General features: G+C 42.0%; 1 protein-coding gene across 1 annotated transcript; it reads left to right on the forward strand.

Moving 5' to 3' along the window:
• Positions 1-15,125: 15,125 nt before the first annotated feature.
• Positions 15,126-23,941, forward strand: LOC121876382 (vicilin-like seed storage protein At2g18540). The gene is made up of 5 exons (XM_042381454.1): positions 15,126-15,141; positions 15,781-15,937; positions 17,583-17,645; positions 22,350-22,613; positions 22,767-23,941. Coding segments are annotated over exons 1-5 (1,038 nt in total). The 5' UTR covers positions 15,126-15,140; the 3' UTR covers positions 23,320-23,941.
• The last annotated feature ends 48,148 nt before the right edge of the window (positions 23,942-72,089 follow it).

The raw sequence follows: 72,089 nt of genomic DNA on the forward strand, positions 1-72,089 counted from the left end.
AGCTGGTAAATCATCTTTGGTTATTGTGGAGTTCCAGCCAGACTACATTGGTGTTTGTTTGTTTGTTTTGTAAGATATTGTCCAGGCTACATCTCTGGCAAGACAGGTTTTGTAGTTTACAGGCTTGTCCACTGTTTATATATCAAAGGAAAAGCTTGATATCTTAAGTCTCTTTCTCACTCGTTCTAGTTCTGGATTTGGTATTTCATAATTTCGCTTGCTCACAGAAATTGGAAGTGTTGTCATTGTTGTTGTCGACATGAGAAGCCCTGACGATGAGGCAGCTTTTGTGATTGATGTCCAGCTTATAGTTGATGTTGTCGTGTTTGCTGTTGGTGATGATACTACATTTTGGACACAGATGCCCTGTGTGTCATGATACATTGATTCATCATAGTTGTCCCATGCTGAGTTTGTGCGTAGTCCTTCTCTTACTTCTAGGTCATCAGGAAGAACTCGGTTTTAATCGATGATTTTCGCGGCAATTTGAGTCTCATATTCCACTGCAGTGCGATATCCTATGCAGTGGCCTAAGTGATTAACATTTTCCATAACCTTCCTAGAACCAGTAATACTTTTTCAAATCCATGCCTAGCAGCGTGTGTTTAGATGGCTTCACTTTTCCACCAGTAGCTTTGAAGATATCATCTTCTGCTGATGATTCATTAAACCGCTCCACTGTCTGGTTGGTTTCGTCTTTTGAGCCAGTGTTCAGAGAATTCTATAAAACTCCAATAGTTCAGCCGGTATATTTGTACACTGACCATCATGGATTGTTTCTACTGTAATAAGGTTTGGTAGTTTATTCTCTCGGGCTATTTTATCTTCTCCCATGGGAACAAAGCTACATTCTGTATTTCATTGTCCATGACATTTTTTCCAATAGATAGATAGATAGGTACCTTGTTTCTTACTTTCCTGAATATCCTGAAGCTTGCTGCCATAGTGTTCATTGATTTTGGACATAAGATTGTAGGGTTCATAGGTTGGCTCCTCAAACCCTTCTTCTATAAAGACTTCAGTCTAGGTTTTATTGACATGTGACAATTTTTTTTAAGCTTCTTTCAGAAAGATTTCACATTCTATATATGAAAGTAATCTTAAGGAAGCCGATTTTCGTCTCTTTGTGTACGTTGCAACTTTTTGTTTTCCTCGAGTCTTGGAACCCTAAGAAATATACCTTGCTCTGCGTGCATTATGGTATTTAACTTCCTTAGCTATGAAGTCAATGTGTCCATATTCACGAAGGAAGTCAATGTCTTACAATTGCTTTGCGGCATTTATAATACTGCCCTGGGTTTGCATAGTCTCACATGCAGAGTGTTTCAAAGCCGCTGAGGAAATTGTTGCTGTCCGGACCATTGCAAAAAATAGACTTTTTCACCAGCACTCCAGTAGTAGAAACACTTGCTTCTGGTTGTTTCCCAACCATAGATCTTGTTTCAACAATATTATCAGAACAAATTTTCTTTTTCTTTGACTGTGTCTGATAAGCCGTAAATTTACTGTAACAACCACTGTTACAGCCATAACGAGGAAGAAGTCCAGCTTCAAAGTTAAGGGATTCACATACAATATGATATTTTAATCTTTTCTGATATTGTTTACTGGCTTGAGCTATATCTCCAGCTGTTTTCCATGTCTGTTCAGTAAATGGAGTAACTTCATCACCATCATATTCTACATCACCGCTCACATGCAGCACACACTGCAAAGACATCTCTACACCTTCATCCATCTGCAACGAGAACACACACACATGAGTACTCAAAAATGAGAGTTTACCAAATGTGGCCAAATTGGCCAGATTTAACACACACATAGTACATATCCCATACTATTTGATGTAGTGCATTGTATAAAATGACTGTGATACGTGCAATCTATTCAAACCATGGAATTGTTCATCTGGCCAACGTTGGTCGAAGGCTTGGCAGAATTGGTCAATAATGATCACTTCTTCATTAAATATTATATAAACAACCTATATTATGTGATTCAGTGACCTTTAAACATATATGTACACCATCAAAACATCCAAATGCAAAAAAAAAATTGTCAAATATGGTACAATTTGGCCGAAAAGTGGCCAAAGCGGCAGTTTTGTCTTACGTGGGGACAAAAGGACTGTTTTTTTTAATTAGTCCCCTTTTTTACAAAGAGTAAGTTTGTCAAACCTTCCTTACCTAAATTCTGATTAAAGCTGTCTGTCTCTGTGGGTATATATATATATATATATATATATATATATATATATATATATATATATATATATATATATATATATATATATATATATATATATATATATATATATATATATATATATATATATATATATATATATATATATATATATATATATATATATATATATATATATATATATATATGTATGCTGATAACCACAAGAAAACAAGAAAACACGAAGTTTCCAAGCGCTTGGAAACTTCGTGTTTTTTTGTTTCCTTGTGGTTATCAGCATATACTTGGATCACGCGCACCTACAGTGATTTACTTGCCGCGGACAACAGGTAGTTTAAGTTTATTGTGCACTACACACTCATCTTGTGAGCGATATCGCAAAACAGAATTACAAAGGCAACAAAGGGTGTTTATCAGTCCCCCAGTCGTCAGGATATTATGGCATTGAGTGTTTCAGAGTATTTCCAGCATATTATTTGTTTAGTTTAGTACAAAGAAGTTTTCATAGGCACTAAATGCAAAGTGTGGATGCAGCTTTAGTATATCAGCTATCTTGCCATTGGAGATAAAATATTGTGCCATTGCAAACACAATTACACAGTATGCTTAGATTATCTCAAAAAGGTTCTTTTTTTCACAGTCTAAGACATAGTGTTGGAGTGTGTGGCTATATATCTGGCCACAGACTTTACATTTATTTTTTTTTACATCTGACTAAGGGGCATATTACCAAAGATACTTATATCCTAACCATATTCTAGTGATCTTGTTTACTTGGTGTATATTCATGTTTTATATGATATATCTCCTGTGCCTGCTCGTTACACACAGTAACTGGGTGCCTCGTTGGCCCAGGCTAGACCAGCGGGGGATCTCGGAGCAGCAGAGGGCCTCAGAGGGACGGCGCATCGGCCCACTAGTATGTGGACACGTCCTGGCGCCTACCAACCACTGCCCCGATTGAAAAATGTGCAGTGGAGCCGCGCATCAGGCAGACATGTTTACAGAGCTCCAACAAGACCCCAACTGTGGTTTAGGCGGAAGAGGTGACCACCACCGGAACCCGACGACTACTGGCGGACGAAGGTAATGCATGATGGACGGGCTACAAAGGCGAAACCTACCAAGCTTGGCTATCGGCAGTCCATTGCAACTATTCCTCTCCCCAGTCGTTGTAACACTTGCACAACTGGATCAGGAAAAAAGAAAGCCAAGATGTGTGGTTGCAGCCTCCGCTCCTGCCTCACCACATAAATCAACTCCCGCAGAGCCATCATACTGTACCTCTCATTATCATCAAAACCCCTATACCGCCAAAAGTCCTACGGCGATGGACGAGCGGCGATAGGGACAGGCAGAGATTACTGCCGGGAATCTCTAGTCACAACTGTGAACATGAGCGGCATAGGTAAGATGGTTGTTTATGCACTGGAATCTTGGCAGCAGTGCAATCCGGGCCTGTCTGTGCGACTGAACAGCACTTTCTAGGAGTCACTCTGCTTACCCCACTTGGAGAAAGGGCGAGAAAAGGTGCTCTAAACATAGCCTGCTTAAAGAATCAACCAGTGTAAGGGCAGAAACGATCTTCCTGATCGTTCCCGCTGCACACTCGCTCGTTTGCTGGTGCTACCAACACTTGGGGGTGGTTGTACAGAGGTGAGAACGGCAGCGGCTACCTGTGTCAAAGACAGATCCTGCTCAGCGGTGAGTGCAGTCACTACCTTCCGCCGCTGTTCGTCAAATTCTGGCTGTGATCTCATAAAGGCTCTGGACTCGTGGGCCGTGTCCCCAGACATTCACCTATCGACTGTCAATTCTCAGGTCATCTACCACTACCCCATACCACGACTGTCAGTTCATCTCCTCCGTCTGTGCCCCGGTGTTCTCCTGCCATTTCAAGACATCGGCCGCTGTCGCTCGAGTGTGGAGTTGAATGGACGCTTTCCCCTGAGTGTGGATCACCGTGTTCCAGATCCTTCCCCGGGGCCACTGTCATAGGAAATATCTGTTCATTGTTTGATTCTATTGTTTGATTCCTTTAATTGCTGACTCCCTTTTATTGTTTGATTCTATCAGCTGTTGACTCCCATTAATTGTTTCATTCCATTAATTGCTTGATTCTGTTAATTGCTGACTCCCATTAATTCTTTGCTTCCCTTTAATTGCTTGCTTCCTTTAATTGTTTGCTTCCCTTAATTATTTGACTCCATTATTTGTTTATTGCATTAATTGTTTGACTCTCGTAATTGTAACTTGATGCTTGTTGAGTGGTGTCAGAGTTTTGTGTTATATTTTTTATAGTAAAGAGATGTCAATCTCAAACGGTCGTTTGTTATTCCTCAGAAAACCATGGTCCTTGACTTTCCTTTATTAAGATCATGATTAGTTTGGTAAGGGATTTCTATCCCTAAGTCCCAGACCTTTACAAGTGGCGACCTAGCCAGGATTGTCTCTGACCTTTGGTTTCTGAGGGCTGACATTCGTTCCTGTGTTGTTGTAAATCGCCGTGTGCGCGCCCCTAGCTGTCTGTGGCCCGGAAGTAAGTGTTGTTCAGTGGTTATCCCTTCCTTCTGTGTGCTAATTTTGTTGCTCTCCCTTGTACTTGGGGAAGTTAATTAGTGTTGGTTGGGGTGCACTGTGGATGCTGTCAGAGCATTTTTGTTGTTGTTTCACCTGGTGCTGTTTCTTTACCCTGAGGTGATTCCACTGGGCTGGGTGTGAAACAAGGTTTCCTCCAGTCGGATCAAATCATTTATTGGTTTGATTGAGCCACTAGGTAAGTTACCTTTGGCTATTTGCGGGGTAAGTTGTGTATTTTTTGTTTTGCTCTTGGCCTTTCTGATCATTATGCATAGATTTGAGGACCACCGAAGGGTCGAGACGTGCCTGGCGCTCCTCTCGGAGCAGCCAGGTCAACTGTTGTGTTGGCCCATACCAGCCCTCTCCCCTGAACCCTCCTCCCCACCGGAATATCAACATGTTCTCGCCAGAAGTTGCTGTTTCATTTAGGAAAGGAATGGAACCAGTGTTAAACAGAGGTGAACAGTGGTGAACAACTCGACAGTAACAGTCGTACCTGGGTTGACCTTCACACAGTGAGGTCCCAGGTACCCAGTGATAGCGGCCCGTGAGACCCAACAACCAGCGATGTGTTAATCCGTCTACGATAGGAAGGCCTGGGACCACACCTCACTCATATAACACCATCTGTGAGGGAATTACTACACCACATCAGGCCCCTCATAACACCATATGTGAAGGAGTTACTACACCACGTGAGGCCCCTCATAACACCATGTGAGGGAATTACTACACCACGTGAGGACCCTTATAACACCATCTGTGAGGGAATTACTACACCACGTGAGGGAATTACTACACCACGTGAGGCCCCTCATAACACCATCTGTGAGGGAATTACTACACCACGTGAGGCCCCTCATAACACCATCTGTGAGGGATTTACTACACCACGTGAGGCCCCTCATAACACCATCTGTGAGGGAATTACTACACCACGTGAGGCCCCTCATAACACCATCTGTGAGGGAACTACTACACCACGTGAGGTCCCTCCTAACACCATCTTGGAGGGAGTTACTACACTACGTTTTTGCTGTTCAACACCTACAATAATCTGTATGTTCACTGTATGTTCCTTTACCTTTCTCTAGTGAAGGCTTTTGTTAAACCACCTATGTATGTAATAAGTCATTTATGTCCAATGTATATTTTGAGCCTTCGGGCTGCAGAACTTTTTCAATAAACCGTCAATTATTATTATTATTATTATTATTATGTGGTCACCCAACAGAATGCCGAGAGAGAGGAACGTCAGAAAGCGAGAGAGGAACTTCAGAAAAAGAGAGAGTTAGAGGAACGTCAGAGAGATAGAGAAAGAGAGTTCGAATTTGCTAAGTTGCAGGTAGAAAAGGACCTAGAACTAGCTAGGATTAAGGCTTCAAGTAGACCAGAATCCTCTGGCCATATACAAGACAGTGTGGTAAAACCCAGCTTGCCTGTGTACCGTGAAGGAGAAGACATCGCTTCCTACCTTGTTAGATTTGAACGGGTAGCTGAGCTGCTTGGTGTAGACCCAGATAGCTATGCTGTAAGGTTGGGTAGCCTACTGAGTGGTAAGCCGGTAGAGATTTACACGTCCCTGTCTGCCGACATCACCAGAGATTACTTCTTGTTGAAGCAAGCTCTCTTGCGAGGATTTAACAAGACTTCTGACGGTTATCGTGTTGATTTCCGCAGAACGAAGATTAGAGCAGGAGAAACGTACCAGCAGTTTTGGATTCACCTGGGTCGTTTGTTTCAACAATGGCTGGGGAGATCAAGAGTTGAAGAAACCTTTGAGTCTCTCTCTAACTTCATGATATTAGATCAGTTTTTGCCTTCTCTACCTCCAGACTTGAGAATTTTCATCAAAGAACACCGGCCAGCGATGCTTGGAGAAGCGGTACATCTTGCCAACAACTGGGAGTCCGCTCGCAACGCCTACCCCATGTCTTCCCCTCCTGTGGTCAAGAACGCGAAGCCTCTGTCCTCCAAGGAACCACCCCCAGGAGTACACAGGAGTAGCTCACCAGCCGTGAGGTGTCACAGCTACGGAGAAGTAGGGCACATTCTTTCTCGTTGTCCCAGGAATCCCCTCGCCTTCAAGTCTGCTGACACTTATCAGCCCAGCCACAAAGTCGGATTCTGTTTGGAAGACAGGAGCTGCCCCCGTTATTGTGTCAGTGGAATAATAAATGGGTCTAGGGCATTTACTTTCATCAGGGACACTGGTTGCTCGTGCATTATTGTCTTTGAGGAAGCCCTGCCTGACGCTGACATCTCTAGCTGCCCGAAGGTTAGTGTCGCCGATTATTTAGGTCGTGTTGACCAGTTCCCTGTTGTTAGGTGATACCTGCGTTGCCCCTATTTCACTGGTTGGTCTAATGTGGTAAGAGCTCCCATTAAAGTTGTTAGTGTTCTCATTGGTAATGTTCCCGGTGTTCGTGACCCTAACGACCCGGAACCTTTAAAACTCTCCTCGCCACCAACACCGGTCCCCACGCCACATGACGACGACTCGCCACCTGCCGACTTCTCCTCGCCACCCTCACACGCCACCGCACCTCCGGCAAGGGTCCAAGCTATGGAGAAAAGGTCAGCGAAGGTGAAACGACCGCATCCCCTGATTCTTCCGAATTTGTTGCCACTGACTGTGACTCCCGGGGAGTTCGCCAAGCTTCAAGACTCGTGTGCCACTCTGAAGCGGGTAAGGGAGAAGATGACTTCCGGGGAGGAGGATCAGGTGAGAGATGGGTCGGTTTATAAGTTTGTTTCTATTAATGGGGTGTTACACAGGTCTTGTGTGTCATCCAAGCGACCAGCCAAAGTAGGTCGGTTTTTACTTATTGTCCCTGCTGTTTGTCGTAGTAATATTCTCTCTGTAGCTCACAAGAGCCCTCTTGCAAGTCACTGTTCTCGTAGGAAAACTTATAGGAAGGTTGCTGATCAGTTTTACTGGCCAGGTATGGGAGCGGATATTAGAGCTTTTTGTAGGAGTTGTGATCAGTGCCCCCGTATGCCCGCCAAGGGTAGAGTCCGTCCTGTTCCACTCGAACCCTTACCCGTCATTGCAGAACCATCTTCTCGGGTAGCCAAAGATTTTGTTGGACCGTTCTCACCCCCTTCCTCTAAGAAGCCTAAATTACATCAAGCTAATTTGTTAAGGAAATATAATTGCAGGACCCACATTGCCCGTGTCCTTGACGACGTTCCCAAGCTGGAGTTAGTCGAGGCAAGAGATCCTGTGCAGTTCGGGCGCCAGGCTCCGATGATCTCGGTTGCCAGTTGCTGCTAACACCTGACGAGATAGAAGAATCCTCTACGACTGGAATAGGCCCAAACTTAAACTTGGACTGAAGTGGATCCCACTTGCGGTTCCTTGATACTGCCTTACGTCTTGGACATCAAGTTCCACCTATTCTTTTATAAGACCCTTCTTTATTTTAATATGTGTATTTAAGCATTTGTTGTAAGATAATTATGCTTTGTGTACTAATCTTAAGTTTTAATCTACCTTACAGTAGATTTTTGTTAGGGGAGCTGTATAAGGGAGGAAACTATCTTCCTGCTCGTTACCACTGCACACTCGCTAGTTTGTTGGTGCGATCGACACTTGGGGGGGTTGGACAGAGGTGAGAACGGCAGCGGCTACCTGTGTCAAAGGCAGATCCTGCTCAGCCGTGAGTGCAGTCACTACCTTCCTCCACTGTTCGTCAAATTCTGGCTGTGATCTTAAAAAGGCTCGGGACTCGTGGGCCGTGTCCCCAGACCTTCACCTATCGACTGTCAATTCTCTGGTCATCTACCACTACCCCATACCACGACCGTCAGTTCATCTCCTCGTCTGTGCCCCGGTGTTCTCCTGCCATTTCAAGGCATCTGCCGCTGTCGCTCGAGTGTGGAGTTGAATGGACGCTTCCCCCTGAGTGTGGATCACCGTGTTCCAGAACCTTTCCCAGGGCCACTGTCGTAGGCAATATCTGTTCATTGTTTGATTCTATTGTTTGATTCCTTTAATTGCTGACTCCCTTTTATTGTTTGATTCTATCAGTTGTTGACTCCCATTAATTGTTTGATTCCATTAATTGTTTGATTCTATTAATTGCTGACTCCCATTAATTGTTTGCTTCCCTTTAATTTGTTTGCTTCCTTTAATTGTTTGCTTCTCTTAATTATTTGACTCCATTAACTGATTACTTCATTAATTGTTTGCCTTCCGTAAATGTAACTTGATGCTTGTTGAGTGGTGTCAGAGTTTTGTGTTATATTTTTTATAGTAAAGAGATGTCAATCTCAAACGGTCGTTTGTTATTCCTCAGAAAACCATGGTCCTTGACTTTCCTTTATTAAGATCCTGATTAGTCTGGTAAGGGATTTCTATCCCTAAGTCCCAGGCCTTTACAACCAGACTGGACAACCACACCCAGTAAGGTCATCATTGTGCTGTCGAAAACACAATCATTTTCACAGATAAAAACAAAAGCAAACTCCTATGGTCGCTGCATGGAATGTCAGGACCCTTCTGGATACTGGCACAAATGAGCGTCCTGAAAGAAGGACTGTCCTTGTGGCAAAAGAGCTGGCTAGGTATAACATCGACATAGCAGCCATCAGTGAGTCCTGGCTCCCAGACAAGGGTCGACTCACAGAACGGGAGTCTTGTTATAACTTTCTTCTGGAAAGGTAAGCCTGCTGTGGAGAGAAACCGCATTTATGGAGTTGGCTTTGCCATCCGCCAATGCATCCTACGTCAATGCATGCGCCCCGACACTGAATGCAGAGGATGACTTCAAGGAAGCCTTTTACACCGACCTTCACAGAATGTTAACTTCTATCCCCAGAGATGATACGGTGGTGCTCCTAGGTGATTTCAATGCTAGAGTTGGCAGAGAAGCTGACATTTAGCGGGGAACCATAGGGAGAAATGGACTAGGCAAGCGTATTCCTAACGGCCTACTCCTCCTCAGTATGTGTGCTGCACACCTCATTATCACCCACACCTTGTTTAGGCAGACCGACAAGTTCAAGGGTTCGTGGCAACATCCACAATTCAAACACTGGCATCTCATGGTCAGAGAAAAAGGTCGCCGAGATGTCCTCATCACCTGAGCCATGCGTGGCTCAGACCACTGCCTTAACTGACTGGTAGAACAACCCCCAGTCTCGGACCAATGGTGATACCTCTCACAAGAAGAAAATGGCGTCCCAGTGCGAATTTCGCAATTTAAAGAACGACTGGTTTAAAAATAAGCATAAGAAATTCAAAAACTTACAGGTCAACACAAGATCCGCAAATTTTCCAATTTCACTAAAATACTTTATGGGCCAATCACTCATGGCGAAGCACCCCTCCGCTCATCAGACGGTAACTGCCAAATTAAAGACAAAGAAGGCAACCTTCAGCACTGGAAAGAGCACTACAATTCACTGCTCAACCAAAACACCGATATGGATGTTCTGACTACCCAGCAGGTCCCTCAGCATCCAGAGCAGTTCCACCTCAGCTATCCTCCATCCCTGGATGAGGTAGTTACTGCCATTAAACAGATGAAAAATAACAAAAGTGCAGGGCCTGATGGAATCCCAGCCGAGGTGTATAAAGTAGGAGGGCCTCTGCTTACCAGCCGTCTCCACTCTCTCCTGGAGAATATATGGGAAAAGGAGAAAATACCCCAAGCTCTTGAAGACACCTCCATCGTCAAAATTTATAAGAGCAAGGGAGACCAGTTAGACTGTGGCAACTACCGCGGGATCTTGCTGCTGTCCATAGCTGACAAGATTATCGCCCGTGTCCTCCTAAACAGACTTCCAGCTGAGGCGGAAAACTTCCTCCCAGAATCTCAATGAGGCTTTAGATCATCACGTGGCATCAATGACATGATCTTTGCTGCCCGCCAGATACAGGAAAAGTGCTTAGAACAGCGTCATCACCTGTACATGGCTTTCATCGACCATACCAAGGCCTTCGACTCGGTCAACAGGGAATACCTTTGGCGACCCTCAGCAGTTTTGGCTGCCCACCAAAATTCATCGCTATTGTGAGGCAACTCCACGATGGCATGAAGGGCAGTTTTCTGCACAATGGTACCCGGTCTGAGTTCTTCCCCATCCAAGTGGGGGTAAAACAAGAATGTTTAGTGGCATCAACTCTTTTTCATTTTCTTGGATGCCTTCTTTACTCGTGCCAGTACCAATTTAGCCGGCAGGGTGGACACTCAGTGCTGGATGAAAGGTTATTTCAACATACGACGATTCTAGGTAGGATCAAAGGTGGTCGGCAGCTTCCATTACTGAACTTCGGTATGCAGATGACCTCACCCTTGTTGCCCACACTGAACACGACCTATAGGAGAGCCTGAACACCTACGGGGAGGCGTATGCACAGTTCACCCTGCCCCTGGTTGAGCTACACCTCCACCATCCATCCACCTTAACGGTACTACCCTCTCTAATGTTACCCACTTTCGGTATCTCGGCTCCCACCTGTCCAGCACCACGGCCATCGATGAACAGATTCAGCATCGTGTCAGATGTGCGTCTCAAGCCTTTGGCAGACTTCGTACCCCTATCTTTAGCTGTAGGGAGCTGAAATTATGTACAAAGTTGCACGTACATCGAGCAGTGGTCCTCCCCACCATGCACTATGGCAGCGAGACAGAGGTCACATACAGGAGACACCTCAAGGCACTAGATAACTTTCACCAACGTAGTCTACGTTCCATCTTCCGAGTTCGCTGGGAAGACAAGAGAACAAATGCCAGTATTCTCTCTAACACCAAATGTAGGAGCATCAAGGCTATCATTATTCATGAATAATTACGTTGGACTGGCCATGTCACCCGCATGGACAACAGTAGACTGCCAAAGCAGCTACTTTACAGTCACCTAACGAATAGTAAACGTAACGCTGGCGGGCAATGGAAAAGGTATAAGGATAATCATAAAACAAACCTGAAAAAGTGCCAAGTCGACCCCCTCTCCTGGGAGACGATCACCGCACACCGTGACGCTTGGGGGAGCACCACACGAGAATATGTCAATATTTTCGAGTTAGCCCGACTGCATACCGAGGCAGACAAGCGCCAGCGCCGGAAAGACGCTCCTGCCTCCCCTCCCGCAATAAAAATATAGGACAGTCTTAAGATAAACCTGAAAAAAATACCAAATCCACCTCCTCGCCTGGGGAACGATTACCCCTCATTCTAACGCTTGGAGGAGCACCACACGAGGTGTCAATACTTTCGAGCTAGCCCGACTGCATACCGAGGCAGAAAAGCGCCAACGCCTGGAAAGATGCTGCTGCCGCCCCTCCCGCACTAGACGTAACTCTCCACACGTGCAACATCTGTATACGACCCCGCCGGTCCCGTATCGGCCTCTCTAGGCACCTCAGAGCTCACCAATGATGGTGACATCCTTTATAACTTATATAATTTTATCATAGCTAGATGATCGCCATACTCGATTCCGAGTGACAGCAAAGTAGTAGTCGAAGTACTAGCTTCACAATTCTTCAACAACTTCTTTCCTAATTACTGTTTTTAAGGTTCTGTTTGATAATCGTAGATTATATTCAACATTGTCATTGATGGACTCGGACTTAAGTACGGTATCAACTCTGTTATGTTGACTGATGCCTATGTGAGAGGATATCCATAGCAGCCTGATCCTGATACCCCCGTCAACAAGACAAATGTGCTTGTGTATGGCCTTAGCCATACAGAATAAAATACCTAAGTGTGGGGCTGCCCTCTAAAGGGTTAAGGCAGTGGTTCTCAATTTTTTTTCCAGTTTTACCCATATTTAAAGTCTGACAGGTTCGAATTATCCCAACGTAAAATTTTACTCCTAAATTCTATTCAATGAAGTTTAAGATACAAAACACAAGCTTACAAATGTACTTACAAATTTTACTCCTCCAATAAAGTGTATTATACAAAACACAAGGGTACAATTCTAGTCTGTCTTATACAAAAATCAGTAATAGTGCTACAGTTACAGTGCTGTTATAGACTTAGTCTTAGTGAGATGGATGAACTTGTGTTATCGACACTAGATTTTGGATGCGTGGTTTAGTCTTTGACAGAGCCAGCCTCATATCTGAGCTTGGAACAAGCCGGTTTCTAGTCTTGGACTTGATGTGGTACATTGCCGAGAACCCAAGTTCACACATATAGGTCATGGGAAATGGAAGAAGTACGTCGATAGCCCGAGTCATTAGAGTTGGGTATCCCACTGCTCCTTGCTTAAGCCAGAAAGATGCAATATCCTCGACAGTGTCGAATGTGCTACGGGTCACGGAATCATTTCTCAATTTATAAATGTTAAATACGACGTTACCCCACCGTGCCAACAGAAGCATATTATCCCAGCCAAAATGTAGTTTTTACCCCAGTTGGGGTAATTACCCCGAGTTTGAGAACCACTGGGTTAAGGTATCAGGAACAAGTAATAAGGATAAGGAGTCAGTGATAATGAGACTGTCAGTGGCAATGTTCAACAATTTTCAGGGCTGTGAGTGTGGCAAATAGTTCAGTTTGTAGACAGCACTCCCAGCCCTGACACCGACAGTGTTTAGAGAGTCGTCAGTGTAAATGGTCTCTGTGAAGTTATTTTCAGTTTGTTGGTTAATTATGTGTTCGAAAGCTCTCACTTTGGTAGTGTGGTGGAAATAAGGATCATGTGGTCAGTCGTAGAGGATAGGCGGGTACGTGGATTTTGTGGTGTCAATGGGAACTAACCTCCAGGGTGGCAGAAAGCGCTGTTGTGTTTCATCTCTGTACAGATGGTCTAGTCCAACCATCCTCATATGTGTACCAGTAATTTGGATCCATTTAAATTCACCAGTCTCATGAGTTAAATATTTTAATGGTAAGGGTTGTGGTGGTGACGGTAATGGTAGCGCAGTGGTGGCAGTAAAAGTGGTAGTTGTGGTTCATGGAGGTGATAATGGTAGTGGTAGTGATATGGAAGGTGGTGATGGTGTTGGTGATGATGTAGGTGTTGATGGAGAAGGTGATGTTGGTGTTATTGCTGTTGGTGAAGGTGGTTTGGTGTTGTTTCTGGTGATGGTGGTGAAGGTGATAATGGTGGTGGTATTGCTGATGATATTGATGGTGAAGCTGGTGTTGGTAGCGAGATTGGTAGTGATTGTGGTGGTAGTAGAGGTTATTAATGGGGTAATAGTTAAGGTGGTGGTGTAGAGATAATATTTATGGTGGTAGTAGTGGAGGTGGTAAGGGCAGTGGTATTGTGGAGTTGCTAAATGATGGTGTTGTGTGGTTATCAAGAAGGGTCAGCCAGTGCATGACGCGCGTGCCTTCCAGGGGTACACAACCCACTAACGAGCACCACACTATATAACAACACTGTGGATGTGTGTGTACCAGGATGTACACCTCAGCATATTTTATCACGACCTGAGTGTGTGTGAAGAGCTGTAGTATGTGGAAGGATGAAAGATTAATGTTAGGTACAATAAAGTTCTCATTAGCTGCAATAAAGATAAAATTTGTATCAGGAGAACACATGAACACTTGATGGTGGTGTTTAGGGAAAAATTTGACTTTTTGTTATTATCACCACTAAAGTGAGCTGTTTATATTACAGTTATAAGTCCAGCTGCACCGAGATTTAGTATTACTAACGTGTGATTACGAGGTAGTGGTTGTAGTGGTAGTAGAGGAAGTTAATGGGGCTTGTCTCACCTCAGGTTGAAAAAATAACCATATTGTTGATTCATATGTCCAGTTTCCTTCATTATATACAGTATATACTTGGATCACGCGCACATTCAGTGATTTACTTACACACACACACACACACACACACACACACACACACACATATATATATATATATATATATATATATATATATATATATATATATATATATATATATATATATATATATATATATATATATATATATATATATATATATATATATAGAGGGTACACTTTACTTAAGATGTGTGCGATTATGTACCAATATTTCTACATAATGTCGTAGTAATGCTATTTTCATATATTTCAGTAGTCTTTCACCCGCATTTTTCCCACGTTATCTGAGGTTTGTGTAGCCCTGGTCCAAATGATACAAAATAAGGAAGGAGTAAAATAAATTACTAGAAAAAATAATAATAATATTATTATTATTATTATTATTATTATTATTTTTATTTATTTTTTATTCTGTATTAAAACAATGTGTGTGTGCGTATATGCGTATGTAAGTGTATACGTGTGTGTGTGTGTGTGTGTGTGTGTGTGTGTATGTGTGTGTGTGTGAGGGAGGTGAGTCACAGGAGGTGATATATCAGCTTGCGTTGGCATTTCGCCAACCCAGTCGCTCCCCGGTTTCCACCAACAAGTGAGTCCATGCGCTTTAGTGTTCATATACTGTGTGTGTGTATATATATATATATATATATATATATATATATATATATATATATATATATATATATATATATATATATATATATTCACAGGAGCTAATATAATAAATGATTACTCAAGAATAAACATTTTATGGGAGCCAGATAATAAAGATATTGATCAAATAAATTGATGGCTGTAAGTGTATACGTAAAAAAAATGCCAGTGACAAGATAACTGTAAAAACTGTGGACTGACGAGCTACAGTTGTATTTACGAGATAGCCCCAGGAGTGCAGTATAAGAAAAACTTACTGTATGTTAAGAAAAAATAGACGAAGGAAAATATCTTTTGCATCGTAATAAAAAATACATTTTGTATCATCATTAAAAATTCAGCCATAACCTTAATGATAATGATGACAATGGTGTTGGTGGACATTGACCACGGGGATGTACTCTCACAGTACAACCATTGTTGATATATTAATACTTACAACAATGAAGCGCACCAATGAGGTGATCTGCTGATGTTATACTTGTCTCGAGAACAACGAAAATATACTCAAATCTTTACTGTACTGAGTTCCATTTTTATCGTTGATGAATTTCATTTTTTTTTTATTTTACAGTGAGGCTTCATGCGTGTGTGGTGGTAGTTGTGGTGATGGTGATGGTGGGACAGAAGTCAGCTCAGGCCAAGGTTTTGCACCGGAAGAACCACCATCACCATCACCAGAAATCCAATGGTTCTATGTCGACTCAAGAGGACGTGTCAATAGCAGGCTCGTGAGTGTTTCTCTGTATTATTCATTTTCACTATAGCCGTGTACATTATTTCTGGTCCTCACTCTAAGGAAACACTTCAGGGATTCGTTTCCCCCCCTCTCCCTCTCTCCTTCACCATTCCCTCTTTTATCCTCAGTAGTTTTTTCCTCTACTGACTTAGATATTTAAAACAAAATAGTGTCAAATTTTAGTGTTTTTCATGAAGCGTCTTTTGAATTGACTTGAATTGAAACAGTTTATTTAGCCAGAAAAACACAGATACAGAGTGGATAATAATAACAATATTAACATACCTGAGCCAGTTGAGAACCTGAGCTCTCTTTTGGGCACCTGATATATACGATGCATTTATCTCAAGGAAGTACTGTATTATGTAACATTTAGTAACATCTGGAATAGTACAATTGCATGATGGTAATAAGAACATCTCATAATGTTACCACGGTTATCACTTCAATATTTATTTAATTTATTTATATATTTTTTAGTTTATTTATTTGTTTTATTTATATATACATAAATTATAGTGGAATTTAAAAACATAAGTATAATGGGGGAGCAGTAAAACATGGGTTGTACAGTAATAAGGTTGAACACGAGGACAGAGCTGTCAGGACTATGTCTAGTTGCCAATTATGTTTATTGCAATGGTAATTTCTTATCTATTTACATGATAATTTCCAATAAAAAGGTTTGGTTGGTATAATAAAAGCAGGTACTGTAAATATAGTAGGTGTTTTGAGCATTTACACTAACTACTTGCGAATCTTGCCATAGTTGATATAGATCCAGTCGAAACTTAACTTTTACATTTCCTCAACAATAATTTGAGAAGTTTTAATATATTTTTATATTTTTAGTCGATAAGAAAATCGTTCTCTGTGTCGACAAAGATATATATTTCATTACTTGTAATTGTTTTTAAGTATTCTAGCCGGGGTTACTTCAGTGGAGTGGTCACTGACTGTACTGTTCTTGAATTTTCAAGCCTGATTAGAAAGACGCGCTTACAGAGGGTCGGGTACTTTGTCTATATCCCTTTAGAGTTGACGAAGGATGACATAGAGTTATAGATCATCAGCCTCAGGTAAAGAGGAGGTTACACGGCTATAGGGAGTAGACTACCTTTGCCCCCAAGTGTAAAGGTAGAGTGAGGGAATATACCGTAGATGAAACTGGAGTGTGTCACGGGGCTGGAAAATAATATTTCTCCGCTACGCCAGTGAGGATAGTATTACACGGAAGAGACTGTGCTAATGAGGATAGGCGCACAGGATGGTGACTCCGCTGGTGATAGGAGTACAGGAAGGGAACTGCGCAAGGTGGGATAGGAGTACAGGTAAGGGCCTGCGCATGAGGAACATAATTCCAAATTGTAGTACCATATAAATTCCCTTCTTGGGTCCAGAGAACGATATTCCAATTCCTATGACAAGAAATTCAGATTTCCCTCTTCCTGTTAAGAATTTTGAGAATACCAGCTCCTATTTTTAAATTTTTAAGGAAACGAATTTCTTGTTCTAAAATTCTTATTCAAAGTTTGATAATAACACTCAAATTACGAGCACCGGAAAATGAGATTTCCAGTCCTATTCCTGACACTGAGATTCCCACACCTGGTCTAATTCACCATGTACACTTGCAGGTTGAAGGCCAACGACACCTTCACTTCTATGGCCACCGCCGTGTCTCAAGGGAGCCAGTCTGAGTAAGTACCTTAACACCTATCATCAGTGACCTAACACCTTCCGCCAGTGACCTAACATACTGCTGCTACTACTAATACTTTGCTGTCACTCGGGATCGAGTATGACGATCAACCAGCTATGATACAATGGTATGAGTTATTAAAGATGGCACCTTCGTTGGTGGGCTTGTGACTCGAGCGGCCGATACAGAACCGCCAGGGCCGTCCACAGATATTGCACGTGTGGAAGGCTATTTTTATTGCGGGAGGGGAGGCAGGAGCGTCTTTCCGGCGCTGGCGTTTGTCTGCCTCGGTATGCAGTCGGGCTAACTCGAAAATATTGACATATTCTCGTGTGGTGCTCCCCCAAGCGTCACGGTGTGCGGTGATCGTCTCCCAGGAGAGGGGGTCGACTTGGCACTTTTTCAGGTTTGTCTTAAGATTATCCTTATACCTTTTCCATTGCCCGCCAGCGTTACGTTTACTATTCGTTAGGTGACTGTAAAGTAGCTGCTTTGGCAGTCTACTGTCATCCATGCGAGTAACATGGCCAAATCAACGTAGCCTCGATGCTCCAACAGTTAGTGTCAGCGAGGATACTGGCATTTGTTCACTTGTCTTCCCAGTGAACTCGGAGGACAGAGCATAGACTGCATTGTTAAAAGTTTTCAAGTGACTTGAGGTGCCTCCTATATGTAACCTATGTCTCGCTGTCATACGGCATATAATTTAAGCTCCCTACACCTGAAGACACGGGTATAGAGACTGCCAAATGCTTGAGATGCACATCTGTCCAATGTTGAATCTCTTCATCGATGTCCGAGGTGGTGGACAGGTGGGAGACAAAATGCTGAAATTTGGTCACATTAAAGAGGTTACTACTGTTAACCTGGATTGATGGTGGAGGTGTGGCTGAACGAGGGGCAGGCTGAAAGAGAATATGAGTTTTACGTACATTCACCTCAAGGCCGAAGTGTGTATACGCATCTGCGTAGGTGTTCAGGATCTCCTGGCGGTCGTGTTCGGCGTAAGCGACGAGGGTGAGGTCGTCTGCATACTGAAGTTCAGTGATGGAAGCGACTAACACCTTTGATCCTGCCTGGAGTCGTCTTATGTTGAAAAGTTCTTTCATCCGGTACTGGATGTCCATCCCGCCAGCTAAATTTGCACCGCCACGAGTAAGGAAAGCAACCAGGAAATTGAAAAAGAGAGTTGGTCCCACTACACATCCTTGTCTTACCCCCGTTTGGATGGGGAAGAACTCAGACTGGGTGCCATTGTACCGGACACTGCCGTTCATGCCATCGTTGAGTTCTCTCACAATGACGATGAATTTTGATGGGCGGCCAAAACGACTGAGGGACCCTGTTGACCGAGTCGAAGGCCTTGGAAAGGTCAATGAACGCCATGTATAAGTCATGACGCCTTTCTCTATATTTTTGCTGTATCCGGCGAGCACCACTGACATTGGGATTCTGGGAGGAAGTTTTCTGCATCAGGACGAAGTCTGTTTAGAAGGACTCTAGCGATAATCTTGCCAACTATGAACAGCAGCGAGATCCAGTGGTAGTTGTCACAGTCTGATCGGTCTCCCTTGTTCGTATAAATATTGACGATGAAGGCATCTTTAAGATCTTGGGGATTTCCTCCTTCTCCCATATATTTCCCCAAGAGATAGTGGAGACGGTTGGTAAGCAGAGGTTTTCCTGCTTTATACACCTCGGCTGAGATTCCATCAGGCCCTGTTGGTTTGTCATTTTTCATCTCCTTGATGCAGTCGCTACCTCAACCAGGGATGGAGGATAGCTGAGGTGGGTTAGCTTTAGGTACTGAGAGACCTACTACGTAGTTAGGACACCCACATCGGTATTTCGGTTGAGCAGGGAAAGGTAAGTGCTCTTTCCAGCGCTGACGGATGCCTTCTTCGTCTTTAATTATGGAGTTATCGTCGGATGAGCAGAGGGGGGCCGCGCCATGAGTAGTTGATCCATACATTGTTTTAGTGGAATTAAAAAATTCACGGATCTTGTGTTGATGCGCAATTTTTTGCATTTCGCTCGCCTTATTTGTCCACAATTCGTTCTTTAGATTGCGAAGTTTGCGCTGGGCCATCCCTTTCTTTTGGCAGAAGGTGTCAGCTTTAGTCCAAGACTGAGGGTGGCACTGCCAGTCAGTGAAGGCGGCACTTTTACCACTGACGAGCAAGTCCATTTCCTGGTTATTTCCATCAAATCAATCCTGGGGTTTCTTTCGATCTGGCCGAGGGTCTCTGTGCAGGTTTTTGTTGTGATGAAAGTGTCGAGGATACCTCTTTCGTTACTCGGATTTAGGTTGTTTGTTCTTGGGTTGCTTATCAGCCCATCGTCGAGCTGCTCTCTGAAAGCATGTTCTTCCGCTTGATCCTCCAGTCACTTGGTGTTAAAACCTCTTCTGGAGGCTTATGGCCTTCGTCGTCTTAGGGCAACGTGAAGGGAGAGTTTGGCTCTGACGAGCCGATGATCTGTGTTACAGTGGTCTGAGCCACGCATGGCTCGGGTGATGAGCACATCTCAGTGATCCCTTTCCCTGACAATGATGTAGTCAATGAGATGCCATTGTTTGGATCGTGGGTGTTGCCAAGAACCCTTGAACTTGTCGGCCTGCCTAAACAAGGTGTTGGCGATAGTGAGGTTGTGTTCAGCACACATGCTGAGGAGAGTAGGCCGTTAGGATTACACTTGTCCACTCTGTTTCTCTCTACAGTTCCCTGCCATAAGTCAGCATGTCTGTCAGGAACACAACCTTATCTTCTCTCGGGATAGAGGTCAGCACTGTGAAGGTCGGCGTAAAAGGCCTCCTTGATATCATCATCTGCATCTAGTTTGTGGGCGTATGCACTGATAAAAGAAAATATGACGTGAGTGGGACTCAAATCGGTATGAAGCTCTCGTTGACCCCAACAGGCTTTTCATTTAACCTTTGTAGGATAGACTGACGAATGCATTGCAAAGCCAACTCCACAAATAGGGTTTTCTTCGCAGCAGGCTTACCCTTTCAGAAGGTATTACCGTACCCCTGTTTTGTGAGTCAATCCTCGTGTGGGAGCCGGGACTCACTAATGGCTGCTGTGTCGATGTTATACCTAGAGAGCTCTTTAGCCACAAGGGCGGTTGTTCTTTCAGGACGTTCATTTGTGCCAGTATCCAGAAGGGTCCTGATATTTCATGCTTTTATCTGTGGTTATGTTTTTGACTGCCTTAGGATGCCCTTATTGGGTGCTGTTGTTTAGTCAGGTTGATTTTTTAAGCAGGCTATAGTTAGGGCACCTTTTCTAGCCCCTTTCTCATGTTGGGTGAGCAGAGTGGCTCCTGGAAAGGGCTGCTCAGTCGCATATATAGGACTGGATTGCACTGCTGCCGAGATCGCCATAGGGCTTTTGGTGGTTTCAGGGTTCTGATGATGATGAAAAGTATGATGAGCTAGATACTGGCTGCTCGTGAATTGATTTATGTGGTGAGGCAAGAGCGCAGGCTGCAACCCCACATCTTGGCTCTCCCTTTTCTTGATGTAGTGGTGCTGGTAGCTGCAACAAATGGGGAGAGGGAAAGTTGCAATGGACTGCCGATAGCCCAGTTTGTTGGATTTCGCCGAAGTAGCCTGTCCATCTTTCATTGCCTTCATCCGTTAGTGTACTCGTTGGGTTCCCGTGTTGGCCACCTTTTCCGCCTATTCCACTGTTGGGGTCTTACTGGTAATCTTTTTACTCCCGTAGCCTTATACCTACCAAGGTTAATCTGCATGGCAGTAGGGCAGTGGTTGGTAGGCGCCAGGGCGTGTCCACATATTATGTAACCTAACATGTGTAACCAGTGATCTAACACCTGGGACCAGTGATCTAGCACCTATCATTAGTGACCTATCACCTGTTACCATTTGAATAACACCTGTTACTATTGAGATAACACCTACACCTGTCACAAATGAACTAACTGGCACCTTTGGACTAACTACTGTGACCAGTGGACTAACACCTGTCGACAATAGGTGTCCGTACACTTTTTATCATCTGCCCATCTATCCGTGTTTTGACGTCTGTTTATTCGTCCATTAGTATTGGTGTGCTTATCTATCCATCTTCATTTGTTCGTCCGTCCAATCGTCAGTAAACTTTCACATTTGCAGCTCCCCAAAGAACGCTTAACACAATGACGATGAAACGCAGTAAGAATGTTGCTTGACTGTCATAGGACCATGTTTGAGTTCGTATGTTCCGTTATTGCCTTAATAGCTTCACTTCCCATCATACAAATATTCCCTCTATTCTTTCCTTTAGACAAAGCTTGAGGAAGTGTGAAGGTGAGTTGGTGTGGGTCTATGTGTATTAAAAACAGACAGGAGTTAAGAGATTCGGTGTAATATTTAACGTCTTTACACACACACACACACACACACACACACACACACACACACACACATTTTTAACCTAAACTAACCCTAATATCAACTATCTAAACTGAATATAAATCATAACTTAGCTTAACCTAACTTTACCTAATGAAATCTAATCTAACCTAACCTTACGTGTTGTGACCTAATCTAGCTCAATATGAATCCTAACCTTCCCAACCTAATTTAATCTAGATCCTAATTTAAACTAACTTAATATGAGTCCCAACTGAGCTTCATTTAACTTAATCGACAAATTAACCTCGGCGTATTTAAGCTAACCTAACCTATCTTACCCAGATTTGTGGAGATAGTGAAGGACGGAACACGGACAAAAGGGACAGTCACCAAGAAAGAGCCAAATGGAATGGTGAAGCGGAAGGTGGTGGTGATCAGGAAGGACTTAGAGAAAAAGAGACGAAGAATGAGACAAATTAGAAAGATGAAAAGAAAGAATGCTAGGCTAATGAAAACTGAGAAGAACAAGGTAAATGAAGAGGAGGGAGATAAAAAGACAAAGAGGAAGAAGAGAAAGAAAAAGAAGAAGAATGATAGGAAAAAGAGGCGGATGGAGAAGAAGGAAGATGAGAAGGAGATGAAGGAACAGGAGGAAGACACAATTAAGGAAGAGGAAGTTAAGAAGGAGGAGAAGAAGAAGATGGAGGTGGAGGAGAAAGAAGATATAAAGAAAAAAGAAGGCAAGGAAGCAGGGAAGAGTAATAAAGAAGACAAGGGTAAGGAGGAAGAAGAGAAGAAGATGATAGGTATGGAAGGAAATGAAGAGGACAAAGGTAAAAGAGAAGAGGAGAAGAAGAAAGTTGACAAAGGGGAGGGAGACGAAGAAGAGGAAAAGAAAAAAGGAGATGCAATGAAAGATGACAACGAGGAAGTAAAGAAGGAGAGGGAACATAAGGAGGGAGGAGACGCTAAAGAAGACAAGGAAGGGGAAAAAAATAAAGAGAACAACCGAGAGAAAAAACAGCTAAGTGGAAGTGAGGAAGAAAATAAGGAAGCCAAACCTGATGGAAAGACAGACACCACAGAAGGAAATGATAAAGGGGAAGGGAAGGATGAAAAGGACATATTAGATAAGAAAAAGGAGGAGGAGGAGGAGAAAGAGGAAGTCAAGAAGGAAGAAAGCGTTGAAGACAAGAAGATAGAAACTGTAGACAAGAAAGAAGAAAGTGGAGACGATAAGAAAGATGAAAAGAAAGAAGATAAAACGGGAGGAAATGAGGACGAGAAGCTAGAAGAGAAGAAGGATTTATAAGAGAATGACTAACGGAGAAAGAATAAAACATTAACCTAACCTAACCTAACCTAACGTAGCGTAACCTACCGTAACATAACCTACCCCTACGTAACTTAACCTAACCTAACCTAACCTAATGTAAACGTAGCCTAACCTGACGTAAAATAGCCTAGCCTAGCCTAACATAATCTAATGTTATCTAGACCTAGTTTTATCCAAACCTATCCCAATCCTAATGTAATCATGTCCTCACCAAATTCTATCCTGACTTACCCTTATACTATCCTAACCTAACCTATTATGATCTGATGAAGGCCAATGTTTAAAAATAAACACATCATGACTTGACCAATGAAATGTCAGACATGCCTATATACATGTTAACCTATTGTGTATTGTACATTGGTAGTGGTAGGGTTTATGTTGTCTGTACTACAAAATAGATATTGAGCAATTTTTATTCACTATACTTCCACTGTAATATATGAATATTAAAGATAGCGTTTATTTCAAAATATAATAGCACTGAAATTTATTTTAACTCCTGTGATATAGTTTACCATTATTTTTTGTTATTGAAATTCAAGTTATAGTCATAAACTAAGAAACACCACTAGATATAGATTTACTTATTATTCTTTCAAGATTGTGATTTTAACATAGTTATAAATGTATATTAAACCAATAAAGATAATCACTTGACCTTACAGTGTGTTTATCCCGCTGCAAACTCGTCTCTTTCACGCACAACATAATACGTCTAGTCAAATTCTCAAAAGGATATATGTTCAGTAATGGATAATATAAACGCCTTCTGAGCGTTTAAAGGTTAATGAGACTCTTCACGTTAAACTCGAACGTTATAATTCGGTCAAACCTGTTGAATACAATTCATTTTTAGTATTTCAAATAAATCATACATAGGCAATCATACATAAATGTTTAATCCAATATATATTTACATAACAATCATAACTATGTAATTAGTCTAATCTTAACACTTATAATGACTACTTAATTTACCATATTTCTATGTTGTCACAATGGTAACCGATGCAATGGACATAGTCTACCTGTGTAAACTTAAGTCCAGGTTAAACTTACGTGTTGAAAGTCTCAAGAGAAACAGGTTAGGTGTTGACTCTATGATGGGGATAGCTATAGTGGCAGTGCCCTGCCCGGCGTCACATGCCCAGCCCTCGCTGGCCGACTTTGCTGCGTCAGGCGTTTATACGCAAACAATCTTCCCTTACTATCACCCAACACACCATCCTCCTCCGTTTCTCTCCATCTCCACCAACTCAATACTCTATATACGGGCAGGCACACCAAATAAACATGACATGACTTACAGCCTAACATCATGTTTGTTTATGTGTCATCCTACTCATTACTGCTTGCGGTAACACCCACTCCGTTGAACGTTCACGCTCAAAACCAGATCAAGCCTTTGATACTTAACTTTGTCATCTTCTTGTGACTATGCTGGCCTCAGGCTGCTGACACTTAACTTTGTCAGGTTCTTGTGACTTTCCTGCCCTAAGGCTGGTGGTATTTAACTTTGTCATTTTCTTGTGACTATCGTTGCCCTCAGGCTAGTAGTACTTGTCAGCTCCTTTGGACATCTCGGTCCTTTGACATTCGGACCTCACTGTCTTCGTGTGTGGATACCAAATACATTTTCCTGACCGACTCCGTCTGCCCCTTCCATGGCTCATTCCAACAAGCATAATTTAGTCACAGGTAGCAGCATCGTGGACGTCGTCATCTTAACCACTGCCTGTCGTACAAGTCCATCCTCGCCAGCCTTGACTTCCATCACTCGACCACGGTGCCAATTGTTGTGTGGACTATTTGCTTCTGCTATAATGATAAGGTCACCATGGCGAAAGTTGCGCCGTGATCTGAAGTGCACTTGTCAAGTTCTGAGTTGAGGGAGGTACTCCGCCAGCCAGCGCTTCCAAAATTGATCTGCAAGGTACTGGACATGCTTCCACCTTCTGTGGTATGATTCGCCCATTGATCTTCCACCTAAGGGAATATTACCCTTTCGACTTAGGTGCAAAAGATCAGCAGGTGTGAGAGCCTTCGGTTTTTTTGGAGTGTTTGGCACCGGGGTGATTGGCCTTTCGTTAATTATGGCCTCCATTTCGCAGAACAGTGTTTGCAGACGATCATCGTCTAAAACGTGCGAGCCCACAATCGCCTGTAGGACCTTTTTACTGTGCGAATCTGTCTTTCCCGATATATACGGGGAAGCTGGTGAATTTAAGACCCAATCAATATCTGCTTTCAGTTAGGCACCTCTGAGTCTGTCATCTTGCTCCCAATTTTTCACAGCCAGTTTGAGCTCTTTGGCTGCCCGTACCATGTTTGTCCCGTTATCCGACCTCATACGCTCTGGAGTACCTCTGCATCGTAAGAACATTGTTATTGCGTTGAGGAAGGCATCTCCGTCTAATGAGGCCAAGACTTCTAGATGAACAGCCCCAATAGTTAGACATGTAAATAGACATCCCCAGCGCTTGACCTGTTTCCTCCCTACCTTGATAATGAATGGACCAAAACAGTCCGTTCCAGTGTAAGCAAATTGTGTCTTTCCAAGTTTAGGCAGGTTAGGTTAGGTTAATTTCAGTTAGGATAATTTCGGTTAGGATTGGTTAGCTGAAGGTAGGTTATGTTACATTAAATTAGATAAGGTTAAAATTGATTAGATTAGGTTAGGTGATGTTAGGTTAGGTTAGCTGAAAGTTGTAACATCCAACTTGTGGTTGTAACCGACAGCCACCAGTTTACCAGGCCTTGATGACTAAACTACCAACTAAGTTCTTGTTTATATCTCATTGTTATGATGTTACCAGTGTTCTAGTGTTACCAGCATTATAATGTTACCAAGGTTATAGTGTAACCTTTGTTATAGTGTTAGGTGGGTTAGTGTTACCTGTGATATAGTGTTGTCAGTGTTATAGTGTTATCTGTGTTAGTGACACCAGTGTTATAGTGGTACCAGTGTTATAGTGGTACAAGTATTATAATGTTATCTGTGTTATAGTGTTACCTGTGTTAGCGATACCAGTTTTATAATGATACCAGTGTTATAGTGTTACCTGTGTTATACTGTTATGTGGGTGGTAGTGTTGCCTGTGTTATAGCGCTATCAATGTTATAGTGTTATCAATGTTATAGTGTTACTAGTGTCCTGGGAACTGGCAAGCATAGTATATAGGATCATAGTGGCGACCTGTGGTGTAATGGTCAGCATGGTCGCCTCGCAAGCGAGCGGACCCAGGTTTGATCCCCGGGCAGGGTGAAACTAGGGGCAAGTTTCTTTACGTCATTTACTTCCGTCTACCCAGCAGTAATTGGGAACCTGGATGTTAGTCGATTTGCTGATCGTATTCCGAGTTAATGGTTAGCCAGTGCAGTTGGCGAGTGTCCGGTCTTCTCGGACTATTCCTTGACACGAGGTCATGCAACTCATTAACTTAGGGTGTGGTTGTTGCGTTGGCGACAGCTTCTACACCTAAAAAAAATTCACGCCTAGGTGGCCCTTGGGCCGGCCATCCTCGTTACAAGGGGGGCAACCATTATTATATTATATAGACCACAAGAGGAATTAAATATAAATGTGGAGTGTAGTACGCTTGTATTACGGAGTGTGGTGTAACTGAGGTGCTATGGTCGTGGCAGCAGTGGGGATCGTGTTCACGGGAGTGCTCAGAGGCATCATGAGATATCGAAACACGTTTGAGGAGAATTTTTTATTTATGACAGCACCCGAATGTTATCACCAATCAACTCCACCCGTATAAGACTATACTAGTCATTCATTCATAAGTTTGGCACTATCACGCTGCTACACTTACATAAACATCACCACAGGGGGTAAAGGATCTCTTTTAGACGACTGTCCCTTAACGTGCACTGAGTCTGCTGCAAACTCATATCGGTAAACAGTTTACATCTTTACTGCAGTTGTTATGGAGTGGCACGGCTGCTGCAGACCTTGTTAGTGTGTGTTTATCATTAACAATACCCTTGTGTAAGTAAGCAATCCTGATTGTTGCCAATAACATAGATGACACCATTAAGTTACGGGGTCTGATGGTGCAACATCATAGTTGCGCTGAGTGTTTTACAGTGGTAGAAAGTCTTTATGGTAGAAAAAAAACATCGTCGTGCAAGAAAATGAAAATTTGATTTTTTTCCAGTAAAATTGCCACAGAAGTATAAATTGGTGAAAAAGTAAGCCAATAATCATTAACAACGTTTTACGCATATTATCCAGTTTCCAAGCTTGCTTTGATATATATATATATATATATATATATATATATATATATATATATATATATATATATATATATATATATATATATATATATATATATATATATATATATATATATATATATATGCTGATAACCACAAGGAAAGAAGAAAACACGAAGTTCCCAAGCGCTTTCGTGTAATTCACATCGTCAGGGGTGAGTACAGACTAATGAGAAGTACAAAACAAGGTGTATATATACAGAGGAGGGTGAGATCAGGTCCACAATGGTCAGGTATTAGGTAATGACCCTACTAATCTTTAAATAGCACCGCAACGGTCGGTAGTCAGGTCAGAGGGTAAGGTGACCCAACCTTCTCACCTGGTTACAAATCTTCTTAATTACAAAATTGTCCAGTTTGTACATGCCAAAGCAGTCAACATGAATTTGAGTAATGGCATATACATGCGGACTTCCATATACAAACAATACCTCACTAGTCGAGAATCGAACCCTGAACCTCTGCGCGTTGTCACAGTCTCCCTTATGCTGTAACATAAATATAACCAAGATAGGGAAATAGAGCATTCCCATAAAAAGTATATTAAACAATAATGGTTTCACACGTGCTGATAGCTTGCACAAAGTTTACATTAATACAAGTCTTATATCTTATCCAACAATATGATTTCTCTCTACTTTACAAGTATGCTTCACAAATAGATTATAATATCTTATGACTACCAGAAAACAATGGAATACCCTTACAACCTGTGGGTTTTTTCACGATACAAAATACCATGTCCTTCACCAATAATACCCAGAGAGAGAGAGAGAGAGAGCTTCTTCTCCTTGTTCCAATACGATTTCACTAACTTATCCACATTTTGTTTACATTCTTCATTTAAGCCACTGCAATATTCTCACATTGAAAAACTGTTTAAAAAAATCATATATTAATGTTCTTTAATCATATCAGTTACTAAAACATATCAGAAATCAGAATACAAAACATATATCACAATCTTAAGAAGACTTTAACCTTCACAGTGATTATAGGGTGTCACGAGAAAACGAGACACTTAATGGGACGACTGAGGAAAACATAAGTACATAACAGCGTGAACAGGGATCATTATCACCGTGCCTACAAGGACAACAAAAACAATCCTAGGTTTAGATTTATTTCACACAAAGCCTGTTTATTCGTCTTATTTTTAAGCAATGTAAACCTCCATCGGGGATTGCTCATGCCAACTATGTGGTCGGAGATGTGAACCATGAGAGTATCGACTTGTGAATCCGAAGCATTCACGAGTGAATCACTGAGGTCGGTGTGTGAGTGGGTGACGGGGTACTGGGATTGAGAAGAATGTCCGGGGCTAGGGGGATGGGAAAGATTTAAGGAGTTACTTGTGCAATTACAGTGTAGTATGTATTAAGCAAGGATATAAATACGTAGGGCAAAACAAAAAATGGTTTTACCGCAGTTGGGTGGCATTCCCAGCTTTTGCTACAGTTCTGAGGAATATACGAGTATGTACAGTTTATTTACTTATTTTTATTATTTTTTTTATGCAACACCAACGTAATCTAGGGGTGATCGGAGGACGGGCTGGAGTCTTAATATGGCGTCCTTTTATTACAAGGTGACTTTCATGACTCAGTACAGAAAGGATATATTTGATTCTATTTATATTAGCATCAGATTATTAATATTAATTAATTTGCAATAAAACCACAACGGAGGAGGTACTAAACTACGCTCATTATAAATAACATTAATGTGTGAATGTCATAAGTCAATCGGCAGCAGTTCCAAATGTTGCAAGAATATTCTGTTTGGTTATAGTTTTAATACAGTCATGCCATTTATTCATTGAGTGGTTTACGGATGCTCTCATTTACAGGTTGATCAGAAGTCGTAGCCTCGCACAGATCCTTCTCTTATTTTAGTTGTGTGCAGGTTAAGGTGCCATACAGATGTAATTTATTATTATTCAACATAATACCCATGAAGATTATTACTGTAACTTCAAGCAGCAATGAGTAGGATAACCCTCAAATAAATATTATGTTAGGTTGTAATTCATGTCATGTTTTATTGGGCGTGCCTGCCCGTGTATAGAGAATCGAATTAGTGGGGATAGAGAGACAAGGAGAAGGATGGTGTTGTGTGTGGTAGTAGAGAGGAGTAGTTTGTGTATAAAACACCTTGACGCAGCGGAAGTGTCAGTCCAGGCATCGCCTGTGACGAGGGGCACTGACAGTCTGACACTGTAGCTCTTACCATCAAAGGGTGAACCTATTCAGTTTGAGACCTTCTACACGTAAATTCAACCTGTACTTAAGTTTACTCAGGTAGACTGTGCCCATTGTATCGTTTATCATTGTGACTAATTACACAGCTAAGATAGCTATGATTGTTATGTTAATATGTAGTGGATTAAACATTTATGTATGATTACTTACGTAAGATTTATTATTTGAAATACTAAGAATGAATTGTATTCAACAGGTTTGACAGAAATATAACGTTTGAGTTCAACGTGACGGCTCTTATTATCCCTTAATCGCCCTAAAGACAATTACAATTACCTATCAGGGGCGGAACCAGGAATATCAAAAGGGGGTTTCAAGAAGTTGTGGGTGGGGGAACATGGCGAGCCCATTCAGCTGGGGTTTTTTTTTGGGGGGGGGCGCTGTAAGCCCCCGCCCCCCCCCCCGGAATTTTGTTTAAATCTGGCATTTTGAGGCCATCGGTACCTAATATTAGAAGATATTCTGGGGTCAATGGTTATTACTTTTTACTGTATAAAGAACGCCTGAGTACAATACTGCATTAAAGAAAAGTAGGAATTTTCTGATTAAAAAGGAAGCGGACCCCCAGGACCCCCTGGATCCGCCGCTGCATAGACACATATAAGTATTGTTTTAATTGTAACAGTGTTAGAAGACCTTTGTGTCTTGCTAAAACATCTAGTAATTGTAGGAGGCAGCCTTCACAACTCTTTAGAACCTCAAACTCCTCTCTCTCCGGGCTGTGACAGTTGGGAAATTTGTATTCAATAGTATGCCGTAACTATGACATTTATGGATGTATAATTAAATTTCCATTTCGAATATTCAGCGACCGTTATGAATGTGGTGATATTGCAGCCACAGCGTTACGAGTTTGTGACAATGTTTAATCGATATTTTATCTTGTTTGCCGTCAGCTCAAAGCAACGTGATATTATTTTACTTATTACAGCAACGGGGGGTACCGCTCTTGCCTTCGCAAGCGAGATGTCACGGGTTCGATTTCCGGGCCGGTGGAAGTTGTTTGGACATACTTCCTAGCCCCCATTAGTCCCTGTTCACCTAGCAGTAAAGTAGGTACCTGTTGTAAATCGAATTCGTATTCAGGGACAAGTTGTTGGAGCTTCCAATAACTTGATGACATAAACCATTGACTCTTCAGGATTCTATGCCCTTGACTCTTCAGGCTTCTACGCCCTTAACTCATGAGACATAAAGGCAAGCATGAACTTAGCATGCTTCCCTGTTGGGCGCTGTAAACGCTTCTGCGCTTCACCTTACACAAAGGATGTAGGGGAGTGCCCAGAAAAAAAATACAGCAACGTTGATGCTTTATATGCTTCTTTGTTTACATCTGCTGTCCTAACTCATAGATTGATTGATGTAGTATGGGAGTTTATCACGTTATACACCTAACCAGCATGTGAATTAGCCTCCTCTGTGTCAAAAAAAAAGGGGTTTACATCTTTTATGAACCGGAGTGGATGTCGTAAAGGGATACCAACGCCATGCCAATCATCAAAGGGATCTTATATCGAATGGAACGAGGAATTATAGGGGAGACATCGCAAGACGTGAGAGGTTCTATTATTGCCCTTCACAATGAGGGTATACGTATCGCTGATATAGCGCAGCGAACTTAGTGGGGCAGCTAAATGCAATTTTTCAAGAGAATCATGCAAATGGTGTTACAAGCACTAAATTTGGCATGGTAATTATCTTATGGTGACTAGTCAAGTCTGCCTGATTGGCAATTTAAAAATCCAAGATGGCGGCCATATTTCAAGATGGCCGCCATATTGACTTTCAAAAGTTGATTTTTATTAAAGAAATTGATGTAGTTGGTCAATCTGAGTGATCTTGGTGTCGATATGTATGTTCTCAAGCATGCTCAGATGATTTTTTATAGTTTTTAGTCCATTGTAACATTTTTATCCATATAAAATAACACTTTTAGTAAAAAAATAACAAAAAAGAACTTAATAAAATAAAAAGTACTCACTATTAACACTGGTTCCTGTGACTTCTCCTGACAGTACATCTTTGTGCATTTACTGCTGTTCACATTTGCAGCTGCAAAGTGGTGTGCAGGAAATTCCAGAGCGAAAGTATTTGCATCTCTGGTTGCAGTCTTTCTTACAGGAACATTTGGTCAGCTCCTGACAGCATGTCGCAATCGGGGTAAGAGTCGTCCGATGTATCTGCCATGCCTCTCCATTCTGCGTCCGTCCCCAGTTGACAGGACTGCTGGTTTCTGGATTGGAGATTGTTGCCTGGCCCTAGATGATACCAGCCTGGTAGGCAGCCCGCTTTGCATGTTCCTTGAGGGCTGCCTGGGTTGGTGGAATGGAGTCATATGGTCTCTGCTTGCGGGAAAAGAGATTTAGTCTTGCCTCATATACACCAGTGGCTGCACTAGATCTGTCGTATATGAGGACAACAACTCTTTCCAGCTTCTGCAGGTCAATGTCAGCAACTGTTGTTGGACATTGGTTGAGTTTGGTGAATGTTTCTGAAACTTCATCACAGACATTCCATGTCTGCCATGCAGATTTCTTTCCTTTCCCACGGAAGCCAGACACAACGTTACAGCCAGTGAAAGCATGAAAGTATAGGATCCCACTAGCTTTCTTAGGCCCTATCGCAAAAGCTACATCATGAACTGGAATCCATCGATGACTGGCTCCTTGGCCAAAGGCAATCCACATGTTATCCAGACCAAGTTCCTGTAGTGATGGCAGTACAGGTGTGACTGGATTGACTCACGTGCTGGCAATGACTGAGGTGCTACCAAGGGAGGATTGGGATTCTTCATAATATAAGCTGGTCGGACATTGGTGAATGCCTCTGGAAGCTCAGGAACTTTCTTGACCATTGTATCTGCATTCCGTCTGAGTGGCTCACGCTCCTCACCAGCCTGCTCAGGGCTTGGATGTTGGAAGATGGACACACTGATCCCATGGAAGGACGTTTTGGCCGTAGTCGCAGTGGGGTTGTGGTCAATGTTGTCCACTGCTGAAGTCGTGAACATTTGCTTCCTCAAGATCGGTGGACACACCACTCCATCTTCCACGTACTGGCATACAACTGCTTCTCCTAGCTGGGCTGATAATTGTAGAACTCTGTCATATGAAATGCTGACCCCATTTTCATGCAGCAAGTCGATGAGCTGCCTCTTTCTTGTCTTAGCAAACACAGACATGCCGACGTAGATAGCAAAAGGTGTCTCATGGTCCTTGGAGTGTCTGTGAATTTGTGTTCCTTCCTTGTAGTTGGCAAAGCAGTTGTACTGTAAGAGCTGTGACATAGCAAGGTCAGACTTCGATGCGCCATACTGGAGTTGGGATTTGATATCTGCACCATGTTCGATCATGCATACAAATTGAAGCAGTGATGGTGGAACAGCCTGTTCAATTCATCCTTCATGAAATATACTGCTGAAGTGTGACTTGTGCTGAAGCATGTCCCGTCGTATCATCCCAGCAGCCTTGGCCAGATGGATCACGTCACCGCGTTTGCTTGCTTGTGCCAGGATTGAGCCAACAGCCTTCTCAAAGGCCAGTAGGATATCTCTTCCTTGGTGATGAGCTTGCATCTGGGGGATGTGAAAAAGCAGCTGGTCCTTCAGTCGAGTAGCATGAACATCGGGCAATCCAACACCCAGCTTCTCAAGTCTCTGTCTGTAGAGTGTGACCAGGTCAGCAAGTCTGAAAATGGGTGGTTCAGTACCTTCACTAGAAGCTTTCTTCTGAGTGATGTAAGTGACCAGTTCAGAGAAAGCAGTTGGGTATGCGTCCTTGTTCGGATGAAGCTCTTGTGCTTCTTCTTGCTCATGAGCATTTTGGTGTGTTCTTTCTCGGTTGTACAGGTCTGCCAGGCAGCGAGGGCGATACTTCAGTTCTTGTGCCACAACAACTCCTGCACTTAGTTTGGCAAGGAGTTTTCCATCGCTAGGTGCCTTCGCACAATCATTCAATCTTGTATTAAGTTTCATTGTCATTGCATGTCTTATGTCATCTCCCGAAGCTTCTTCCTCACACAGAAAGTATTCTGTTGCTTTGGGGTCTCTGACCATTCGTGGTATCTTGCTACTGCTGCTCTCCTCTGTAGCAACTGCAAAGGTTCGCCTTTTCTGAGCTCTATTTGACTTTGTGTTGTTGAACAGAAGTTTGCAACTCTCATGATACTGTGCCTTGTTTCTCCTCAAGGTCTCCTCTATCCCATCATCTTCAACAAGTCTTGCAGGGTCAAGCTTGATTGGCAGTGCATTGGTTGAATGAAATAGAGGAATATTCCTTGCCAAGCTCTTGTAACCGTCATCTCCTTTTTTGGCAGGATTTGCATGTGGAGACTTAAGATCTTCCTTCTTATCCTGTTGACAAAGACAACACTTTTCCCAGTCAGTGAGGAATGATTTGTTGGTAAACTTTGTGTCCATAACTATTTTTGATCTTCAGGGCCGAGGGTTTATCCTTTTAACACCCTGATGAGCACTTTCTTGTATGGGATACAACTAGGTTCATGCCTTTTGCCCTACACCTAGTTCGATCGTTCATCCAGTGTCATTAGTCCCGTGCGATCTGTACTCCATCCAGATGACTAAAACCCCGTTATCCTTGGCTCGGCTCTCCAGCGCTGGCACTTCCTGTCAATTCAGGTGCGGCTGCTTAACTGATTTGGGGTTGGTTTAGCAGCATTTGGGACACTAAACTGTTGCAATATGACATGCTTTTTCTTCGCTGACACTGAATCCCATGCTGGGTTGCACAGCAGTGATGTCACCAGTGTGCCCTGGTAGTGCCCGACAATCACTCCCTCACATGCAGAGACCCTCTGCATGCTACCCTCACCTAGTTGGAAAAAACATATAACCGGTACATAAAACCAGTCATAAATAAGACAACTATATATCTGAGAGTAACAGAAATAAAAAAATCATCTTTCGAAGGTCAATTTGGCAGCCATCTTGAAAATCGGCCGCCATCTTGGATTTCCAAATGGCCAATCAGGCACATTTGACACGTAACCCCTAGGCCCTAGGGTATGATCATGCCAACTTTCATGCTTGTATCACCATTTGCACGATTTTTCCATTATCCGCTCTACTAACTGGGGTGAGCGAATTCACAGTATCAGGATGGGATAGGCGCCATGAAACAACTGGTGCCACACTGAAACATAAAACAACAAAAATCTGCAAGTCCCTTGATTTGAAACCTTATTTCGGTGGTAAACTAATTTAATTTACATATCAGTAACATGGCAGATCCCCTTTAGACCGATATATTGTATATTACTGTAGCTGTTCACTCTAATATCAAGTACTATTTGTTTAATCACTCTTCATATATCAGACAATAGCAAAATCGCCGCCCTCCTGGCGGCTCAGCCGCTAGGCCACGGTAGGATGCCACCCTCCGGGAGGCTCCACATTGTCTCACTGTTCAGTCCCCAAAACTTCTTCTTCCATCAATAGTTCATTAACGGTGTATTAAAGTTCTACCATGTTTTTCACTACAATGGTACAGCAAAGTATATTTTTTTAGAATTAAACTGATATTATTTTATTGTCTAATCATCACTACATATAACACCACCCATCATCACTACATATAACATCATCCATCATCACTACATATAACACCATCCATCATCACTACATATAACATCATCCATCATCACTACATATAACACCACCCATCATCACTACATATAACAACATCCATCATCACTACATATAACACCATCCATCATCACTACATATAACATCATCCATCATCACTACATATAACACCATCCATCATCACTACATATAACATCATCCATCATCACTACAGATCGGTAAAGTAGTTTCCGAGATTCTCGTGAGGACACACAAACAAACACACACACAAACAAACACACACACAAACAAACAGACAGACATACTTCTTTGTTTTATATAGATAGATTGTCTAATCATCACTACAAATAACACCACCCATCATCACTACATATAACAACATTCATCATCACTACATATACCACCATCCATCATCACTACAAATAACACCACCCATCATCACTACATATAACAACATTCATCATCACTACATATAACATCATCCATCATCACTACATATAACAGCACTCATCATCACTACATATAACAACACCCATCATTACTACATATAACAACATCCATCATCACTACATATAACATCATCCATCATCACTACATATAACACCATCCATCATCACTACATATAACACCATCCATCATCACTACAGATCAGTAAAGTAGTTTCCGAGATTCTCGTGAGGACACCAAACAAACAGACATACTTCTTTGTTTTATATAGATAGATACCGTGAACAACATGAGTAGGTATATTGTGAAGCTTAGTATGAATGAAACTCCCTTAGTATAACACTGTAATGGTGAAATGTCCGTTTTGAGGGCTCTTAGTCTCAGTTATTATATTCCGAAACATTTCCATTTGATGTATATTTCAGTGTTATTGTGATTTTTAATGAGCTGTGTGTTTGCCTATGCCTTGCTGCCTCCCAGCACGATATATACATTAATATGGCTAAATGGAATTATTTTTTTTATATATAAGTATCTAGTATGCTACAGTATACAAGGACGACCCCTTCCCCTATTAATGCCGAGGTAGGGAACGAACTTGCAAACAGCGATCACAAAGAAATTAGATTCCAGTTAGAGTTTCAGGGCAGACGTAAAGAAAATTCCACTAAAGTACCAGATTTCAGAAGGGCAAACTTTGACAGTTTAAAGAGACAGCTGAGAGAAGGGGTGTCTCGCTTGGGCGTGAACCTGACAGATGACACGGACCTGATAACGAGATCTGAGATTGCCGAGTTCCACGACAATTTAAATAATGAGTTACTTAATGCACAAAGGCAGAACATACCATACAAAAAACTCAGATCAGTCAACAATGACCCAAAATGGATAAATAACTATTTAAAGAACATCATTGGCCAAAGGAAGGCTATAGGTAGAATGATAAATCGTGGCAAAATTTACCTCCAGGATTATTATAAGGTATTGGCGAGTAGGGTTAAAACAGAGATAAGGAAAGCCACGAGGAATAATGAGGTAAAGATAGCAATAGAGGCGAAGACAAACCCCAAAGGATTCTACCAAATGTATCAAACTAAAACACGAGAAAAGATTGGACCAATACGGTCAGATACCGGCGAGCTCACTGACAACGACGGAGAAATGAGCATAATTTGAATAAATATTTTTCAACAGTTTTTACCACCGAAAATTTAAACATGATACCCGGGGCACCGACTCTATTCAGAGATAGTGAAGAAAACAAATTAAGAGAGATAGTAGTGACTAGTAACGTTGTTAATAAGCAAATAGTCACCTGGTCCCGATGAGACATTTGCCAGAGTATTAAAGGAATGTAAGGAAGAGCTTAGTATGCCCTTAGCAAAGTTGTTTAACATGTCATTAAAAACAGGTGTAGTACCAGAATCCTGGAGGATAGCGAATGTAATACAGATTTTCAAGAAGGGGGATAGATCACTATCCTCAAACTACCGCCCAATCAGTCTAACATCAATAATAGGCAAATTACTAGAATCAATCATTTAAACAGAGTCCCCCACGAAAGACTAATAAGAACGGTAGAAGCACATGGCATCAAAGGTAATATCCTTAAATGGATTAGGGCGTGGTTACGGGACAGGAAACAGTGAGTGAGCATAAACTGCACTAAATCGCATTGGAGCAACGTCACTAGTGGAGTTCCCCAAGGCTCAGTACTTGGACCATTATTATTTATTATATACATAAACGACATAGATATCGGCATAGACAGCAACATAAGTAAATTTGCTGATGACACTAAAATAGGACGTGTAATTAAATCTGACGAGGACTGCAAAACTACAGGAAGATCTAAAAAAAATTTTCGAATGGTCGGAAAAATGGCAGATGAAATTCAATGTGGACAAATGTAAAGTACTCAGTATAGGAGATGTAAACAGGGAAACCAGTTACCAGATGAACAACGATGCCATTGTGGAATCCGACTGCGAGATAGATTTAGGAGTAATGATAAGTAGGAATCTTAAGCCAAGTAAACAATGTGTTTTTGCTCATAACAAGGCTAATAAAGTACTTGAGTTCACACAAAGGAGTGTTAGTTACAAGATTAGCGAGGTCATCTTAAAATTATATCTACGCAGTTCAGTTCTGGTCACCTTATTACAGAATGGATATAGAATCCTTGGAAAGAATCCAGAGGAGAATGACAATACTAATCCCGGGCATTAGGAACCTTGAGTACAGAGACAGGTAAAAGCATCTTAATTTGCACTCCCTCGAGAGAGGTAGAGCGAGGGGCGACCTGATAGAGGTGTATAAGTGGAAGTCAGGGCTAAACAAAGGGGACATTACAAAGGTACTCAAACTATCCAACCAGGAGCGAACTCGTAACAATGGTTTTAAATTAGACAAATTTAGATTTCGGCGTGAAATAGGTAAACACTGGTATGGATCAGAGTAGTGGATGAATGGGACAAGATACCAAATATCATCATTAACTCGAATACGCTGAATAGCTTCAAACATAGGTTGGATGCTTATATGAGCAATAGGGGTTGGTTGTAGACGGGACTGCCCAGTATGGGTCAATAGGCCAGCTGCAGTTTCCTCCATTCTTATGTTCTTATGTTAAGGGGTGTGCACACGTGATTGACAGCGTGTGAATCCATGGACAACGTGTGTTAGTTGATTAGTTTCGTCAACAATAGCATTCATATGAGAGGCCAAAGTTTGTACTGCATTGTAGGACTGCTCAATGGCCATATTTTGCTTCTTAACCGCTTCTGAAACTGCACTCATTTTATTCCCTAGTTTAGCTACATCTTCGGCGGTTGCCGTATCAAACAAGATGTTACTTACTAACCCTACAAAATTAAACAGACCACGTTTTACGACGTTGAGAATGTAAATTTTTCTCGATGTCTTCAGGAGATATAGGGAGCTTTCCGTCGAAGTGATTTACTCGCTTGAATAGACTATTCATACGGTCGTATTGAAGAGAGGTAGTCTGACGGATTGTTGTAGAGATTGTAGATTGCTGTTCGAGATCTTGTAGAGTTTTCATAGCTGTTTCAATGTGGACAGCTATTGACCTCAGATGCATTGGCATGCGCATTAAGTCGTGGAGCCCGTACGTGACAGTTACAACGTCTTGTACTACCAGTACTTTGCCAAGTGGGGCAACTAAAGCTCTGGGTTTGACGACGTCTGATGGGGATGTGGCTGTTATCATCGCGCTCCAGACCAACAGTAGTAGTGATAGCCAAGCCATGTCTAAAAAAGGCGAGGATAATTAACGATTTGTGTTTGCCGATCGTAGTTTTTGACGATATGCACTGTCTATTGTTACATTTTGTTGTGCAACCGTTGCCGTAGAAGTAGGATGTTCCTGACTGACATTAGGAATCCCAACTAAGTCTCTGCTGGATTTTTTCTTTCTATCGACATGTACTATGTCTGTGACATTTGACGTTAACTCAACTACTCGGAATTTGTTTCCATGTTCTTTTGCTCTAATCACGTACGGACCTGTGAATTTAGGCGCTTTTATCATTACTTTGTCTCCTATTTCTAATTTTATAGGCTTAGATTTTTAATGTTGCAGATCATTTCAGCACGTGAGGCTGCTAAGTGTTTTCGTACTTTTCCATGGATGCTTGTGAAAACGTTGATATGCTTTTTGGCATAGCCATCCATGTTGTACACAGGTTCTGTGGTTCCTGCTATTAGATCGTACGGTAATCGTTTATCGGTACCGTAAATTATGTAGTATGGCGATTTGGCTGTAAAGATATTTATAGATCCATTGATGGACGCTGCAACGGAAGCCAGTCCTCCCACGAAATATGCATTGGATTCACCACACGTCTGAGAATCTCAAGAATTTTTTTATTTGTACGCTCGACCAACCCATTTGAAGATGGATGGTAGGCGGTTGTGAAGGTTTGTGTGATGTCATATTGTTGACATATTGCAGCTAAGAGTTGATTCTTAAATTCTGCCCCGTTATCCGAGAGTATCACTCTACGTGTAGAAAAAAGGACAGATTAGATGAGTGACTAATGCATGAGCCACTGATTCGGCCGACTTGATTTACAATGGTGCTAGTACCACAGATCTAGAGAAGTGGTCAACGCAGACAAGTATGTAACTAGAGCCTTGATGGCTTTTTGGTAGTTGCAATCAATCGATCGCAACTGCATCCCATGGACGTTCCGGCGTTGGGTATTCTAAGATTGGAGCGGGATCCATCGCTGTTCCCTTGTGTTTTGCACAAGATAAACATTTAGCTCGATGTCGGTCCTTATAGTTTTCCAATAATATTTTTGTCTAATTTCTGTTAGACATCTGTCTCGCCCTGGATGCCCAGCTTGGGGTGCATCATAGAAGAGGGTGAGGATATATTCCTTTAATGATGTAGGAATAACAATTTGAGAGATTGACTCTTGTTGTGTTTTCGCTGAGCGATACAGTATGTCGTGCCGCAGCTCAAACTGAAAGAGTGGTAGAGGTAATTTGGGTAAATTTACCTCATCTCCTGATTCTAAGGCATATATAACCTTGGACCATAGTGGATCCTGTAATTGTCTGCCCTTAACTGTGACAGGATAAACGTAGGTAGTGGCGTGACAGGAGCTATGTGTCTAGATAGCAAATCAACTACCATGTTCGCACGTCCCGGTAAATACTTGAAGTTCGGTGAGAACTCCTGTATGTTTAGATACCAGCGCGCAAAACGCTCTGATAAGTTCTTCCCATTTAATAGTTCTGTCACGGCTACGTGATCTGTGTAGACTGTGATCGGATATCCCAAAATGAGATCCCAAAAATGCTTGATAACCCACACTACAGCTAATGCTTCTAAGTGAGTAGCTGAATAATGTGTTTCTGCATCGTTGAGACTGGCGTATGATATTACCCGCCGTTTTCCTCGATGATCAGTTTGCATGAGCACTGCCCCTAAACCGAGGCCTGAGGCAGCAGTACACATGGTAAATGGTTTTGTGTAGTCCGGAAAGGCTAACACTGGAGCTTTCGTTAAGGTGCTTTTGAGAGCATTAAAACTGTCCTCTTGTTCGTTATTCCATGTTAACTCCACATCCGTTTTGAGGAGTTTATTGAGTGGTGATGCTAACTTGGCATAACCTTTAATGAAAGAACGGCAGTATCCTGATAATCCTAGGAAACTACGAAGTTGATCTACGTTCTTGGGACAAGGGAATTGTTTCACCGCCTTTACCTTGCAATCTATTGTGTGTATACCATTGCCATCTACTACGTGACCAAGAAATTGGATTCTGGATTTGAGAAATTCACATTTGGAAAGTTTCACTTTCAATCCAGCTAGATGTAGTTTTGTGAAAACTTCTCGTAGTTTCTTTAAATGGCTTTGTAAATCTTTGCTTACTATGATAAGATTATCTAGATAGGCATAGACTGTGTTACCTATCATTCCAGCAAACAAGGTGTTTATCATTCTTTGGAATGTTAGCGGCGCATTTCTTAGGCCAAATGACATTCTTAAGAATTCAAAATGTCCCATAGGCGTACTGAACGCAGTTATCTCGCGGGAATCTTCATGTCTGGGAATTTGCCAGTACCCCTTAAGTAAATCTAAGTTACTGAACACTGCGTTGTCTTTACCTAATGACTGTAGTAAGTCAGTTAGGAGAAGACATTGAGAACCTGTCTGGTACAGCTACCTGGTTGAAAATATATGACTGGTCTCCACCCTCCATCTTTCTTGGGAACTAAAGATAAAGGTGAGTTTTATCGTGATGAGGAAGGTTGGATTACATTTTGGTCCTCCATGTCTTGTACTATCTGCTGGACTACCGCCCTTCTGCTGTGGGGTAGCCTATATGCTGGGAAGTAGATTGGGTTAGTTTTCGGTTTGAATATGATGATTTGTCAACGTTGTTTTACCTAGGGGTTCTCCAGGTAATGCTGTGATTTCCTTGAACTCGGCTAATAATTCTAAAAGATCTCCTTTGCCTTAAGGATGATCGACTACTTTCACGTGTGGCGCTATTAACGCTGCTTTATCTACGATATGTGATTTTTCGTTCGATTTCCCCTGTGTTACACTACCTATTGGTAATTCGAATGGCTCTTCAACAACCGCTTTGTCATAAACAAGGAAATTACCTAAAGAACATCCCTTTCTTAAGGTCATGGGTACCCCAGTTCCATTGAGAACGTGGAGATCTGTGAGACTACCTATTCTAACAGTGCTTAAGGTAGACTAAAGTGACAAAGCTTTCATTCGTGAACTTTCACTCAGACACACAACACCTGTTCCTTCACTCACATTTGGCAAACGTACTGTGACTCTAGTTAGTTCCTGGCTATGTAACCGTTGTACACCAGTTAACACAGCAGGCGTTAAAGTCCAGTTCTGGCCGCTTGCATCAGAAATGTCCGTTGAGCTCCTAGTTGGAGTTTCAGAGAGTGACTCCATAACTAATTGCTGCTGTGCCATAAACTCCCTGCGCCTGTCGAGGCAGTTATTACACGAACACCTGAAGTAAGCAATGGATGTGAAGTTTGCATTGTATGATATGTTTTACAATTATGCATGATTGTTTGATCTCGTGGCTGAACGTTAATGTTGTTCTGCCTTAGAGTGATCAGATCAAGTAACCCGTCCGCTGACAAAGAAAATGCTTTGACTATCTAGAAATCCTCAAGAAAAGCTTTACTGGACCTAGAAAAACGGATTGGTAGTGTTATTACCCCCCGCTATGTCTAATTGGATTCCTGACACACCGGACAGATGAATGTCTGTAGATCTTATTTGCCACTTATTTGGAGGATATCGCTGCTGGAGTTCATTGAACGACTTTAATGAGATAACATTGGCACAGGCCCCCGTATCTATATCTAGGGATAACTGATTGTTACCTATCCTCGCTGGTACAGTCAACACTTCCACTTTGTTCAACGCGGCGATTAAAGAGCCGGTGATGGAAGCGTTGTTTTCTTGAACCGTAGACGCCATCCTAGATCGTGTTGCTGGACGCGCTCCTCTTCCCCCGAAGGCTGTGTACTTGTCTCTCTTCGATTTTCAATTTCTTGCCTCATACGCTATATATTTCTACAATCTTCTGTGTTGTGGTATGGAGACTGATGTACTATACACCATTTATTCGGAGTGCCTTTAGTGTCTGGAGACATTTTACTTGCTGTGTATGTCTCTTTGGAGTTTTTGGTTTAGCAGGACTATCTGAAATTTTAAAGTCCTGCGAAGATCCTTCTCTTCGATCTTGCCTCTGGCTGGTTGGGTAGTTATCTGCTTGTCCTGCAAACCAGCATTTTTCTGTTGTATGTTCCTTTGCAAAAAGATATCTTTTTTGGATTGGTTCCCGTGACAGACTGTGGTTGTTCCTTGAAGCTAGTGACTGGTGCCACCGACATAGCGCGAGGAATATTTTCCTTGGGTTCCGCAATTTCTTCTATGTATTCTACAAGTTTAGTCTCTGTTTTAAACTCTTTCTTTTGGGCTTTCGTGCGTAAGGATTCATTTGAAGTGACAAGATAAACTGAAGGAATTCAAGAATCCTGTAGAAATTTAATTTAGACAAGTTGTCATTTTTATTGTACCAAGTAAGATTTGAGGTCTATCTTAGTGAGTCCCCCACAAATCTGGGCTTCTTGTGCTTCATGTGCGAGCAGAGTGTCACCTGTCCGCTCTGCCATCTTAAAAATCCAAGTAAGTGGACCTCCTTTGGAGCCCGACCCAAAAAAGGAAGTGAATTGCTTCCTAAACGTTTGATAATCATCCGTTTCTTCGTCAATGGCTGAAGCATAGATACCTTTAGCTGCTCGACTAGCGGTTTTGATAAGGCTTCGGACGTATGAAATTTTATCTACGTCATTAGTGACATCGTTATTTCTCATTACATCTTCGCATTCACGCAAAAAAGCTAAACTAGTATAATCTGGATCCTCGGCAGTACCTCAGTGTTATTTGAAAGTACCTTTACCGTTTGACAGGCCGATGCAGTCTGTGGGTTAGTAGAACCACCTGTTGCCATTTTTGTTGTGTTAGCTAAAACACTAGCGTTAGTAGCAGGTGAAGGTAATGAGTAAATGTTACCTGACCTGAATTGTCTACTGTGTAAATCATCTAACTGAGAATCTATGAAATTTTCATAGATAGCTAAAGAGTCGGTAGGTGTTAACTCTATTTGGCTAATTTGTGGTAATTCTTCCTCACTATCAGTTGCCACTAGGTCCTGCGAATTATTAGATGACTGGCTATCAAAGTCTGAACCACAAATTTTCTGTTTGATACCCCAAAATTTTGGAAGAGGGTCCATATTTAGGAATAAAACTCACTACGTTGCCCACTCAAGGAGTAATGCAAAAATATTTATAATGAGTTATGGAAATGAAAAGAAAAAAATATTAGTTACTAAAAAGTACTAAAAGTATATATATATATATATATATATATATATATATATATATATATATATATATATATATATATATATATATATATATATATATATATAATATATATATATATATATATATATATATATATATATATATATATATATATATATATATATATATCTTGATAAAAATCACACGGGAAAATGGAAACAACGGAGTATATCACGTTTTTCATTGTGGATTTACATATAGTATATATATATATATATATATATATATATATATATATATATATATATATATATATATATATATATATACCACAAAGAAAAAGAAACACAGAACTTTCATATAATTCACATCTTCAGGGGTGAGTGCAGTCTGTACTCACCCTGGAGGTACTTGATTATCACAACTACAGTGATTTACTTGAGATATATATATATATATATATATATATATATATATATATATATATATATATATTTGTATCCGGACGGAATTACTGGACCTTTAATTTCTCACTTGACTTGGGGTTTATTAAAGATTATTAGATGGTAATTGCAGTGGAAGCGCCCCTTTGAGAAAAATCCCGAACCAGCACAAGAATACTTAAATTTACCAAACAAAATGAATTGTCCGTGGAAGGATAGCGTCTGTGGCTGGGATGAATGAGACATACTGTAAAATTTAGACACTTATATTCCCTCCAACACTACAGACACAATCAAATAATGGTACACCAACATATGCGCACCTCTTAAACTGAACTTAAAACACTACTCTGGGGAATAGAAGTTATACATGATATTGGAATTATTAGAAACTCAGACAATGCCTCAGTAGACAACAATAAACTCAAGTATTAAGAAGTGTTGCTTGCACACATGAAACAGGCCTTAAGGGCTTTTAACAAAATATTATCAATCACAGAGAAAATTGTATAAAACAAATAAGAAATTAATAACTCTACAATGAATAGGCCTTAAGGGCACCCAACAAAATAATATCTGGCACTGAGAAAATGGTAAAAAAAAATAAGAACTTATTAACTCCACCCTGAATAGGCCTTCAGGGCACTCAACAAAATTATATTTCCCCAACAGATGCACACTTCCTAACCTAACGTAAACACTACTCTGAGGAACAAAAGAAATACCTGAGATCGGAATTATAAAGAAAATTTAAATACATTAAAGAACTAAATCACAGTATCACTCTGGTTTCAATTATTGACACTAACATTAAAAACCATATTATTAAAATTATTCAAGAACTATTAAACTACATACATCAAGATAATATCAGTAATTGAAAAAATGGTATTAACTGCACCCAAAATATTATCACTGTTATTAAGATGTTACTGAGCCCACCAGTACCCGTGAACCCTGCTTCACCCAACTCAACATACACCCGTAATAAGGGAGATAAAATGTTTCTCTACGTATCCCCTAGACTCCTGGTCTCAGTGTGTGACCATTAATTTACTCAGATAGCCTCAGTGTACTCTCAGTACGTCCATGGGCGGGAAGAGAGAACGCCAGCAGGTGACCCCTAGCCAGTAGGTAATACTTCTAGCTGACCGAAAACACGTGGTGCTGTGCACCAACGTGGAAAGAACTGATCACCCAATGCTGATGCTGGTCCCGTGTCGTTTTAGTTGTCGGGAGCACTTGTTCACTCAAGAGATCCCTTGATATCCCCGCTGACCAGTGACAAGCCTGCACTGATCGTTCCAACTGTGACAATCTCTAATCATCAATCATCAACGGCAGTCTCAAACGGCAGTCAATCTCCCGCAGTCAATCTCTCGCAGTCAATCTCTAGCAGTCAAGCTGGTTCTGACGGAAACCCTGAAATGGACTCACCGTTAGCTCTTGTTAATTTTATCACTGCCCTATCTAACCCCTGTCTGAGATCGAATGAGACTTACTTGTTATACTGCAGTAGCGCAACACAGGTGACTAGACTACGTGACCATTTTTGTGGACGGACGAGCAGGGACGTCCTGTCTGTCCGATCGCTTTTGCGTCACTGAGGACCAGCCAGCCTCACGTCTCCCCAAGGCGTTAGCTTAGGCCTACGTGACATATTTTCCACCTAACTAAAAACTTTCTTGGGACACCCGTAACATTATTCAGACTGATAAACGATCTTTAATAATTTCAAATTTAATAATCGTCCCTTAACTTCATGAATCGCATCATTATTAATTCGGCAAACTACATTCAATATCGTATAGGCCTAGTTCCAGAAGCTCTCACTATGGCCAGGAGCGCTCTCTTCCCCAGTCCACCTTGAAAACTCAGTATCGCCCATGGCGCGGCGTTTGAAATCACACTGAAATTTCTGAATATATATATATATATATATATATATATATATATATATATATATATATATATATATATATATATATATATATATATATATATATATATATGTATATATATATATATATATATATATATATTTTTTTTTTTTAAATAGAGGACGTACTTTCTAAATATGTTTATCTAAATTTACTTATGCGCATTGTGCACTTCATATAAATATTTTATTTTGACTACGTGTGAAGACCTCTTGAAGTTCACTTGTGTTTGTGTAATTTATAAAATAATGATTGTTTGTGATCTACCTGAGTGGAGAGTCCGTAGAGAGTAGAGCTTCGCGCTGGCTATGACGACTGGAATTCGATGATGACCTTCTCAGGGAGGGATGACGTCACGTCTTACGGCGATCCACCTGGGGGGCTGACCTGGATCTTGCAGCGATCAGCTAGGGCTGATCTGGGGCTGACCTCTGGGTTGGTGCGATAAGCCTGGGGGCTGACCTGGGCTGTCCTCTGTGTTGGTGCAATCAGCTTTGGGGCTGACCTGGGGCTGTCCTCTGTTGCACCAACGAGTCTTGATTGCTTAAGCAAGAGATTGTTTGATTGTCTGGAACCACTTTGACAACCTTCCTAAACTCCGGTGATGTAGTGTTAGCTGGTAGTAATCTCAGCCCACACTCGGGTAGGCGCGGTTGCTCTCGGCTTAGGTCTGGGTAACCTTCAGTAGGGTGTGTCACTGAGGGTTGACTGCGATGTTGGTAATATATAATTATGTTTTTTTTACCACTGTGTCTCTATGTATACGTTCTGCAAGTGTTTATAGTCACTGTCCACTTAATTTTCTTGTAATTGCTTGTTTGTTGATGATTCACTTAAAGTGCCACTAAATCACTGGAATCACTTGAAGTAATGTTTGTTTCTTAGGGCCTGACCGATTCTTATTTTAATCCGTCTCACCGCTGCCACCAGTGTGTTGGTCACACAATATATATATATATATATATATATATATATATATATATATATATATATATATATATATATATATATATATATATATATATGTAACCGGTCGGAATTTACTGGACTTGGGGTTTATTAAAGATTATAAGATGGTAATGGCAGTGGAAGCGCCCCTTGAGAAAAATCCCGAACCAGCACAAGAACACTTAAATCTACTAAACAAAATGAATTGTCCGTGACCCGTGGAAGGATAGCGTCTGTGACTGGGATGAATGAGACACACTGTAAAATTTAGACACTTATATTCCCTCCAACACTACAAACACAATCAAATAATGGTACACCAATATGCGCACCTCTTAACTTGAACTTAAAACACTACTCTGGGGAATAAAAGTTATACATGATATAGAAATTATTAGAAACTCAGGCAACAATAAATTTGAAGTATTAAGAAATGTTGCTTGCACACATGAAACAGGCCTTAAGGGCTTTCACAAAATAATATCGGTCACTTCGGAAATGGTATTAAAAAATAAGAAATTAAATACTCTACCATGAATAGGCCTTAAGGGCTTTCAACAAAATAATATCAGTCACTGAGGAAATGGTAATACAAAATAAGAAATTAAATACTCAACAATGAATAGGCCTTAAGGGCACTCAACAAAATTATATCACCCCAACAGATGCACACTTCCTAACTTACTTAACCACTACTCTGGGGAACAAAGGTTATACCTGAGATCAGAATTATGAAGAAAAATTAGATGCATTAAAAGAATCAAATCACAGTATCACTCTGGTTCCACTTATTGACACAAACATTAAAAAAACAATACTATCGAAATTATTTACGAAATATTAAACTACACACGTCAAGATAATATCAGTAACTGAGAAATGGTATTAACTACCCCCAAATATATTCACTATTATTAATATGTGACTGGGTCCACCAATACTCGTGAACCATGCTCCACCCAACTCAACATACACCCGTAATAAGGGAGATAAAATGTTCCTCTAGGTATCTCCTAGAGTCCTAGACTCATGGTCTCAGTGTGTGACCATTAATTTACTCAGATAGCCTCAGTGTACTCCCAGTGCGTCCATAAAGCGGAAGGGAGTGAGCCAATCAGACCTTGTACAGTTGAGAGAAGCTTTAGCTTCCCGTTAGCAAGAGGGTTTCACTAAGCTGCTCGAGACATGTGGTGTTGTGAGCCGAGGTAGAGGAGAGCTGCTGACCCAACGATCGTCCCGTCGTCAGCTGGGCACCCAGACGGCTAGATTCCCTCAAGAGATCCTTTGATACCCCGCTAAACAGTGACAGGCCTACACTGATCGGTCCAATGGCGACAATCGCCACCCTCAATCATCAACGGCAGTCTCAAACGGCAGTCAATCTCTCGCAGTCAAACTCCGGTCAACTCCGGTCAAGTGGGTTCTGACGGAAACCCTGAAATGAACTCACTGTTAGCTCTAGTTTACTTTACCACTGCCCTATCTAACCCTGTCTGAGATCGAATGAGACTTACTTGTTATACTGCAATAGCGCAGCACAGGTGACTAGGCCACGTGACTATTTCTGTGACGGACGCGCAGGGACGTCTTGTTTGTCTGAATGCTCCCCGTGACTGAGGACCAGCCAGCGTCGCGTCTCCTCTCAAGGCGTTAGCTTAGGCCTACGTGACATATTTTCCGCCTAACTAATAACTCCTTGGGACACCCGTAACATTATTCAGACTGATAAACGATCTATAATAATTTCAAATTCAATAATAGTCCCTTAACTTCATGAATCGCATCATTATTAATTCGGCAAATTACATTTAATATCATATAGGCCTAGTTCCACAAACTCTCGCTATGTGCAGGGAGCGCTCTCTTCCCTCCGACGACCTTGAACGCTCAGTATCGCCAATGGCGGGGCATTTGAAATTACTCTGAAATTTCTGAATATTACATATATATATATATATATATATATATATATATATATATATATATATATATATATATATATATATATATATATATATATATATATATATATATATATATATTAGTTCTGGAATTAATAAGTGGCAGGCTGAAGTTGAGAGTATATTATACTTTCTCTACTAGGGGAAATGCCTTAGTGTACGTACACAGAACACTTGAGTGAGGTGATCTCTGGGTAACAAAAAATATGCGTCTGATTTCTGCCCAGCCTCTATTAGCAAGAGGGAGATGAGGCCAGGTATGTTATGATTTGGTTGACCTCGCCTGCCCTCTGGAGTGTGAGAAGGGAAACACATCAGATATACGTGACCACATAAGGGGACAGACGTGCCCATAGGTACTCTTGACCTCCCGATCGTCCTACAAAGGTCCCCTCAGCCCGCAAGTTTTTGCTAGCATGGGGGGTCGACATAAACGTCCCAGAAGTGGCTCTCTCATGGACGTAGACATCTCTGATACGGATGCCATCGCCAACTCGCCTGGTCTATACTGAATCCAACACCTTTCAAAAGTCAGACCCCAGTGATTATGACAGTGAGGGGTAATGTTTCTGTGGGAAATTCTAGCCGGAGTGGAAACACCAATGCCACGGACCCTATCACCCAGCCCCCTACCAACCAGCCAAGTAAGCTGAATCTGCACTTCCCCAAGGACTCAGTGAAAACCATAGAGGAACTCTTTAATTGGATGGTGAAGTATTGCAGACAACACTGTCTCAACATTCAATTCCGACAAGATAAGAACCGGAACTTTATCAAGTGTCAGACTCCTGAGGTCTATGAAACACTTAGTTTTGTTGGCTTTGACGGGGTTGTCCTGGTCCCTTAGTAGACGCTGATGAATGTTGCTACATCCTAGTGAAACGATTCCCCCTATGCGCTGACATCGAAGATGCACGTGAATTTAATTCTAGTATACTCAGTATACGTTGACATTACCGGGGGGAACACCCCACAAGCAGCTGTCAATGTCAAGTGGAAGGGAAGGGAATGCCCAACCAATGTGGGGGCCCACCCAATCCTCCCTCCACATTATGTAGAACCCTATCATCCTAGGCCTGCTTTTTTGTATTATCTGTTCTCATTGGGGTCACACCTTCACTGCCTGCTGCCGACGTGATCGTCCCGGATGTCGCTTCTGTTCACGTAACCATAACTCAGCCGCCTGTGCCCAGAAAATCAAAGACCACCTTAATAGGGGTGGTGTGGGCTATGTAGTTGATCCCAGGTGTTGTAACTGTGGTGGCCAGCACAATGCTGCTTCATGGCAATGCCCCAATCGCCCGCCTGTCCCAGAGGAAAAGCCTCCCCGAAGGCCGTGTCTACCACAACGCCCCGCCCCAGTTTACCGGGCTGCCTCCCTCTGCGTCCCCCTCTGTTTCCAGCAACGCCTTCTTCAACAACACCTGCCCCTGCCTGGCCTCTCCTGGCTGCAACACAGCAGTCCTGGCCATCTCCTAACTCAACTACTATTGGCCTTCTCCCCATCTCTACTCTGACGCAGTCAAGCCTTGTGCTCCCACTGGTGCCCCCCCACAACCCCCCTCCAGTGACATGACACAGATAATATCCCTCTTCCAATTATTTACCAACCGTATTGAAAAACTCTTCGTTGCACTCTGTACCACCATCTCCGACCTACTCTTGCCCTCTGTTGCCACCCAGTCACTCCTCTCTTCTGGTTTGACACAAGCTGGTAGTCCCCCTGTGAGCGCCCCTGCTCACGGCCTACTCCACCGCTGGCGGCCTTCACTACTGGTGTAGCCCCTCCCGGGCCTGCCCTGGTGTGTCCTGCTACCCCTGAGCGAACTCCTGCCTCATCTTCACGACACGTGGTGCCTCAACCTGTCCACCCACCGTAAGCCACGCCCGCTCCTGTGTCTGTGCTGTCTTCACCAGGGCTTCCTATTGGACCTGAGGACACCACCCCCGGCTACCCATACCCCACAGGCATGTCGATGCACACGCCATTACAATCACACTAAAAGGTATGTCCCTCAATATTGTCAATGCCTATGTGCCTCCCTCCACCCCTACTGTACCTGTCCCACCACACCACATCACCTCCACCCCCACTGTACTTCGCCACGCCTAGTACATTGGCAACCCTGAGCCTGGCCGCACTGTTTGTAAGCTTTGTGGTCAACCCGACTCTAACACCCTCTCTCACTACATCCTCACTTGCCTCCCTGACCAGATATAACTCCTCCTAGTGACAGGCCCGGCACTTGACACTTTGCCATAAACAGATAAATTGTACCGGGAATTTTCCCCCAAAACTCATCAATCTGTCACTTTATGTAACTTGGTGACAAAACCCATGACCCTTCAGGCTTTTACGCCATTAATGCATGATTCATAAAGGCAAGCATGAACTCCGCGTGCTTCCCAGATGGGCTCTGCAACCGCTTCTGCGCATCACCTTGCACAGAATGTAAGGGGGGTGCCCAATAAACTAGCCCCCTCTGGGGGCAATCTAAAATCTAAGCGTCAGATATACTGTTGTGCTAGCATGAGCTGACCTCAGCCTGACCTCGTTTGCTTCCCGAAGGAACTGCAATCTCAGCCATGCATAATGTCAACAGTTGAGGCACAGTTGAATGACATGGTGAAATTTTTGGTTTTATACATTTGGGTAAATATTAATATTATGCAAATGGTGCTGTTACAGGGTTGAGCATCGCTGCGTTGTCTATTAAGGATCTTAAGTTCCTTTTATTTCGTGGGCCACAGTTTGGGGATCTGTAGATGCATACGACAATAAGTAAGTCCCCTCCCTTTATTTTAATTTTACACCACTTGGACTCTTCAAAACATCCTCTCCCTGTACCCTCGCCTGGTTGGCTCTAAGGTCTTGCCTAGCATAGATAACTACACCCCTCTTGCAAGTTTCTTGAGAAAGGTTCGTAAATGATTCATATCCAACAATACTGAACTCACGTTCCTCTGGGTCGATTCTCCTGTTCTTGTACAACAGTTCTACAACTCCTACAATATCGGGTTGGTGTACCTTCAGTAGTGTTTCAAACTCCTCTCTTTTATCAAGGAATGTATCAGTATTAGTATACATGACATTCAAGTCAGAATTTGTTCTCGGTAACGTCTGTTCTCTTAGTAGTAACTCCGGTCCCTCTCCATTCTCAGAAGCTGCAGCATTTGCTAAGTACACTGTATTTTGCAGAGGGTGGTTAGAAATGTCATTGTTTAAACGGCGCTGGCCTCCTCCCGGCTGGTAGGCGGAGCTGGTGCCACCTCCCGGATGGGGGGTAGAGCGGGTGGAGGGTTCGTTGCTCTCCCCTGGCTCTGTGTCAGCGCACTTACTTCCACTACCCTCCCCCTAAATATAACTCATATACACCCGTCCCCGTTCCTCCTTGACTCCTCCCTCTTCTGCTTCAAGCCCTGCAGAAGCTTCTTGCGCTGTTCCCTCTGAATTGCCGTGCGATCTGGGTGAATTAATACACTCCGAGATGCCTCGCTCCCTGCTAAGTTTTTTGCCTGTCGAATAACCTCCTATTTCTCCTCCTCACTCACGAGCGTGATCCTGGGGGGGCGAGGCTTATCTCCCTTCGTTTGTCCCAGACTCCTCACATCCTTAGGGGTTGATGGCATCTTCAGAACGTCGGTACAAATATTCTTAAACTGCATCTTATCATGTGTTATCGTACTCTCAGTTCCCTCCGTCTGGCTCTCAGGGACTCCAATAACTACTACACTGTTTCTGCGCTGGAGACGTTTCCGTTGTTCCTCCTCATTTCTTCGACACACTTCTTCAGAGTCCCTAGCTGCTGTAGAACCTGTTCTGATCCTGCATTACTCTCCCCCACCTCCCATGGCCCTGCGAACGCCTCAGCTGAACTCCTCTTAGCAACAACCTCCATTCTATCGGCTACTTCCTCAGTCTTAGCAAGGTTCTCTTTCCCAACTTGTTCTAGTTTGGCAACCAGCAAGGATCCAGCTCCATCTATTTTTGTCCCTAGGGAACTTGTTCCCCTGTGGCTTGCAATCGTCTCTTTCACTTTGACAATGCAGTCAGGGCAATACCAACAACGGTCTTCATGCTTTACGGCAACTTGCATCGTCCTAAACACCGCTTTGGTCAGGCCTGTACCATCTACAGCAGGGATTTTCAAACTATGGGTCCCGACCCTTCAGTGGGTCGCGAAATAAATAAATTGGGTCGCAAAATAAAAATGGGTCGCGAAAAAAAAAAAATAAAATAAAATGGGTCGCGAAAATAAATAAGAAAATAAAAATAAATGCACCATAATTTAGGCTTGGTTATTGTAATGTACACTCCACAGTCTAGGAAGCGACTGCAAGGAGAGCATTTCCTGATTCTTTCTTTACCTCTCATGTCATCCGTTTTGCGCAGAAAAACTCGTAATCGTAGTTTTTTCCCCCGTAATCTAACCTAAGCTAACCTAACTTAACCTAACAGTGTTTATCTTTGATTTACTCATTTCATATCATTACACTTAGGTTTAATGGGTCGCAACTCAAATTGTTGTTCTGGCTGTGGGTCGCAGTAAAAAAAGTTTGAAAAACACTGATCTACAGTATATCCGTCGCCCCCTGCAGCAATCACATATCATACCCTTCATGGTTGTTGCTGTCGTGTGTGTGGGGAGGGGAGAGTGTGTGTAGATCTACACCTATTTAAAAAATAAAAAGAAGAAAAAGTAACAGTACTTGGCTGCCCTCTGCTGGTTTTAACCTCCCCTGTTGCCTTTGAAGTTGTCTTGTGTTACTCTTTTTTTTTTAGGTTCACTTCGGCGATTTGTTGGTATCTATGTGCTATCTCTATGTACACTGCATTTTGCTTTGAATAACGGATTTTATACGCCCTCTCAGTCCTTTAGAAATACAGAACAAGAAAATAAAACTTTCTTTGAGGCGGTAAAAGAATGCCTTTTAGGATAGCCAACCGTAATAGAATGCCTTTTAGGATAGCCAACCGTAATAGAATGACTTTTAGGATAGCCAACCGTAATAGAATGCCTTTTAGGATAGCCAACCGTAATAGAATGCCTTTTAGGATAGCCAACCGTAATAGAATGCCTTTTAGGATAGCCAACCATAATAGAATGCCTTTTAGGATAGCCAACCGTAATAGAATGCCTTTTAGGATAGCCAACCGTAATTGAATGCCTTTTAGGATACCCAACCGTAATAGAATGCCTTTTAGGATAGCCAACCGTAATAGAATGCCTTTTAGGATAGCCAACCGTAATAGAATGCCTTTTAGGATAGCCAACCATAATAGAATGCCTTTTAGGATAGCCAACCGTAATAGAATGCCTTTTAGGATAGCCAACCGTAATTGAATGCCTTTTAGGATAGCCAACCGTAATAGAATGCCTTTTAGGATAGCCAACCGTAATAGAATGCCTTTTAGGATAGCCAACCGTATAGAATGCCTTTTAGGATAGCCAACCGTAATAGAATGCCTTTTAGGATAGCCAACCGTAATAGAATGCCTTTTAGGATAGCCAAGCTTGTTGATTTTATATTTTTATTTTATTTTAACTATTATTTCTTCATACTTACTTTTCCAGTTCTCATCAACCACTATATCTCTTTGTGCTATCACTGTGTACACTGTATCTCCCTGTGAATGGTGTATTGTAGGCACAGTTTCAGTACTTGAGAAAGCACACAAACAAAATAAAATTAAAAATCTGGGTGGCACCTATAACACGACTTGGTTTCTGCTGGCAGTGGAGCCTTACCAGCTTGCTTGCCACTTTGTATTAATTTTAAGTTATTTACAACCTCTTCCGCAGTCACTTATGACACTATGAACTAATTTAACTAGAGAGACATTACTACACTCCCTGGTTGGCCTTTATCACAGCCGTGACCACAAGTTTTGCCATATGGCAATGATTTTGTGGTTGTAGACCTCTTGACCTGGGCTGTACCTCCAGCTCGGTGGAGATTGAGTTTTCAAAAATACAATCACGTGTAGCATTAAAAATCCTACATCGATTTACACTTTCACATCACTAAGACGATCTTGATGATATTATGTAATCACTGTCCAATTTCTGCCGCTCAACAACGAAGGCCCGAATGCCGAACACGCTTTGTTTCAGAGACGCAACACTACCAGACCCTACCCGACCCGCAAAATCAACCAAGTTGCTGAATTTTTAATGCCAGTATTTTACATCTTATAAAATATAGGATATAATTATTCCTCATTGATTATAGGTCATGCTTTTCAACTGTATTTAATCAATCATTTAGGAAACTAGGACATGTAGGCAATGTTATTTTATTTTTATTAAAAATGGCGAAAAAATTATACTTAATATTGCATTGAAAAATTACTGTACATCAATAAACCATTGTGAGCAATTTAAGATTTTATTAGTAAATAAATAATGACAAAAAATATTTGTAAGGAATTTCAAATTCAGAAAACCATTCGGTTAAATATAACAATTTGCGCAAAATTAATTGAAAATTAGTGCTTATATCTAATTACCGAAAGATGGATAGAATATTTATCAGTATAAATCTATGTTAAATGAAAAATGACACCAAAGATAATCAATCGTTCACTAATAGATCTATTTTTGTAGAGGTCTACAAATCAATGAATGCAATCAAGAATGTATGGCAAATAGCATGCTTTTCTCTGTTTAACACATACTGCCTGAGTCGCTATCACAGAATGCAACATGTGTTAGAGGATTTCCATACAAAAAATCCCCTCCATTTTTTTTTTACGGGGATTAGCCCACCTGGGCACAGGTCACTGACCCACATCGGGACAATAGGCACACACAGTCTTACAATTACATGCTGCAGTGCATTGTTGTTCATTGGTAAGATACTTGCACTGTAGAGAACAAGATTTAGGAGAGCAGTTACATACAAGGTTATTCAACAATTCTGGTGCAACTGGAGGCTGCATCTTGTGTCTTGTCGTATCCAAATAATTTCGGATCACTGACTTCGAGTTTTGGTATTGTTACAGTCACAGTTGGACATCTAGAATATAACTACCCACACATATTAAAATTATGTTCTGCCGTCTATAAAACACGCGTGAAACTAGTGAGTTACCCCTATGATATTATTTTCTCTTGTGATGAGGTGCAGTCCATTTTCTATATTTCCTGAAATACCCTCATGTAGTTTTGATTTAAAATTATGATGTACTGTACAGTACATGCCTTTTCAAACCACTGTAGGGAGGGAAAATGATCTAGTTTACCTTTTTTATTATGTATTTTATTTATTTATTTATTTTTTCATTATACTTGTTTCTATGTTTTATTTTCTACTTCAACTTCTCAAAGTAATTATTTCTTTTAGTTTCTTACTTATTTTATTTATTCCTTCCTATTTCTCAGTTATTCTACTTCTTATACAGATAACCTTAACTTCTTAAGCATGTGGTAGCATGGCAAGGTCTAAGGCACTTGGATTCAATTGTATTTAATGTTACCAAAATATGGGGAAGAAACAAAGGTAATACTGCAGAGAGAATGATACCCCAGCATACAATAAAGATGGTTTATTAAAATGTAAATTCAGTACCTAACACTTTAACAGAACCGAAACACACGGACCACTTCTTGGGGTTCACTCAATACTTGTACTGTACTTGGCGGGCGGGCGGGAGGGTCGTGTTGCGTCTCTGTAACAAAGCGTGTTCGGCATTCGGGCCTTCGATGTAGAGCGGCAGAAATTGGACAGTGATTACATAAGATCGTCAAGATCGTCTTAGTGATGTGAAAGTGTAAATCGATGTAGGACTTTTAATACTAGACACGATTGTATTTTTGAAAACTCAATTTCCACCGAGTTGGAGGTACAGCCAGGGTCACAGGCCTATAACCACACAATCACTGCCACATGACAAAGCATTTATTTTATTTTATTTTTTAGGGTGTTGTGGTCACGGCTGTGATAAAGGCCAACCAGGGAGTGTAGTACTGTGCCTTCAGTTAAATCAGTTCATAGTTGTCATCAGTGAATGCAGAAGAGACTATAATAACTTAAAGTGAATACATATTGGCAATCAAGCTGGTAAGGACAACTGCCAGCCTATTCGTGTCATAGGTGCCACAGAGACTTTAAATTTTATTTTGTTTGTGTGCTTTCTCAAGGACTGAAACTGTGTTTATAATACACCACTCACAGGGAGATACAGTGTACACAGTGATAGTTCATAGTGTCATCAGTGACCGCTGAAGTTGTAAATAACTTAAAGTGAGCGCTCACTAGCAAGCAAGCTGGAAAGGCACCGTGCCAGCTGAAACCAAGTCGTGTCATAGGTGCCACAGAGACTTTAAATTTTATTTTGATTGTGTGCTTTCTCAAGGACTGAAACTGTGCCTACAATACACCATTCACAGGGAGATACAGTGTACGCAGTCACAGACGACAACTCTATAGGCAACAGAGAGTAGCTAAGTACTTTTTCTCTCTTTATTTTTTTGAAATAGGTGTAGATTTATACACAGTCTGCACCCCCCCCCCCCCCACAACAACAACAACCATGAGTTTGATATGTGATTACTGCAGGGAGACGTCGGATATGGAGGATACAGGCCTGACTAATGCAACGTTTAGGAAGTTACTAACTGCCGTAAAGCATGATGGCTGTTGCTGGTATTGCTCTGGCTGCATAGTCAAGGTGAATGAAGCGATTGCAAGCCATAAGGGAACGAGTTCTCTAGGGACGAAAATAGATGAAGCAGGAGCCCTGCTGGTTGACAAACTGGAGCAAGTTGGGAAAGAGATCCTTGCTAAGACTGAGGAAGTAGCTGATAGAATGGAGGTGGTTGCTAAGAGGAGTTATGCTGACGTATTAGGAGGGCCACGGGGGGGGGGGCGGAGAGTAATGCAGAATCAGTACAGGTTCTACAGCAGATTGGGACTTTGAAGAAGTGTGTCGAAGAAATGAAAATTAACGGACCTACTGTTAGGGGAGAGGAGGAACACCAGGAACGGCTCCAGCGCAGGAACAATGTAATAGTTTTTGGAGTCACCGAGAGCCAGGCGGAGGGAACTGTGAGTAAGGAAACACACGATAAGGTGCTGTTTCAAAATATTTGCACAGAGGTTCTGAAGATTCCAGCAACCCCTCAGGATGTGAGGAGGCTGGGACAAAAGCAGGGGGCTAAGCCTCGCCCCCTCAGGATCACATTAGTGAGTGAGGAGGAGAAATGGCAGGTTATTCGGCAGGCAAAAAACTTAGCAAGGAGCGAGGCATTTCGGGATGTATTCATTCACCCAAACCGCACGGTAATGCAGAGGGAACAGCACAAGAAGCTCCTGCAGGACTTGAAGCAGAAGAGGGAGGAGTCGAGGAGGAACGGGGACAGGTATACATGGGTTATACTCAGGGGGAGGGTAGTAGAAACAAGTGTGCCGACACAGGGCCAGGGGGCAGCAGTGCACCCTCCACCCACTCAACCCCCCACCCGGGAGGCGGCACCAGCTCAGCCTAGCGGGCAGGAGGGAACGAGCGCCGTGTAAACAATGACATTTCTAACCACACCCTGCAAAATACAGTGTACTTAGCAAATGCTGCAGCTTCTGAGAATGTGGGGGGAGCGGGTTTATTACTAAGAGCAGAGACGTTACCGAGAACAAATTCTGGCTTGAATGTCATGTACACTAATACTGACACGTTCCTTGATAAGAGAGAGGAGTTTGAAACACTACTAAGAGTACACCAACCAGATATTGTAGGAGTTGTAGAACTGTTGTACAAGAACAGGAGAATAGACCCAGAGGAATGTGAGTTCAGTATTGCTGGACATGACTCATTTACGAACCTAACTCAAGAATCCTGCAGGAGGGGTGTGGTTTTCTACGCTAAGCAAGACCTTAGAACAGCCAGGCGAGGGTACAGGGAGAGGATGTTTTTGAAGAGTCCAAGTGGTGTAAAATTAAATTAAAGGGAGGGGCCTTACTTATCGTCGGGTGTATCTACAGATCCCCAAACTGTGGCCCACTAAATCAAAGGAACTTAAGAACCTTAATAAACAATGCGGCGATGCTCAACCCTAGCCACCTCCTTATCATGGGGGACTTTAACTATGGCGGCATCGACTGGAGAAACGAGTCCACCCCGAATGACTTGAATAACCCTGCTACTCTTTTTGTAGAAACTCTGAGAGATAATTTTCTGTTCCAACATGTGAGAGACCCGACACATTACAGAGGGGAGCAAACACCCAAGCCACTTGACCTCATCATATCAAACGAGGAGGGTATGGTGGCCAAACTGGAACAACTTGCCCCAGTTGGCACCGGTCACCATACAGTGTTGTCATTCAGATTTAACTGTTACCTAGTTCAAGATAAGGCCAGGCCAAGGTGCAAATATTACAAGGGAAATGACAATGGGATGAGGGAAGAGATGAGGGGTATCAACTGGCCTGACTTATTAAGGTACAAGAACGTAGGCACTACGCTGAATATCATAACTATTAAAATGACCCATTTGATCGATAAATATATACCCAAGACCAAACCCAGTGCTTCTAAGAATACGAGGGGATCACTACACATGAACCATGCGGCGGTCGACAAAATTAAAAAGAAAACCCAAAATTCAAAACGTGGGTTGAGTCAAACGATGAGCAAGACAGGAGGATGTATGCAAGAGCCAGAAACCAAGCAAAGATAGAGTGTAGGAGGGCTGGAAAGGAGTTCCAGAGGCTTGTTGCGCGTGAGGTCAAGTCAAACCCAAAGGCGTTTTACCGCTATGCAAAGTCGAAATTGAAAACGCGAGTAGGAGTATCAGACCTGAGGCTTGAAGATGGTAGTTACGCAGATTCTGACCAGGATAAAGCTGAGGCATTGAACAGCTTCTTTTCCTCAGTGTTCACTGACCTTCCTGCGTTTGAGGACAGACGGTTCGACACAGCACTGACCCACATTGTGTTCACAGAAGAGGGTATTAGAATTAAATTGTCCAGGCTAAAGGTCCATAAGAGTCCCGGACCTGACATGGTGCATCCTAGAGTGCTAAGAGAGCTGTGCAACGAGCTTGCAGAGCCCCTGAAGATCCTATTTTGTAAATGCCTGGATGAACAAATGGTCCCCAGTGAATGGAAAGTGGCTTATGTGAGTCCTATCTTCAAGAAGGGCGATAGTCACTCCACGAACATGTATAGACCGGTGAGCCTGACCAGCATAATATGTAAAGTACTTGAGAGTATTATCAGAGATGCCGCGATGGAACATCTACTACGAAACAACCTTGTAAAAGATTGCCAACACGTTTTTATGTCGGGGCTCTCTTGCTTTACACAATTGCTCAAGGTATTGGATATTTGGACCCATATTCTAGAACGGGGTGGTAATATCGACAATATTTACCTAGATTTTGCCAAGGCTTTCGACAGTGTACCCCACGAAAGGCTGAAAATCAAACTGGAAGGGTACGGAATTCGGGGAAATGTTCTAGCATGGATAGAAGACTTTCTACATGACCGCAAGCAGTGTGTGGTGATTAATGGCACGAAATCGTCATCTGTACCTGTAACAAGTGGGGTACCACAGGGCAGTGTATTGGGCCCGCTGTTGTTTGTTTGTTTCATAAATGACATGCCTGACATTGTACACTCCTCCATACAAATGTTTGCCGATGATGGCAAGTTATTTCGGGAAATTAAGAACCAAGCGGACTGTGAAGAGCTGCAGAAGGACCTCTGTGGGCTCCTGGAATGGTCGAAGAAATGGCTGCTGTGATTCAATGTCACGAAGTGTAAGAGGATGCACCTGGGGCGTACCAACGGTAAGGAGGCGTATCATATGTCCCAACGGGATGAAGAAAATGCACTAGCTGAGACTGTGTGTGAGAAGGACCTAGGTGTGTATGTTGACAATGAGCTGAAGTTCTCGGGCCATTGTGAGAAGAAGGTAAATCAGGCAAATAAATTATTGGGTCTTATAAGAAGGTCGTTCAGATATCTAGACGGTCCGTCCTCGTGACGATCTTCAGGAGTGAAGTGCTTCCCCATCTGGAGTACTGTCACCCCATCTGGTCCCCGAGATATGCTAGGGACTGTCAGTTGGTTGAAAATGTTCAAGGAGGGCCACCAGACTCGTGCCTGCACTTCGGCACCTCAGCTACCCTGAGAGATTGGAGCGCCTGAACTTGCCTAGCTTATACTACAGACGGGCAAGGGGGGACCTAGTTGAGTGTAAGCAGGGGGCACTACTCAGTTGAGTGTTCTTACTTGGAGCTGGCGGACGCTCGCCCTACAAGGGGTCACAGCTCAAGATTGAAGAAGCCGCAAGTCCAGAAAACCGTGAGGGCAAACTTTTTCGGAGTGAGGGTTGTAAACTCTTGGAACAATCTACCAGAGAGTGTTGTGACGGCACCGAGTGTGAGCTCTTTCAAGAGAAGACTTGACCAACACTGGAGCGGGTTCAGGTACATTCAGGAGCCGGTGCATGCCCAGTATTTGCCAACAGTGCGTGACAGAGATGTGACCGATCGCCCGGGCGGCTAGCGAGCCGATCTTTTGGTGAAGAATATAAATGAAAAGAGACGTGACCGATCGCCCAAGCGGCTAACAAGCCGATCAGTGGCGAAGAGGATAAAAGTTAAAAAGTACAAGGACCACTTGACCTTACTTCGACATCAGCCAAGCATGTATTCAACGTTAACAGGACCAGTGTTCAATCGAATTACTACAGGCTACCGGTAACATTCTACGACAGTAGCACGCAACAAAGATTGGTTATCAGTCCTTCAATTACTTTACTACCTAAACTAACACTTCATAGCACTTCCCAAATACCCGTCACAATATCGTTATATGTGTACAGTTATTATTATTACTCTCAATACTGGGAATTACAAGTTATTCTGGCGCACACAATTACCACAACTGCATGAGTCTTCGTCATACAACCTTACCTCTTGTCTCTTATCGATATTATACCTGTTAACACTCTTTGCACCACATGACCTCATGAAGGAATTATCCGAGCGGGCGGATCTGATCGTGTTGCGTCTCTGTAACAAAGCGTGTTCGGCATTCGGGCCTTCGATGTTGAGCGGCAGGAATTGGTCAGTGATTATTACATAAGAACATCAAGATCGTCTTAGTGATGTGAAAGTGTAAAGCGATGTAGAATTTTTAATGCTAGACACGATTGTATTTTTGAAAACTCAATTTCCACCAAGTTGGAGGTACAGCCAAGGTCAGGAGGCCTACAACCACAAAATCACTGCAGTATGACAAAGCTTTTATTATTCTTACGGAGTTGTGGTCACGGCTGTGATAAAGGCCACCCAGGGAGTGTAGTACTGTGATTTTAGGTAAATTAGTTCATAGTGTCATCAGTGACCACGGGAGAGGTTGTAAGTAACTTTAAATGAATACAAACTGGCAAGCAAGCTTGTAAGGCACCACTGCCAGCAGAGACCAAGTCGTGCCATAGGTGGCACAGAGACTTTAAATTTTATTTTATTTGTGTGCTTTCTCAAGGACTGAAACTGTGTCTATAATACACCATTCAAAGCGAGATACAGTGTACACAGTGATAGTTCATAGTGTCATCAGTGACTGCGGAAGAAGTTGTAAATAACTTAAAGTGAATACATACTGGCAAGCAAGCTGGAAAGGCACTGCTGCCAGCAGAGACCAAGTCGTGCCATAGGTGGCACAGAGACTTTAAATTTTATTTTATTTGTGTGCTTTCTCATGGATTGAATCTGTGCCTATGTTACACCATTCACAGGGAGATACAGTGTGCACAGTGATAACAGAAGACAACTCTATAGGCGAGAGGGGAGGTGGTTAAATCCAGCAGAAAGCAGCTAAGTACTGTTCTTATTTATCTTTATTTTTAAATAGGTGTAGATCTATACACAGTCTGCACCCCCACAACAACAACAACCATAAGTATGATATGTGATTACTGCAGGGGGACGTCGGATACGGAGGATACAGGCCTGACTAATGCAACGTTTAGGAAGATGCTAACTGCCGTAAAGCATGAAGGCTGTTACTGGTATTGCCCTGACTGCATAGTCAAGGTGAAAGAGGCGATTGCAAGCCAAAGGGGAACGAGTTCCCTAGGGACGAAAATAGATGAAGCTGGAGCCCTGCTGGTTGCCAAACTAGAGCTAGTTGGGAAAGAGATCCTTGCTAAGACTGAGGAAGTAGCCGATAGAATGGAGGTGGTTGCTAAGAGGTGTAGAACAGGTTCTACAGCAGCTAGGGACTCTGAAAAAGTGTGTCGAAGAAATGAAAATTAGCGAACCTATTATTAGTGGAGAGGAGGAACAAGGGGAACGTTTCCAGCGCAGGAACAATGTAATAGTTTTTGGAGTCCTCGAGAGCCAGGCGGAGGGAACTGAGAGTATGGTAACACACGACAAAATGCAGTTTCAAAATATTTGTACAGAGGTTCTGAAGATGCTATCAACCCCACAGGACGTGAGGAGGCTTGGTCAAAAACAGAGGGATAAGCCTCGCCCCCTCAGGATCACACTATTGAACGAGGAGAAGAAATGGGCGGTTATTCGACAGGCAAAAAACTTAGCAAGGAGCGAGGCATCTCGGGGTGCATTCATTCACCCAGATCGCACGGTAATGCAGAGGGAACAGCACAAGAAGCTCCTGCAGGACTTGAAGCAAAAGTGGGAGGAGTCAAGGAGGAACGGGGACGGGTGTACATGGGTTATATTCAGGGGGAGGGTAGTGAAAGCAAGTTTGCCTATACAGGGCCAGGGGACAGCAGCGTACCCTCTACCCGCTCTACCCCCAACCCGGGAGGTGGCACCAGCTCCGCCTACCAGATAGGAGGAGGCGAGTGCCGTGTAAACAATAACATTTCTAACCAGACCCTGCAAAATACAGTGTACTTAGCAAACGCTGCAGCTTCTGAGAATGGGATGTGGAGAGTGGGGGGGGGGGCGGGGTTAGTACTAAGAGCAGAGACGTTACCGAGAACAAATTCTGGCTTAAATGTCATGTACGCTAATACTGACACGTTTCTTAATAAGAGAGAGGAGTTTGAAACACTACTGAAGGTACACCAACCAGATATTGTAGGAGTTGTAAAACTGTTGTACAATAACAGGAGATTCGACCCTGAGGACTGTGAGTTCAGTATTGCTGGATATGGCTCATTTACGAACCTTTCTCAAGAATCTTGCAAGAGGAGTGTGGTTATCTATGCAAGGCAAGACCTTAGAGCCAGCCAGACGAGAGTGCAGGGAAAGGATATTTTTGAAGAGTCCAAGTGGTGTAAAATTAAATTAAAGGGAGGGGATTTACTTATCGTTGGGTGTATCTACAGATCCCCAAACTGTGGCCCACTAAATCAAAGGAACTTAAGAACTTTAATAAACTTTGCGGCGATGCTCAACCCTAGCCACCTCCTTATCATGGGGGACTTTAACTATGGTGATATCGACTGGAGAAACGAGTCCACCCCGAATGACTTGAATAACCCTGCTACTCTTTTTGTAGAAACTGTGGTGTGGATGTAATCCTAGACAAGGTTCTTGAAACTCCAGGGCACGAGCAGTAGGTATATTCAATAAGTGTACAAGACTGGGCGTGATAGCCAACCGATACAGGAGCGATTACTAGGGACCCCGGACCGTAGGTAGGCCGGAGCCGATCTGAGGGAAACTAGCTAGCTAGGCAAGGAGAGTTGCTAGACATTACTAGGACAATAAATGAGGTCTTCTAATTACTCGACTAGCGCGGTACAGACATGGTACATCGGGACATAGTAAATGGACACAGGCATTAGACATAAGCATAGACATCAGACATGCTATAATAATATGTAGTAATACGGACATGTGAATAAATGGTACAATGAATGGTAACAAGAGTCCTGGCGTCAGGCGTGTTCACATATCTTGGTATGTACATATCTATACAGAAACTCTGAGAGATAATTTTCTATTCCATCATGTGAGAGACCCGACACATTACAGAGGGGAGTAAACACCGAAGCCACTTGACCTCATCATAACAAACAAGGAAGATATAGTGGCCAAACTGGAACACCTTGCCCAAGTTGGCACCAGTCACATTATAGTGTTGTCATTCAGATTCAACTGTTACCTAGTTCAGGATAAGGCCAGGCCAAGGTGCAAATATTACAAAGGAAATTACAACGGGATGAGGGAAGAGATGAGAGGTGAACGTAATCACTATGCTGAATATCATAACTAGTAAAGTGACCCATTTGATCGATAAATATATACCCAAAGACCAAACCCAGTACCTCTAGCAATACGAGTGGATCCCTACACATGAGCCACGCGGCGGTCGACAGAGTTAAGGAGAAAATCCAGGAATTCAAGACGTGGATTGGGTCAAACGAGGAACAGGACAGGAGGATGTATTCAAGAGCCAGAAATCAAGCAAAGATAGAGTGTAGAAGGGCTGAAAAGGAGTTCCAGAGATCAAGTCAAACCCAAAGGTGTTTTTCCGCTATGCTAAGTCGAAATTAAAAACGCGAGTAGGAGTATCAGACCTGAGACTTGAAGATGGTAGTTACGCAGATTCTGACCAGGATAAAGCTGAGGCATTGAACAGCTTCTTTTCCTCGGTGTTCACAAGAGAGAATGCAATTAATCTTCCTGCGTTTCCGGACAGACGGTTCGACACAGCACTGACCCACATTGTGTTCACAGAAGAGAGCTTTAGAAATAAACTGTCCAGGCTAAAGGTCCATAAGAGTCCCTGGCCCTGACATGGTGCATCCAAAAGTGCTAAGAGAGTTTTGCAACGAGCTTGCCGAGCCCCTGAAGATCCTGTTTTGTAAAAGCCTGGATGAACAAAAGGTCTCCAGTGAATGGAAAGTGGCTTATGTGAGTCCTATCTTCAAGAAGGACGATCGTCACTCCAAGAACAACTATAGACAGGTGAGCCTGACCAGCATAAAATGTAAAGTACTTGAGAGTATTATCAGAGATGCCGCAATGGAACATCTAATGTGAAACAACCTTGTAAAGGATTGCCAGCACCATTATAAGCCGGGGCGCTCCTGCTTAACACAATTGCTCAAGGTATTGGATATTTGGACCCATATTCTGGAACGGGGTGGTATTATCGACATTACTTACCTAGATTTTGCCAAGGCTTTGGAAAGTGTACCCCACGAAATGCTGAAAATCAAACTGGAAGGGTACGGAATTCGGGGAAATGTCCTAGCGTGGATAGAAGATTTTCTACATGACTGCAAGCAGTGTGTGGTGATTAATGACACGAAATCATCATCTGTACCTGTCACTAGCGTGGTACCACAGGGCAGTGTATTAGGCCCGCTGTTGTTTGTTTGTTTCATAAATGACATGCCTGACATTGTACACTCCTCCATACAAATGTTTGCCGATGACGCCAAGTTATTTCGAGAAATCAAGAACCAAGCGGACTGTGAAGAGCTGCAGAAGGACCTCAGTGTGCTCCAAGGATGGTCGAAGAAATGGCTGCTGAGATTCAATGTCACGAAGTGTATGAGGATGCACCTAGGGTGTTCCAACGGTAAAGAGGCGTATCATATGTCTCAACGGGATGAAGAAACTGCACTATTTGAGACTGAATGTGAGAAGGACCTAGGTGTGCATGTTGACAATGAGCTGAAGTTCTCAGGCCATTGCGAGAAGAAGGTAAATTAGCCAAATAAATTATTGGGTCTTATAAGAAGGTCGTTCAGATATCTAGACGGTCCGTCCCGCGTAACGATCTTTAAGACTGAAGTGCTTCCCCATCTGGAGTACTGTCACTCCTGTCTGGTCCTCGAGATATGCTAGGGATTGTCAGTTGGTTGAAAATGTTCAAAGGAGGGCCACCAGACTGGTACTTGCACTTCGGCACCTCAGCTACCCTGAGAGATTGGAACGCCTGAACTTGCCTAAGTTATACTACAGATGGGCAAGGGGGGACCTAATTGAGGTGTATCAGCATCTCAAGGGCACTACTCAGTTGAGTGTCCTTACTTGGAGCTGGCGGACGCTAGCCCCACAATGCTTCACAGCTTAAGATTGAAGAACTTGCAGGGTCAGAAAGCTGTGAAGGAAAACTTTTACGGGGTTAGAGTTGTGAACTCTTGGAACAATCTACCAGAAAGTGTTGTGACGAAATTGAGTGAGAGCTTCTTCAAGACAAGACTTGACCAACACTGGAGTAAGTTCAGGTACATTCAGGAGCCAGTGCATGCCCAGTACTTGCCAACAGTGCGTAACAGAGACGTGACCGGCCGCCCAAGCGGCTAACGATCCGATCATTTTGGTGAAGAGGTTGAAGGAAAAGGAAAAGTAATCAGAGACGTGACCGATCGCCCAAGCGGCTAACGAGCCGATCAGTGGTGAAGAGGATAAAAGTAAAGTAAAGTAAATAAAATATGTCAGTGATAATCCTTGAGGTATAAAACAGAGCAAAGCTAGATTAGGCATTCTGGGCGCCTATTCTCCATATACTGTCATATTAATTAAATTTGACTTAGTTGAATATATCAGTGCTCCTGTTTTAACGTAATTGAACGTCTTATGCGTTAAGTGATTATGCTCTATGCGTTTCCTTGCACAAGACGTCTATTGTGAAATTAGTATTTTGACTTTACATGATCTGAACGCCAATTATTTTTATACCAGGCACTGTTTTTGTGTTGTTGAGGCTGCTGAGACTTGGTGGCCAGCTGCAGGCAGGATGTTTGAGGCAGGATGCACTGAGTAAACCGGGATTACGATTTGAGTGGGTGGCGCGCCAGAGAGTGAGCCAAGTGGTCCTACGTGTGTCGCTGTTCTCTACCGAATCCGGGGCCCAGACTCAGCTTCACTAAGTGTTAGCTCGGCTGCGGTTTCACTGAGTGTGAGTGCACGGGAATGTTTGAATCCAAGTTGGCATGTGCTCTGTATATTCATCCTGTATGTATGAGTAATTGTTCTGTCTCAGGTATCTTAGTCCCACCTTGTAAATGAATACCGATGTGTCCTGTGTTCTACCGGATGTTATAAGGTCTAATATTAATTAGAGACGAGAGGTAAAGTTGTATCACATAGACTCATGGAGTCGTAATATTTGAGTGGCATCATAATTTGTATCCACAGCAATGAGTGAACTACGAAATAAGGTACACGAATAACAGTATTGTAATGGGTTTTTGAGAAGTGCTTTAAAACTGATATTGAATTGAAGTGCTGAAGACCGATTTTTTTGTGTGTCGCTGTTGTAGAATTGTACTTGTAATCTGTAATAATTTCAACTGAACATTGATCCTAACGTTGAAGTAAGGCCAGATGGTCCTTTTAATTTGCATCAGTGTTAACATAAATTTAGCCAAGTCTTAAGTGAAACCCAAGGAGTGGTTCATGTTTTTGTGTTCTGTGAAAGTGTTCAGGTACTTAACTTTATTTTTAATAAATAATTATGCCAATGAATACAATAGAACCCACAAGCATAGCCCTCGCCACGCTACTTCCAAACTGTTTCACAGGTTATTGTTGTTATATATTGTGTTATAAGACCTGGGTGGTGGTGGCCTACCGTGTGTATTGAAGATTGTAAAGATAACATGGGGTTTCCCAGGTAAGCCCCAGATCAGAATAAAATATATAGGAGAAAATATATAAGAAACTAAAAACTAACATATAAGACAACCTATAATAATACATATAAGAAAATTAAAGAATATTCAGAAAACAAAAATATATCAAATAACCATACACCAAAATTGGCCGCCCCTACAGTATAACAGCTTCTCGCCATATTCTTAGAGTGATAGATACATCGTTAAAGATGTAGGTTACTGTGTTGGTCACACAATATATATATATATATATATATATATATATATATATATATATATATATATATATATATATATATACACGAAAGCGCTTAGAATCGTGTTTTCTTTTTTCCTGGTTGTCATATACCTGGATCACGCTAACCTAAAGTGATTTACTTGCAAATATATATATATATATATATATATATATATATATATATATATATATATATATATATATATATATATATATATATATATATATATATATATATATATATATATATATATATATATATATATATATGTGCAAGTAAATCACTGTAGGCGAGCGTGATCTAGGTATATGCTGATAACCACAAGGAAAGAAGAAAACACGAAGTTCCCAAGCGCTTTCATGTAATTCACATCTTCAGGGGTGAGTACAGACTAAAGAGAAGTACAAAACAAGGTGTAACATAATTCTATTGAGTGCCCTTAAGGCCTATTCATTGTAGAGTTATTAATTTCCTATTTTTTTAATACCATTTTCTCAGTGGTTGATATTATTTTGTTGAAAGCCCTTAAGGCCTGTTTCATGTGTGCAAGCAACAATTCGTAATACTTTGAATTTATTGTTGTGTAATGAGGCATAGTAGGAACATCATAGAATCTAGTCTCATTAAACATACCGAAGCATTCAACATGAATTTGAGTAATGGCATGTACAAACTGGACAATTTTGTTATTAAGAAGATTTGTAACCAGGTGAGAAGGTTGGGTCACCTTACCCTCTGACCTGACTACCGACCGTTGCGGTGCTATTTAAAGATTAGTAGGGCCATTACCTAATACCTGACTATTGTGGACCTGGTCTCACCCTCCTCTGTATATATATATACACCTTGGTTTGTATTTCTCTTTAGTCTGTACTCACCCCTGAAGATGTGAATTACACGAAAGTGCTTGGGAACTTCGCGTTTTCTTCTTTCCTTGTGGTTATCAGCATATACCTACAGTAGATCACGCGCACCTACAGTGATTTACTTGCATATATATATATATATATATATATATATATATATATATATATATATATATATATATATATATATATATATATATATATATATATATACTAAAAAACATTTTATAGAACTGATCCAAGCCCACCCATGACCATAAGAATATCTTAATATATATATATATATATATATATATATATATATATATATATATATATTAATTTACAATATGTAAGCATTAAATAAATCAGCTTATGTTGTGTATTAGTTAGGTAAAATAGGATGATAATTGACGATATGGTATCAGCGCTGTGAGTCTGTCGGCCATTTTTTTTAAATACTCGGGTTACTTAATAGTATCCTGAAGGCGGCCTTCAAGCTGTAATTCATTTGTTTAAACCAAATTTTGTCGGGTTTACCATTTAGTAGTCCGAAAATATTATTGGAAAGTTCGGGATAAGTCCTCGGGTGTGAGTAGGCACCCGAAAGACTTTTCCCGAATGTTCAAACTAGTTATATATGAATAGAAAAAGGTCTCTGAAATACAATTTATGTAAATTAAGATGAGATAATAAAGAAAACAGATATTTAAAGGTCCTAATAACCGGTGCCGACGGAAATGTATATATTTTTAAGATACCGCCGTGTACCCCCGTGACGTTTTACCTTCAACTCCGAAGAATTTTCGTCTCCCCATCTCCTTTCTCCATTTTTATCAAGTATTGCATTCCTACAATCATCCTCCTATAGCTTCAAGTATGTTAAGTAACGCACGTTTGTTTGTGATAGATAGATGTAATGCCATTTCCAATTCTCCAATATATTATATAGGAAAGATATAAGATGAGCCAAATATTCTAGGTAGATTGCTGAGGCAATAGTTTACAAAATGTGTCATCTTTGACCCAAGCTGATAATTACCATGGAAAAACAATTTCCAGCTATATTTCAGTGTTTGGGTTGTTGTTGTTCCGGTTGTGTTTACGTACTACCAATATTTGTAAGTTTGGATTAGGTTACGTAAAATATTTTTTAGATGAAATGTTCGAACTCAGGGTTAGAAAAAAAGTGCCAAAATTTATTAATGATGTTTTCAATTCCTCGATTTAAAGCTTGTCAATCTTATCTTACATCACTGGAAAACAATAAACAAAAGTACAATATTCTATGGACAAATTTCTTAAGGAAGTTCTCTGTAATAGCGATGCAACAAGCATGTAAACTATTATCAAAAGTAATTTACCTAACATACAATATCAACCATAATATATAGATAATAGATAACAGATTTTGCTTATTTTTTTCAGGCTGGCATTATAGCATTCTGGTATGCAGAGCAAGCTGATGCTGTGAGGATTGTTATTAGAGACCATCAAAATCCTTTTGCTTATCTCTCTGAGGTGGAGTTCATCAAGAGGTATAGGCTGTCCAAGGAATGCATCCATGAACTTCTTGACCGAGTTGAGCCACATATGCCAAGAATTCAAGAAGGACGAGGCAATAAATACTGGTGTTACTATAGTGTGCGGTCTACAAGATAATTGGTTTAAGTTAGCTTAGGTTAGATTAGGTCAGGTTAGGTTAAGCCAGGTTAGGTAGTTAGGTTAGGTAAAGTTAGGTTAGACTAAATACTTCTTTGTAGACCGAAACTCTAAATCTTGGATTTTGGTCTTTGTTTAGAAGTGTATT

Source organism: Homarus americanus, unplaced genomic scaffold, assembly GCF_018991925.1.
Source record: "Homarus americanus isolate GMGI-L3 unplaced genomic scaffold, GMGI_Hamer_2.0 scaffold34921, whole genome shotgun sequence".
NCBI classification, from domain to species: domain Eukaryota; kingdom Metazoa; phylum Arthropoda; class Malacostraca; order Decapoda; family Nephropidae; genus Homarus; species Homarus americanus.

Bases quoted from the DNA above. Each gene is read 5' to 3' on its own strand.
- LOC121876382 (XM_042381454.1), top strand. The intron at 15,938-17,582 runs GTGAGTGTTTCT...GTACACTTGCAG, and splicing joins GACGTGTCAATAGCAGGCTC to GTTGAAGGCCAACGACACCT. The intron at 22,614-22,766 runs GCGGATGGAGAA...AGCAGGGAAGAG, and splicing joins AAGAATGATAGGAAAAAGAG to TAATAAAGAAGACAAGGGTA.